Consider the following 68,175-nt stretch of genomic DNA (forward strand, 5'->3'; position numbering starts at 1 on the left):
CTTCACTTCCAGCTCACACTGGTGGAGGAAAGCCCCTTTCCTGTGTGTCAGATACAGCCCTGCCATGTGCCCTTGTTGTGCTTCTGCCATCCCTCAGCCCCTCTCCTCTTCACAGCTGTTCCACCCAGCTGCTCTCCCTGCCCCTAGCTTTTGTCATGCTCAGCTCTTGAACTGCCAGACCCAGGGTTAGCAAGATGGGCAGCAGCTGCTCAAACCTTGTGGGGATTTTTGCTGCACCCAGTGCAGCTCTGTCCCTGCTTCTGTGCTGCAGGATGGCCCCATCCCTCTGGACCTCACTCCCCCATGATGTATCAGCAGGACAGAGAGAGTGGCAGGGCCTTGAGGACTCCTGCTCCCCTGTGTGTGCCTGTCCCTGGCAGCTGCTGGAGGGTGCTGGGGTGCTACGAGCACGATGGAAGAGAAATTAATGTGGAGGCCAGCTTCAGGGCTGGCTCTGGTGGTAATGAGCAGCAGGAAGGAGGAGCAGGATAGAGAGAGCCCAGGACTTCTGGAAAGGAGGGTGCAAGAGGCCAGGTCCCTTCAGGGAGGTGGGATGGGTTTTGGCTGCTGGGTCCAGGCCGCTGTGGCAGCAGGGCAGGAGCAGTTCCCAAAGCTGTACCCAGGGCTCTGTGTCCCTCAAGGCTCCAGCAGTGCCTCCTGCCATGGCCAGGCTCTGCAGCCTAGTGGCCCACAGGGCTGGTCTCCTGGAGGGAAAGCACCCTTGTGCAGGGCCAGGGTGGACCAGTGGCTCTGCGGTTACAGAATTTCTTTATCCGTGTTTGTCGTGCTGGGGCTTCAGGCCGGAGGTTGGAATGGCTGCTCAGGGACTGGCACAGGGCTCTGCAGCCTCCATCATGGTCGGGCATATCCTGACACAGAGTGCAGCTGGGCCTTGCTCTGCTGAGTGAGGGGGTGGCACAAAGAGGGGAGCTGGGAGCAGCTCACGACTGGGACCTGGTCAGAAGTGGCTGTGCCCAGCACACCATGTCTGAGGGCTGTGGCAAAGGGCAGTGAGCCTTGGGTTCCTGTCTCTGGTAGGGTTTGGTTTGTGCAGCCCCTGTGAGCCCCCTCGGGCTCCACAAAGCCGGGGAGGTGGATGTGAGGTGCTGGGGAAAGTGGGAGAAACCAGAAATCAGGTCAGAGAGAGCTCGGGACAGGGCCTGAGGCCTGTTCCCCCATGCTCGCCTTGCTTCCACCAGGCTTTTGCTGCAGGAGACAATACTGCTGGTAGGCAAAACCAAAGCCTGTCTGTCCCTGGTTGCAGAGAGCAGCAGGAGCTTTCCCTGAGGCTCTGCAGGGTGACTGAGACACGGGTGCTGCCAGGCCACCAGCTCCTGATCAGCTGGTGCAGATCAGCCATGGGCAGCTGCCTGAGGGAGGTGTGGGCTGGGAGCTTGGGCTGTGACCGTGTCCCCAGTGCCAGCCGGGGCAAGAAGCTTCACCCTGGCTCTTGGTCCATGGTTACCACAACTTCATGGTGGAGCCAGCAGGGGATGGGTAGGATGGTACAAGGCCAGGCAGTGCCTGTGCCTCTGTCAGGCTTTGCCCAACATTTTCCCACCATGAAGTGAGGGTCAAATACTTTCCATTGCTCCAGCCTTGAAGACTCTTCTCCCCATCTCAGTCAGAAATAGCCCTGGGCTGGGAGTGAGCTATTTGTGGTGACTGATTGGGAAAGAGGAATGCATGGAGCTCCCCAGACCCTCCCTTTCTGCAGCCACATGCCTCCCCCAGCTGCTGAGCTAAAGCTTAAAAAATTCAAGTAGCTATACTTGGAGAAACAAAGTTTAAACATAGCAGAGCCCAGCCTGGCCTTTGGTGAAAGGGCTCGGGAACAGCTCCCTGGAACCCCTCCTGCAACCAGCCTCACTGTGGGTCCATGTTAGCTCCTCTCCAGACCCCAAAACAGGCCAGGGACCAGAGCTCTGGAGTTTTCAACAATCCCTCAAGTGTCAGGTGTTGAGTGCTGGCCACCAGCTGTTGCCATTCAGTATTGCTTTTCTGTTTGGCACTTTGGGCCCTGGTACTGAAAATCCTTCTGTGGTGGTGCTGATGGGGGAACCTCCTGAGTCTGGTTTGGTTGGCATGAGGAGTTGGTTTGCAGGGGAGGGTTGAGCTCAGCAGTGCCCAAGGCTGCCTGTCTTTGGGTATTCTTGTCTATTTAAGCAGGTTTGCAGCTCCAGGTGAGCTCAGCCTGTGCTGTGCCCTGCTGCCACCCTGGCCATGTGTCTTGCAGGGACAGAGGGGCAGGAAGTGGTCCTTGTTAATGTCTGTGGGAAACAGCCCTATCAAGACAGTGTTGGAGGTAGTGGCAGTGTAGGGATGTTCCCCTTCCCACCATGAAAAAGCCCCTCCTCACTGTGTCCAAGATAAAATGTTTCTCTGCCCTCCCGGTGCTTCCCTGGCTGATGCAAATGGTGGAAACAAGCCTTGTGCCTCACCATTGCTTCCTGGGGCAATGTGAGGACCAGGTGTGCCCTTACAGCAAGATCCACTGCCACTGCTCCTCAGTGCTTCACACAACTGATTCCTAAAGATGCTCTCACTGTCCCCCAGTCACCCACCCTGCTGGCACCCCACAGACCAGTCCCATCTCTTCCCACCAACTCCAGCACAGCTCTCATCATCTCAGCAACACCCCACAAAGCACACCACTAAGCATTTCTTAGAAACATCATTTATTGACTTGAACAACTGCCACTAGAGCAGCATTTTCCTGCTCAGATGTTGTGGTTTTTCTTCTTTTATTTTCTACTAAGGTATTTTAAAATGAAAAAAAATTAAATGAGTTTATGGTACTGAAACAACAGTCAAATTCCTTACAAGAGGGCCCTCGTTGTAATCCCTTTGCAGCGAACGGCAGAGGCTGGAGTAAGGGAGGCTGCACCCGGCTCAGAGGAAAACCACAGGGCGCTGCTGCCCAGCTGTGTGCCAGCTCCGTGCCTTCCCTGGGCTGGCTTTCAGGCACAAGGACTACCTGCCCATCCCTGGGACACCCCGGTCCCCACACAGCAGCCGTCACCCTCCTTGGCCAGACGCAGCCTTGCCCACCATGGCAGTGAGGCTCCGCTTGCTCCGCGCCACACCAAAGACCAGGGCAGCTGCTGGAGCTCCCTGCCTCCCACCCTGGGGCTGGCCCTGTGGCATGTGCTGTCTCCTGGTTTAGGGCAGGCCCATGTGGCCTGCAGCCCCCTGGCAAAACAGGCCCTTTCACTCCAGATGGAGGCTGGGGTTGATTTTGGGATGCTCCACTTAAGGTTGAGAGGACAGAAAGGTCAGGAGGAACGGAGAGTGACTAATGTAATGCTAAAGCAGCAGCTTCAAGCTCCTGGGTTAATGTTTACTGCTGAAACTGGAGGAGTTGAGAACAGAGTGTGCAGCTCAGCCGTTTGAGAAATGCCCTGGAAATTATGCATCGCATGCCAATGGCAAGAGCTTAGAGACACTGGGAGAGCGTGACAAGCAGCTACAAGGTGAAATGTGTATGGCAGCAGATGTGCAAGAGCTGGAATCTCACTGCCATCCATGATGGCTGGAGGAGTCAAACCACTTACACAGAGAAACTCACACCAACAGAAGGTAACTTAGTGCTGGAAGGCACAGCAACAGCCTGGCTAACATGGGGAGGGGGGATTATGGAACCCAGGAGCAGAGGGTTAAGGGCAGCAACCTAACGGGCAGCAGGATTTTGATAATTTTGTCTCCTGCAGGGCCCAGCACATCCCTTCTGTCTCCACAGAGAATGTAACAAATGCCAAAAACCGTTCACAGGACACTGCTCAAATGAAAACCCAATGAAACACATCATGGGAAAGGGAGAAACATGCAGCATCCCAAAACGTAATGGGAGTAGCATGACAGCACAGGCGGGCAGTCCAATCTGAATGCACCACCCAGTTAGAATCCATCAGCTTTTTGAACCGTCTGCAAAACTGAAAACAAGGGTCTCCTCCTAATTAGTGTTAATTTGTTAGAAGTTTCCAAATACTTTCAAAATGTGCCTTTGCAAGAATCACACCCCCCAACCCATCACCCCAAGGGCCCCAACAACAGAATCCATTCCTGATCACTGCGAGAGTCATGGTTTATCTTCAGAAATACTTGGTTTCTTCCTTCTTATTCCTCTTCCTCCTCTTCTTCCTCCTCTTCCTCTTCCTCATCATCATCTTCATCGTGGCAATGTGTGATTTCCTGAGGTGCCTGGGGGAAGAGGTTGGGCGGTTTGATCTCACTGATGGAACGGGTCAGTTGGTGCCGCTTGTAGTCGGAATCTTTGAAATCCACCGAGGTGCGATTGCGCGTGGCCATCGGCGACTCCTTCTCATTGATGTCGACGTGCGTGTGCTCTACTGTGGACTCGTGTGGCATCTGCACATGGAACAGAGAGAGGAGGTGACAAGGGGTGTCCCAGCCCTGAGCTGCCTCCCTGAGACAGACTGAGAGCAAACTCCAGAATGCAACCCTTTGGTCTACAGTCTATCCACTGCCACCAAACCCTCCAAGGTGCTGTTGTGTCCTGTGGAAGTGATAATGGACACAAGCATGGGCACCTTTGGGACCCCTGCCCACCTCCCTGGGATTGGAACTCACCAGAACGTGGGCGGCTCTGAAGAGGTAGCTGAAGGGGTAGTAGAGGAGGTTGATGAAGGAGGCTGCATAGAGGTCGGCGTAGCGCATCACCTGGCTGGCAAAGAGCGTCTGCCGCGAGCCGCTGCGGAAGAGACTCCCCATCATCCCGTAGCACATATCCATGTCGTGGGTCACTTTCTGTGAGGGAAGGACAGGTGAGATCCTGGACTAGGCAGGCAGTACCTCAGAGCCACAACACTGAGGCAGAGCGCCCTGAGGGCTGGGGACTATGTGAGACCTGCAAGGATCTCCAGCAAGGCTTTCTGTGCTTGTATCCCGTGGCATCAGGGCACAGCTGAGCCCCAGGTAACAGGAAGGTGGCAGCAGGCTCAGGGCCAGCACTGCCCTAGGCTGGCACCCCAGGGCTGGCTGAACCAAAGGCTATAGCCCCTCTGAGCCTGTGTCTACCACTGCCACGTGCTGCAGCAGTGAGCACCCTCAGCCAGTGCTGCTTGTGGGTGTGAGGAAAGGGACCCTATTCCAGACCAGGCTGCCTTTCAGGAGAGCCAGTGACACCAGTGAACTGAGACAAAGTGGCTTTGCCAAGCCTGCTGTGCCCACCCAAAGGCAGAGCAAAGCATTTCAGGACTGAGCAGTGGGGTTGGGTTGTTAAGCCCTTTGGGATCCAGAAGGATGAAAAGGGATTTTGATGATTGGTACCTTAATGCGTCTCTGGATGGAGCTGATGTCGGGGCGTTCATTGCTGCTACTGTCCAGATGCCTAGTTACAGGCGAGAAGGTAAATACATGGTGTGAAAAGTCTTTCAGAACCAGATGCTGTGGGATGGGGCTCAGGGGAGGGAGGCTGGTCTGGAGGGGAAGGTTGGTCTCATGGGCAGAGCCCAGGCCTGAGTCAAGGCTCCGGCAGCAGCGCCGCTAACCCAACCCCAAGGTTTTGTCATTGCTGCTCATTAGATGGGAGAGGCAGCAGGAAAGTTGTCACTGTTTGAACACTCACTTGTATAGCTCGGCCAAGAAAATGTCCAGACTCTGCAGCTCTTCAAAAAGGGCTGGAAAATCCAGAAAAGAAAGGGGAAAAGGGTAAGTTTAAACTGTTGAAATGGAAAGTGCTGAAAGTGAATCCAGTTCCCTGCCCATTCCCTTTGCATGCCGGCAGAGGGACACTGGAGCAGGGACACTGGAGGCATCTCATGGCCTCCGGGCAGAGAGAGGGGTCAATCATTCTGTGCAGAACTTTAGGCTTGGTTTCTGGTTGGCCCTGGGAAGAACTTGAGGCTTGGTTTCTGGTTGGCCCTTTTATTTTCGAGGCTGAACCTTTGCAGCTCTCACCAAAGCCTTCCAACCAGCCATGGGGCAATTTGCATAACCCCCAGCCCTATTTACACACCAAAGGGCAAACCTGGGAGAAAAGCAGGAGCGCTGGAGGATGGGAAACACACAGCACTTTGGCAGCAGAGCAGCAGAGGGAGTGGGAGGAACGAGGAGGAAGCAGCTGGTGGATAGGGACTCCCTGCAGATGGGAGAGCAGTCGGGGCTCAGGCATTACAGGGAGAATAACCCAGGTCTTGTCAGATATTTTTTAACACAGAAGCCATGGCTCCGTATGTGAGGAGGGAGAGGAGGTTCTGGGGTTATTGTTGAGGAACAACTCAACCCCACCCAGCTGCAGCTGCTCCCGTGGCCAAGGCAGCATTTGGCTGATGACACACAATAGCCTGGGAAAGAGCACAGGAAAGGCCTGGGACCCCAAGGCCAGCCCACAGAGAGGCACCCCAGCTCCTGCCACCAGCATCCAGACCCAGTGAAAAGGGCCAAAAGGAGAAGTGGCAAGCCAGGGTGATCTCTCCCCTGCACCCCCAAGCCCTGGCGATCTCAGGGGTGCAGCATCAGACAAGCAAGAGCAAAGGCTGGCCAGGGGCTTGCCCGGCTCCTGACCGCTTTTGTCTGTCCAGACGTGCAGCTCCTGCGCCAGCTCGGGGATCACCAGGAAGGTCCGCCAGCCCTGGCGTTTCTTGGATTTGAGGATGTCTCCAAAGATATGGTCGCCGATGTACAAGATATCCTTCCCTTTGGCCCCCAGCAGGTCACACACTGTGTCCGAAGAGCCTGAGAGAAGAAGGGCATGGCTCAGAACAGCAAGCCAAAACAGCTGCTTGACCATGGCTGCCCTGGACACTGCTCACCTGCCTGAGTTCACCCAGGAGCAGCTCTGCCTATGCACACCCCTACATGAATGGCAGCAAGAGAGGCCACGCTGCCTGCCCTGCCATGTGAGAGTAATGGAGCCCTGGGTGTCACAGACAGTTTGTATCCACCCACTGCCCTTCCCTGCCTTGGCAGAACCTTCCAAGCCTGTTCACACTGGTGGAAGCATCTTGAAGTACAGCTGGGGACACTGCACTGGGCCAGCTGCAGCCACCCCTCCACCACAAGCCCTGCAGGCATTTCCCAGACCCTCCTGGCAAGGAATAAAAGGACACTTAAAGAGGAATGGGTCCATCTCTTCCCTGCACTGTGCAGCTCTGATCACAGCGAGCTTCTGGTGCAGTGTGCAGAGGGCACAAACAACACACTTTGGGAAGCACAGCCTTGCCTGGCACAAGTCCTCTCACAGCTGGGGTGCCTGAAGGCCACATCAGAGCCACTCCACACAACAAGAAGGGCTCCTGCCTCACCTCCCGAGTACACAATGCCGTGCTGCAGTGGGCCAGTGTAAGTACCAATCTTCAGCTTCCCGGTCACCTGTGGAAGGAGGTGCTGTGTTAGTGCTGAACAGCTGATGGTCTGATCTTTTCTGTATTGATACCATTGATATGTCACTCTTTGTCTGTCTGTCTCACTCCCAAGCATCCCAGAGGTGGCTTTCCTACTGTCACCTGCAGTATGTTAGGGAGGCCAGCAAAGCCTTGAGGCCTTGGGGTTGCTCAGGAATCACTGAGAGGAGACTCCAGCCCACAACCTCTAGGGTAGGTCCTGTCCAAACACTGCACTGCCCATTGTCACTGAGAGATGCCACACAGGGGGTGCAGGAGCCCTTCCAGCCATGGAGGCACCCTCCATGGAGCACTCACCGTGTCCACCTGCCGCAACACGGTGCCTTCCCCAAAGAAGAGGGGCTTTCGTGCATCCACCAGGATCAGGTCGAAGTAGGACTGCCACGGCCGATGGGCACTCCCAGGCTACAAAGGCAAAAACAAACCCCAGAATCAGAAACAACACACATAACCACACAGAATTTAACTGGAGTGTCACTGTCCAAAGCCATAACCTTGTGACATTGTTAGTCCATCAAAATCCCTTAGCTCACACCTCCCGTGGGACAATGCTGAGTTGCCAGCACCAGCTCCTAAGGCATTCCCCTTTTGCCACAAGCCCATCCCATCCCAGTCCTAGCAGTGGAGGCTGAGGCCATGGTGTGAGACAGGAGAACAGCACTGAACATCCCTGTCAGGGCACAGCTGCCATGTAAAAAGATGCTGTGAATGACACCCTGCCACTGTTCCTGAAGGTGACATCCCGTGCAGATCCAGACACATGCAACTCCACAGCTTCAGCTTACAAGGCCATGCTGGTGCTTTTGCCAGGAGTGGGAAAATGCCTGGACTCTATTCCACAGAGCACAGCTTTGAATCACAGCTCTGCCCAAAGGATACTGAGCCCTTTCTGCTCCATGTTCTGCACTTGGTGAGATCAAGACCACAGCAAGGGGCTTCTTTAGCTATCAGTTGTGGTGAGTATCTGTGCTCTCAAAATTTCCCTCTTGGCTGCATTCTGCTTTTAAAGCAGTATGAGAACACATCTTTTGAACATGAGATAGCCTCTCATTGGGAGACTGAAAGAGCAGTATAAATTTGTGTCATAAACCTTTCTTCAAAAGTTACAGGGCTGAGTCTTGGCCTCAGGAAAAAAAAAATAAAAAAGCACAACTAAAACTTCTGGAGTTAAGATAATTAAGACAAAATCAGCCATAAATGTTTCTGCTGTTTTATAAAATTATTTCCTTCCCATCATGGCTCTTTTGAACAACATCTAAACTACTGTGCATGATTTCTACGAAATCTGTCTACAAAATGCCACAGTTGAAACGTTTTATCACTGAAATAATGTTATCATTAACAAAGATTATCATTTGAGTCCGGGTGATGCCCCTTTTCTCTTTGTTATATTGTATTTGCTTTGATCCCATTCAAACAGGACACAAATCAGCAAGTGCATTTTAACCAGATTAAAGCAGCTAATCCCACGCAGCCGATGAAGCAGGATTAAAATGCTTTCCAGCTACACAGATAATTAGGCACATCAGTGTCTACTGCAACTGCAGTCTAGAATTCACATACCTTTGGTCCATGTGGAAAGTCAAACAAGTAAGTCATAATTTTCTAAAAGAGAGAAAGAAAGCCTTAAAATGTGTGCTTTTAGACATGCATTTGTGTAGTTTATAAAAGCATACTTTTCTGACTTTATTTTTTCAGATTACATAACTTTATTTTTAGAATTTACACAGAAGTCAGCGTAAGGTTTGGAGACAAAATGAATGTAACGGGACAATGGCAGGAATCAAACCAGTAGTTTTTATAATCAAATAACACAGTTACCTCAGAAAACTGCACACTGCTTAAGGCATATCTTGCAATGCTTTAAAATGGCATATAAATCTTTAGATTAGCAGCATTGCAACATCCTGCCATTCACCTGGAGCTGGAAATAATTGTGTTTAGTTCTCAGCTTAGCAGACAGACCTTTCTGGGTCTCAGACCTCTCCAGGACCTTGGTTTGCTGACCTGTCTGTACTCTGTACTATCTCACTTGAAAGGGAAAGTCTCCATTTTAAAGGATGCTAAAATCCAAAACTGAATATAATTTTCCTTTACAGCCTTTTAGTTGCTGAGGAACTGAGTGAAGCACAGAGGGACTTAAACCAGGCCTGAACTAGCTCAGCATGAGAACCAGGGTGACAAAAGGTGACTCAAGGCTTCACCTGCATCCTCCACTAACCCATGCTACACATAGATTAGAAAACACACAATTCTCCACCAGAAGATGTCCCATCAAAACCCATCCAAATGACTGGCTGGCTTATGCTTATTCCATGATATACCAACCCAACAAGTCAAGCAGCACTTACGTCCGTGTATTTATAGTCGCTGTTGGTGACCAGAAACACCTTCCCCACTTCATTCATGCGGCTGAGCAGCAGTGGCAGCTTTCCCTGGAAGCCAAGGGGAACATCCAAGTCACACACAAAAGTTACATACATGCATCATGGGAAAAACACTCAACTAGGATCCCACCAGACAAAAAAAAAGGCAAATCAAACCATCGAGCAAGCAAACTCACGTGTTGTGCACTGGCCAGAGCCAGGAAAGCTGCTGCTCCATCCAGGTAACCCCTCCAGAGCACAGCCCAGGGGAGGAAGGCGAGGGGGAAGGGCTCAGCAGGGCTGCAGTGCCTTTGCCAACCACAGTGCCAGGCACCCTGTGCTGCTCCCACCGATCTGCTCCAGCTCCAAGTCCGTTCCCGAAATGGGCCCAGAGGCAGGTGAAATCTGAGCTCACGAGCCACAAGTTGGAACGCATTATAATTCCAACCTCAAATTAGGGAGAATTTATTCCTGGGGCTATTTTTATTGAATCTGAAATCTCAGTCCATTGCCAAAATAGCTGATTACCTCACTGAACACTTACCTAAGAATTCTGTAGGCGTGTAACTAGAAACAAGGTTAACTGCTTTAAAGTGATAATCTACCACAGAGCTCATCTAAACTAAAAAATACTTACTCCATAAGTGGTCCTGAGAAGCCTTGCACACTGCAGAGATGGCAGGAGTAAGGGAACCACTGGAGCTTGCTCAATTAGATGTGCTGAACACACATTTTGGGGTTCTCAAGAGACTAAACACTGGTGAGTCTTTCAGGATCTTTCCCTCAGTCCCTCATGGTTAAGTGTAACTTTCTTGTCATGTGGCTAAAAAGATGCTCAACTGTTGCTTTTTAAAGAGAGGTTTGCTTGGGCAGAAAAACATGGGCAGGGAATACAGTTGCTTTCACCACTGAAAGAAACAACATGAGTGCTGCCAGTGTGTTCACCTTGATAACATTTCCTCTGGCTTTTATATTTTACATATAAAACTGTGCACATCAATACACAATCATGTGGATCACTGGCTCAGAATAAAGGCTGCATCTGAACTTTCCACTTTGTCTTTGGTTATTACAATAGAAATCACAGCCTTATTGTTTTATGATTTAGTAAAGCAAATCAGCATGTTTATTTCTTGCCTGCTTAGTCAGTACTGAATGTCACACAGCACAAGTAAAGTAACTTCACACTTACATCTTTCACCACGTACTTCTCCAGATTCTCAAGGGTCTTTTCCTTAAGCGATCCCTGAAATAGAAACAACAGGACCCAGTGAGGTCATGGAAACTTATGATGTAAGAGACAACAAAGTAATGCCAACTTTCACACTTTAAAATGCTGTGAAAGTACAAACCAGGGCGAATCTGAACCAGTGACTCTAGAGATGAGAGGCTTTGAGTAGCAGGGACCATCACAAACTCTGTGATCCATCGATTCCCTCACCATGGTAAATAATCCACTTCAACAGCATTTTAACCCTTTCAGAAGGGAATACAATAGAAACAAACAAAAAATAGATTTGCCATACCAAACAAGACAGTTAACGACCTGTCTCCAACACTGACCATAATGCTTTAGTCAAAGGCCAACTCCAACATGTATCACACAACACTGCATAAGGAAAGAAAAATAGATTCCTGACTTCTGCATGGGTAAAAGGACCACCACAAGTACAGCTGTGAGCAGAGTTCTTCTGTGATGTTCTCCATCCCACCCAACAGACTGCTTGAATGAGGGAGAACAAGAAAATCAGGTCTTTAACCACATGCTAATGCTCACAAAATTCTAAATTTGTGCACAAATGTGTGCAGAGGATGAAATGCTTTTCTCTAATTACAGAACAGCTGATGTATTTCTCTCTTTAATGCCAGTACTTTTTAGACAACACAGGATAGTGCCAATGTAAACAATTTGCAGTAGAATATTGCTCTAATAATTAGGACGATGTACAAGTTGCGGACTTGAAGTGCAAATACCCTCATGGCATCACACTCTAAAACCCATGAATTACAGTACAAAAATTAAATCTGGGCACAATAAAAAGGAATACGAAGCCAAGCCAGGTATGTTCCCACACTAGGAGGGCAGCTGAGATCTTACTCCCATACAACTGCAATCTATTATTTGCTCACTAGGCGGCAAAGCAGGGCCCTTGCCCAGAGCAGGCAGAGAACATCTGAACTCAGGAGTTCCAAACCAGCCCCTCCAACCCAGTTACAACCACAAACATCCCACGGAGTTCTTGCAGTCACCTTGTAATGAACCCAGTCAACAGCATCTCTGACATCCTGGAACATACTCCTGAAGGACATGAAGAGGTCTCCATCCTTAAACCCCGTTTCACAGCTGTGAGGAGACAGAAGAGAGATTTCAGCAGTCAGTCACAGCAGGTAAGAAACATAGCAAGGAGCAAGACAGTTCAAAATGCTGTTTGGAGCTTGTGTTTTCTTCTTACCAACATGGTTTCTTATCTACTGCTTTACTGCAGCTCAGGCTTGAAAGAAGGCTACAACTGCAGTTTAACAGGACCAGGAATGTCTGTGCCTCCACAGCAGTACCACAGCTTTCTGAGACTGTAACTCTTACTTTTCACCCACATTACAAGAAGGTAAAAAGACTGCAGGAAACTACAAAAATGCCATTTGCAGCATTTAACAGAAGATGAATGGTACTGAGGGAATGAACAGAGTGGTGCTCTTTCTCCCTCTTTCCAACACTAAAGAAGGGAGAGTCATGGAAATCAACTAAATGTAATGTTGCTGAGAGGAGGAACTGCTTCTGTGGTGAACACTTAGAATTAACATTAGAAATTACAAGATACTGTGGAGGCATCTTTGAGACAGCATGACAGCTTGCATCATAAGAAATCAAGAATGATTACACAGAGCTGTATTTATTATGACAGCGATCATCATGCCTCTCCTGAGAAAAGGTACTTCACTGATGGATTGCCAGCATAAACAGTTCCTCTGCTCCCAGGTGAAATCACATTAAACCTTTGCCTTCCACTCACATATATGCAAAGATGACCCACCACGAGGTGAAGAGCAGCACAGCAACGCTCACATTTGCCAGTTCAAACCACAGCATGTTTTTATGTTTATATGTTTTTGACAGCAAGGCAATTACTCATGCTGCACAAACAGCCTTTTATACCACACTGAGCACTTCACCTCTAAGTGTCCGATGTCCTTTATTACGACATGAAGCACTTGTGGTAACTGGCTGAGGATGTTCAGCCTTTCAGTTACCAGTTCAGACATGGCTCCAATGGACACAGGTTCAAAATGAACTGAATGGTGCCTGTAATCACCCTGTAAGAAGTGTGCAGCGCTAGACACTGCCCCAAATACCAGTGTCAGTCAGTATGCTGGTTCTGCTGTACCCTGTGAAGGAAACCTTCAGCCTCTGCTGTACACACAGATCAACTTAGCAGCACAAAATTGTAGGAGGACCACCAAAGCCACTTGAGGTTTTGATATTAAGAGCAGCTCCATCTGTGCTGTATTGCTCTTGTATAAAATAATATCAATCTTCCTGTTCCATCACCACCTCAGAGTGGAGGGAATACGAACCTCGTGTACCGGTCACAGTTAGTAAAGAAATCCACCAGGCAAGCCAACAGGTAGGTCTCTGCAAGGAAAGAGATTGTAAGACAAGGATAACATCATTCAGCCAGCTAACTTTAGACCTTGTGCCAAAGGGAAGAAAATTCATGCAAAAAAAAACCCCAATCAGAAAAGCAGAGTACAACATCAGCAAAGCTTTATTAGCTTAAAAGGCACAGAAAGAGGCCTGTGTTGGCTCACATTAGACTCACCTGGTAGATTGAATAATGTGTTCAAAATGTAAAACCTATCTGTGTCATCCCTCTGGATAAATTTATTTGGATATTGCTCCCGTGTTTCAGGCCTGAGAATAAATAAAGTGAGAAGAGTGAAACCACAAACCATAAAGAAGATAAAATGTGCTGACCTGCAAAAGGGAGCTGTAGCAGGGTCCACTAACCAAAGTCTGCTGTGCTTTAATCAACACCCAGCTTCCCCACATGCACTGTTGGCAGAAGACCAAAAGTGCATCCAGGGGTGTTCCCTGGGCTGTGCTGACTCCAGCAGAGCCAGGACCAAGCCCTCATTGCTGAGTCAGCAAACTGAGCCCACCCAGGGACACAGAGTAGTCCAGAGTCCACAGCTCGACCGTAAGCCCCATGCTGCTGGCTAGGAGGATGCTTTGAATCATCTGCACTTTCATTGTTTGCTTATCTTAAACTCTCCCCCACTTTCCATGTGTTGCTCTCCACGCCCCCAGCAGCTCTCAGCCAGGGGTGTGCAGGGCTCTGCTGCAGGAGGTTTGTGTGGGGCCCTCTGCAATTCATCAGCAGGGTGGCAATGACTGAACTCCTATCGTTATTCTGGTCTCCCAAATTTCTGGAGGTACTGAAGATCATTTTAGGCTCAAAGAGGAACTTGAATGCACACATAAGGGCTTTTTTCTAAATTTTGGAGTCTCGACGCAAGGACTTAGAGGCCTGCAACAACAAGGTTTGTCACCCTGGGGCCCCTGAGCTTGCCTTGCCTTCCATTCATATGCCCTTGCAGCAGGAATGTGGGAGTAGGGAGTTGCTGGGACACATCAGGAACGTGGCACTGCAGTCCTCTCTGCTTCCTAAAGCACCTTCTCTGGGACAAGAAACACAAGCAGCCAGGGAAGGCTGCAGGAAATGGTGTGCAGTGCTCAGTTCTGACACCCTCAAAGGTCAGACACACCAAGGGCCAGAGCAAGATCGCTCCTACTCCAAACCAGCTCAGGCCCTCAAACTTTCTTAGCAATGGCTGTGGAGCTGACAGTCTCATGGGGCACAGATCCTCATACAATGGCTTTGTCTTGACTGACAGCTGCTGACACTAAACTGTGCCAGGACAGGTGAACAGCCCCTGGATGATCCCATCAACTCTTCCCCACAGCACACTTTCCTCTATTTCCAGCTTGCTATGGATGTGCCTGTGGTGGCACAGCCCTTTCCCTTGCAAACATCTGGCCTGTTTCTGTACCTGAGACCCTCAGTTCACCCACAGCTGATCCTGGAGCTGTAGGAACACCAACACAGCCTCTGCTGTAGTAGTCCCTGTGATTCCATATACAATGGGTGCCCTGACAATCGCTGACACAATAGAGTATATTAAGTCAAAAAGAACAGCCAAGAGTCTGCACTCACCCTCTGAGGAAATTAAAGCCATGTGCACATACTAGGAGGTTCCCATAGGCATCAACTTTCAGCAGGTTTCCATAGTGGGTGTCAAACACCAGGCCTCTGTTAAGAAAGCAATGTAGGATATGAAAAGGCAAGTGCATTAAGGGGTGACCATTTTAACAGCAGCTAGAACAGCTCTAGAACAGCTTTGCTCACTTGGCATGGGGCACCAGAACAGAGCTGCTGTTATGATGCAGATGGGGTCCCTACTGTCCCTTTCAGCTGGCAGCAGGGGAGCAAGCAGAGCCCAGCATCAGCAGAGACACCTGACCTGCTCCCCAGAGTGTTTAACCTGAGAGCTCAGCTGTGCATCTACCAGGGGTGCTGTGAGCCCCTTCCACAGGGTCACAAACGTGACACCCCTGTCAGCTGCAGGGGACAGTGAGGTGATAAAGGAATTTCTCTCTTCTTTTTCATGGCTCTGTCACAGACAAAGCCAGATGGGGCACGTAACCATGGCACATTACTTTGGACGTGCCCAGTTCTGACTCTGGCAAAACTCTGTCTCATTTATCTAGCAGCTTGCACCTGGCAAACACAGCCTTCCCACAGAGATTTCCCTTCTGTCCCCTCCCTGGGATGAAGGTAGTGGATTTAACAGAGCTCTCATCACAGGTTTGTGAGGGGCTATGCCTTGTTACAGGCACGGCCAGCAGCAACTCTTGGTGTAAAACACACTGAGAGGAGGGAAGGAAGAAGGCTGCCAGACTGAAACTGGAACAAACCAACAGACCCTCTGGTCCAGTCTTTTGTAAAAAAACTCCAAAGGAGTCAAAGAAGCAAAATCCAGCAAAGGCACAAGTGGAAAGAACTTGAAGGTGCAGAGTTAGATCAAAAGCTTTGTTCAAAACAATGTCTTTTTTACCTCTCCCACCACAAGACAAAATATAGGAATTTAGTAATTTTGCACCATTAACGTACTGTAAAATTATAAAATCAAAAAGTTACTAAATAAGTGTTTTTGACATTTGATTCATCTTGACAAGAAAATTTGATTGGTCCCACTTCTGTTCTTGTTTACTGTCACCTTAATTTTCAGGATGTCTTATGCACCACAACACTACTAATTAAAATCATTAAAGAAAAATGATTTGAGACATCCCAGCAGCCTCTTGGACAGTAATGGCTCATCCCTGCCCCCGATCCTGATTTCACTCCCAATCCAATTGTGTCTCTGCTGTCTTTGCTTTGAAGGGCTATTTTTGGCCCATGTTTTCAGTAGGGTTCTTTTCTTGCACACTCCCTCTTTGCTGCCAAGGGTCCATGTGTGCAAAGGCCCCCCACATTCCGGATTAGTCTTCTCCCTTCCCCAGGATGCATGGCCAGCCATAGGCTTCACATCCACAACTGAAAAGCTGGCCTCACATGTCACCTGTGAACATCACAGAACAAGCACTGGGGGCCTTGAGCAGGCAGGGTTGGTATCCATGAGTCATTTACCTGGTAGGGAATGCAGGATCATACACAAAATTGAGCAGCTCATGAGGGTATCCAATGGAAACTAATCTTTCTACGGTCAGGTCAAATCCAAGAGATTCGTATTCAGGGGATTTATACACTGTACCAAGATGAGATTTCAGTTAGAAAATTTGAAAACAGCTAGGGGATTAAACAAGAAGGCAATTAAAAGTAATGTACCCAATCTCCCTCCTCCACATACCATTCCCTCCTTTGATGCCTCAGGTCCCCCAGCCCAGAGTGTGGTGGAATTAGCTCCTGCTCCAGGGCTGCAGTGAAGCAGAGCTGCAGTTTCAATTTCAGCAGCAGAGTGCACCAGATGAAATATCCATCAGTTTATCATAGCTCTCTGCATCAGGAAAAATGTATTTCAAACAGCAGCTCCTCTCCCTGCAGTCCTGTTAGGCAGATGCATGAACACTCCCTGTTGTATCTGCTCCAACAGGGTTTTGGTTTGCTATGTTATTGCAAAGCTGATAAAGAAACCAATAAATTGCAGGAGCACATGTACTGGGTTAGAAATCCTGAAATTCATCACTTCTGAGCTACTCTAACTGCTCTGGATACAATCCCAAGTTCAGTATTGCTCCAGATTTCATATCAGGGGAATTAATGTTTGCTGCAGACTAAGTTAGCATGAAGGTAGAGCTGTCAAGTTAACATATGATTTGTTTGTTAATAACACCATATGGAACTGCAAAAAATCTGTTCATTATTACCCTTGTGCATCAAAATGCTACTTTTTAAAGCAAGCTCACTGCTCTCACATGTCAGGAGCTGCTCATCTGGGACACACACCTTCCCTTCACTCCATGCAAAAGAAATGGGCTTGTTCAACTAAGTCATTTCTACCATGCGGCCTCTCTTCCTCCTGCAAATGACCTTCCCATGTGCTGAAAATGTTACTGTTTAATCAGATCATTAAATTACATCTAAAAGGCAATCAGGACAGATGGAAATCAGAGGGTTTCTCTGGCAGTGTGTTTACGCTCACTGCACGTCTGCAGAAGCCCAGAAGATAAGGGGCTAATGTGCATGTTTCAAACACTGAGACAGCTGGACAGTGCTGAAGCTGACCAAGGATTGTTGGCAATAACAGCCAGGGATTGTTGGTAATAACATGTTGTGAGAAAGAACAGGATGTGGCTGGAGGAGGGGGCTATGTGGAGGTAAGGACAGCACTTTTCTGGGGCAAATGTCCTTGTTCTGGCTCCCAGAGCTAAGCACGGCACAGCCCCAGTGCAGGAACGAGGTCAAGAAGTGGGCATGGACAGCATGGAGGAGATCAAGACCACCCAAGACCCTGTGACCCATTTTCAGAAAGGTCTGGAAGAAAGGAGTGCACATGGTAACTGATTTCTATAGAAAGCAGGAGCCCTGTTTTCAAGGTGGGGAAGACTCATCTGTGAAAAGATCCCCCCACAAAGGCCAGGTGTGTGTGTGCTGCCCCAGGACACTGGGCGCCTCATCAGTGCTGCTGCCAGGACTGGTGATTTCTTTCTCGCTTTCTTCCTTTCTCTCTCTTCCCCTCTTTAATTCATCTCTTTCTCTCTTCCCCTTTACCCTACCCCTTTATCCAAGCCCCAGTGCTGTGTGCTTACACTAGAAGGTCAGGGATTAACATACCAATTCTCATGCCAAGTGTAATTTACTAATAAAATTTTGTAAGCTTCTGTGGACCCCCTGACTTGTGTTGTTCCTTTCAACCACGAGCACCTACAAATCCTGGGTGCTCCCTTCCCCTTAGGAGTGGGATACCATAATGCTGCTGTCTTAAACTGGTCCTAAGATAAATAAATACAACCATGGGTGCAATGGGTCCAACTGACTCCAACACTTGAATATTTCAAATTTAGCTGAAAATGTGCAAGTTACACAGTAAACTCATTAGAGGACAGACTGCTTTTCCTGAGAGAGATCCAACACATCTGTGGACCTCATTATATATATTAATACATGTTGTCTATACTTTGCCCAGTAACCACCAGCAGACATATATATACACTGTGGGATACAGAAGTTTAATCTGAGAGGAGAAAGAAAATATATAAAATATATTAAAAAAATAAAATTAAAAAGGCAATGACTTTAGATGAAACAAGACTGTCAGAAGACTGAGATCACAGTACCCGTGACAGAGGGCTCCTGTTTCTCTTAACAACCTAAAAAGTACCAGAATCCCAAGAGTTAATTTTCCCCATTAAACTAGCAGCATTAAAAATGTAATAAGCAAACCTGTAATGGTCTTAAACAGATAACTAAAATCAATAAAGCAGTTATCAAAATCTCCAAGCAATATTATACCAATGGCAAACACCAACAACATGATACAACATTCAACGCACGTAGTCTTTGCTATCCTTTAGGAAAGGAAGGATTGATTGAGCTATAGATAGGAATAAGCAATCAAAAGGTACAGCTAATGAAGGAAGCAGTGACTGACAAGGCAATTCTGGGGAGTGAGCTAGAGTTGGAGGGAGCAATAGGCAGTTAGGTGATGAACAAAATTGTGAGAGTGACACCAGAGCATCATCTGGAACAAGGAATTCCTCTGATTCAGGACAGTAAAGGCACTTCCCAGAGAAAACTCTTAAAAGTCCACCTGCACATATTCTCAGAATGTCAAAGCTCTGTAAAGCTCCCCATTAAATGAAACAGACTCCAATCCCCCACTCTGTCCAGGAAGCTGCTGCACTCCTCCTTCTCAGCCCCCTGGGAAATGGACCATGCTACCAAAATCCATAATACATCACTTCACACAAAACATTTCTCTGAGGAAGCCCTGGTCTTTCTGAGGTCACCAACCATGGTGGCGCTGCCCAGACAGACACCTGGGCAGGAGCACCACTGGCATCTCCTCTGGACAAGCAGAAGTGGTTCATCAACAGCTCCAGCAGAGCCTTTCCAGGGAAACTGTAGGGCTTTCTGATGAACAATCTGTATATTTTTAACACTCCACCAGGGAACAGCTGTGTGGGACACAAGGTCAGCTGCTCACAAAATACCTTCACTCAATTTATTTCTTTTATTTCTCCATCTTAGAAAATCACCACAGACTCTTGAAGGAAACAAGCTGAAGCACCATCAGGAAAAAGGCTGAAGAAGAGGTATCAACCTCAGCCTTCATCATCCCAAGTCTCTGCTGAGGCAGTACATCAATTAGGATTAATCTAAATGTTTCTTTTAGGGGGACAGTTATTCCCCTTACCTCTCAAGCCCTAGATTTTTCTTCCTTGATGTCTCTTTGAATAACACTAAAATACTAGCTCGTTCATGTCTCAGATCCCATCTCTATCTTTCTACTACTCCACAGTATCTGGAAAATGAGAGCCTTGACACATGAACTAAACAGAAACACAGGAAACTGAACTCGTGAAAGGACAATAAATGCTCTCTAATTACCATCACACTTACTGTTCCAGGTAAACTTTCCTTCAATTAGACACACAGCTGGGAAGAGACCGAGAGAGCTCCCTGAGGCCACCCTGACAGCACCCTGCACCACAGCCCTGGCTGCATCAGCTGGAACAAGCCACAACCCCTGACATTTCTCATAAGCCTATTTGAGTAACTGGAGCTTCCTCCAGGCAAACAAACCATCCACCTCCTCAGATCGAGAAAGGACAGGCTGACATCACTGCAACTCTGGCAGCACGTTTGGGGAAGATGCCCCAGTCACAGGTGTTACTCCATTATTTCAATATTGTACTCAGGGCTGGTTGCTCTCTCTCATGTCTTCAGGCAGCCATGAGAAAACAGAGTGGAGAGGACAGATCAGTACTTTTTTCTGCTGCATGATGAAAACATGGTTTTAAACTTTGCTGGAATATCCCCTCCCTCTGACCTGGCTGCTGAATCCTGTTACCTCTGATGGAGATGGTTTGTGTGTCATGGCAATGTCATGAATTCAGCTATTTGCCACACAGTCTCCTGTGCCCAGCTCTTTCAGCCAGCTGAGAAGGGCACAGTCTTTGAGCATTCCCAGCTCTGTGACAGGGGAGAAGGCAGAGCCACACACACATTTTCACACCATCCTCGCCCAACACACATGGGACGACAGTAAAACCAAAGCACGTGCTATGACTTATTCTGATTTCTTTTTCTTGCTGCTTGATGGCCATGTCTCTGCCACAAAGCCGAGTCCTCAGCTCCAGAGGAATTGTTATTTTAATAGTTCTGTTCCAACACAGGCAGATGCTTCAGCATCACAGGGCAATCAGCACCCAGTGCTCGTGGATTATGCAACCAGGGTGGAAAGAAAACAATTAAAGGTTTTAAAAAAACAGAAGCCAGTTGACAGCATTCCAGCTTCCTCTTAATACCATTACTTGGCTTAACAATACACCATTAAAAGGTAAAAAGCTGTACCCCAGAGTGAACACTGCAAGCCTTCAGGTCTGTGATGAGTGATCCCTGACTGACACAGGACGTGCTAGCAGGGAAGCTGGTCTGGAATGAGCAGGGGTTGTGCAGTAAGGTATGCAATTCTCATGCATTTGTGTGGTTGTGTTTACCTTTGCTGCCAAGACACATACAGTTACAATTTTATAGCCTTCCTGAAAAGGAAAAAAAAATAAAGAAAAAGAAAAAAAAAAGCTCTCTACAGAGGCTCCAGCTTATGCAAAATGCTGCTGCCAGGATTTTAACTCACATGAGGCAGATGCAGATTCAGAGTGTCACTCCAGGCTTGACGGAGTTACACTGGGCTCCCCTGTTAAAGAAAAAAATCAGACTGATTTTAAAACTGCAACAGCTCTGTGCCATGTGGGACTGTGTCTGCTGGAGCTCTGTCCTCTGGCAAGCTCAGAAGCTGGCCTGGCAGTTATTCCAAATACACTTACAAGTGATTTACAGAAGAGGCACAGTTGGTAATCGTGCATCCTACAGGCAAAATTCTGTCCTCATATCCACAAAGCAGTCTTAGATCATCAGCTCAGGGATAATTAGGAGGAAGAGGCTACCAGCACATTGCCCAAGTGATACAAATCCTTCATGTTTCTCTGAGACACAGAGCAACTGGTTTAAGGAAAGGTCTTGTGCTCTTTTTGCAGTTTTGCCATTATGGTCCATTCCTCAGTTGGTGACAAATTACTCCTTTCAGGACATCCTTTCACACCATACAATGCCTGCTTGTGTCAATGCAGGAGACTTGGGAGAATGAGTCAGGAGCCACTCTGGGAAGCTGAGAAGAGAATTTTGCCCTACACCTTGAAGGTGCTCCCAGTGAGAGCCCCGCACGCGGGTCAGTCTGTGGGCACGTCTGCACCAAACGTGACTGGGACACGATTCCACCTGGGCTTTGGGCTGCAAAGCACCACAGGACAAACCAGCACCAAGCCTGCACAGAGCTGCACTGCAGGGCTCTCGCCGGCAAGCACACACAGGGAGAACGCCAGAGATACTTTGCAACGTACAGGTATGCACAGAGTAATCAAGAATCATCTTTGAGATCCAATGTGCGCTAAATACAAAGCTGAACTGGTTGGAATGATGTCGCAAAAATGACCCACAAAAGTATGCAGACCTCCTGGAAGGCTTCTCTGAAAATAAACGTTTAAGGCCTGTTTTGTTTCAAAATGAATAGCTGGGGAAGGCTGAAGTACATGTGATGGCTCTGCTTAAGCTGTGGGGAGGAGAAAACCCTTTAGGGGCTGCCTGTATCTTTCCTTGCTGCTCCCACACATAAAAATTCAGGCAAGGGTACTTCTCATTGAAGATGTAACATGGTTTGTCCCAGGGCTTGCCAACACTTCTTGTAAGGTACTCATGGATCTTGGGAGAGAAGCAGGAGTTGAAGTTAAAATAATGATCCCTTTCTGCACTGCTCCCATTTGTGAGATGTATTTGCTGTCTCAAACTGCACACCTGCAAGCAGTCCTGCCTGCCATTTTATTTCCAATCACTATGGATCTGGTGCTGGGAAAAGCCCTGAATTGGGAACAGTGACAACACACTGACTTCCCATACCACTGAGGCAGCTTTGAGGAAGCAGCTGCCCTTCACCAGAACCTTTGTTTAGGAAGGAAAAACAAGCCCAGGAGGTTGCTACAACAGAAGCCTGCAGGGAGAGCAGCCCCTCCGGTCAGGAGGCAGAGCCAGGACCACTAAATGATGACCTGAAGTATCATTTGTGCCTGCCTCTGAGTTTTTCCCCATCTGTTGCTCTCTTATATGTCCTACCACCTCCTGAAGGAGTTTCATCCCTTCCATCTGCCAGTTCCTCACCTGCCTCTCCTCCCAGCTGGAAGGCAAGAGCAGCCCAGGCAGAGGTGCCTGTGATGCCCCCGGAACAAACCCACACAGGGCAGTTCACAGGAGCAGCTGCTTCCTGCAGGTGGTGCAGCCCTGCTCTGATCCCTTGGGCACAACTGTCTCAACCCCTTCCCCACGCAGGTGCTGTATTCCCCATGCTGTCTGTGCTGTTGACTTGCAGGTGTCCAGATAAGATCAGTATTTCTCAAACCAGAGGTGATGACCTCCTCCAAAAGGGTTGCAAAAAGCTTTAACAAATACTCCAATCTTCAGAAATGCTACCCGCTCTCTGGGTCCTCCAGAGGTCACACAAAGGCAGATAAGCCAAAATGTAGACACATAATGCATAAGGTTTTGCCTTTTCTCTGAAGCACAGGAAATGCAGCCCAACTACTTTTGTTAAGTCTTGAAGAAATGAAAGCAAAATAACTAAAACCAGGTTTTTTCAGTTGCTGCTTATTCTCCAGTGAGTAAGACATGCAAATCAGGCAGTTAGGGACATACATGGGCAGGTGGAGAGCTGGTATCCAGATTTATATGTCTCAGGCACAACATGCATAATTAAGCTTGTACAAATACATTTCTGAAATTACACAAACCTGACTTACAGAGCAGGATCAAAGTGTTGCTCTGAACTGCACCACAAATAGGTAATGTGTAGTGGGTTTGGTTCGCCAAGTATGCGAGTGTGTATTAGGAATAGATTTATATCAGTGTTGTACTGACAAAAACTGCTTAGTTAAAGCCTTGAGGACTGAGATCCCCTTTTACAAACCCATTCCCTGCAACAGTACAAATATCTGTGTATCCTGCCTCAACAATTTCTATCAAATGAGATCCTAATGTCCCAGAACAGGCTAGATCTACCCCCAGAACTCACCCTTCTGTCAAAATCTCTCTGCACATGGCCCCAAAGCCAGCATTTAGTGTCCACTACTCTGTGTCTGTGACAGTCACCCCTCCACAATAACACCACCACTGGCTATTTCACACAAGCTCCAAATACTGATTCCTTGGCAATTCTGATCATCTGACCTGCAACTCCAGCTGAGAATCCAGAGGGAAGCAGCCAGTGACCAGTCCTGGAGGTGTTTGGGATACTGGGCTTAATTAAAAACCAAACCCCACTGAAATAACAATACCAATTAAATGCACTTCTAAGTGTTGGGCAAGCATTTCACATACTGCCATAGTATGAGGAAAGTCTGTCTCAGCTGTAGGGTCAGAGGTCTGAGGATCCCCAGCAGTAACCAGGTAGTGAGGAATGCTACCTGACCTCTACACACTGACCCTCTTTTCAGGGGATCTTATCTTCAAAATTTGTTACAGAGCAATGCCACTTTTCATATACAAGTGGAAAAGAGGAGGATTTCTGCTCCAGCATACTAATGACTTCAGCCTCTGTGTTACAGGGCCTTTTCTAATCAGGCAGGTATTGTCAGGTACTGCCACTGAAATGTAACAAAAGGGGAATGCTAAGGTTTCTCAAGCTATGCTGCTCTCCATGTTAAAATAATTCATTACTTACACAGGAAGGAATCTGAAATGTCATGTTTAAGTTTCACACCTGGGTGTTAACTACCCTCAGTTTTGACAGTGCAGTCAGACTGCTCAGCTCTGATGGGAGCCCAGACTCATGCTTGGCTTGCACAGCCTGGCAGGGTGCTGTCACTCTGCACTGGAAATAAGGCTGAGGATTTTCTTTCCCATGAGAACTACAAACCCTGCAGAGGTACCTGTACTGTGGGACCCTCTGTAGAAACACTCAGCTGGCTTGGCAACCCCAGAAATGGGGATAAGCACAGACCTCCAGATCCCCCTGCCTTACATCCCTCTTTCCAATGACACATCCAATGTTACCCTCAGCTCCTGCCACAGCCACTGAAGGCATTTCAATTCACAGTATGCTCACTGGCCATGAAGGCAAAACCACTCCTATTTAAAGCTCTGGTGTGTCAAGAGTGGTTGGGTCAACTCTGCCCACACAAACAAGTGCCCTGCGTGCAGGCAGTGGAGTCGAGCACCTTTGTGCTGTGCTGACCTGGGAGCTCAGGGCCTGTAAACAAACTGACAAAGTGGTGAACGTGCCTGACTGCAACCACAAGAAATCCCAAATGAAATCCATGGGACAGCTCACATGTTTTCAATTAGGAACGTGGTGAACTTCTGACTCGCCATTTGTTTATGAACTTGGCTGAACTGTGACCATAAAGGGTTTGTCTAGTCAAAATGAGTTGAAAACCAATTAGGAACAGTCTCCAGTCCTCTTGTCTCCTGGGGTTTGATTTTAAGCACTAAAGCATACATAAAAATGAACAGTACTACAGAAAGCAGAATTGCAGCATTTCAGCCTATATTCAAATTGACTTTTCATAATACCAAACAAAATGGGTAGCGACACTGGTTTGTTTCTTTGAATTATTTTTTTTTCAGTCCAAATGAGAAAAAACTGCTGCCAGACTGAGCATAATTTTCACTTACCCGTAGAAACCTTTTCAAACACAGAAGTGACCTGGGCAGTAACACAAAGCTTAGCTTTAAAGCACACTTCAATATTTAATGTGCCTTTTCTATTTCATTAAAAATTATGTGTCTTGTAGTGATCAGCAAACAATACCTTACCAAAACCTCCAGGTACATCCCAGGATACTTTTGTATGCTGAAACACACAAGCTGCTCTGCACTGCTTGAGCAGCCAGATCTTGCAGAGCGCCTTTGTGCCCACAGATGTTTTTGACAGCAAATATGATAACAGAAAGGCAAGGGTTGCTGATCATCAGAGGTTGAATCTCCTGGATGTGAGCTCCAGTGGCTCCATGGCACCCTTGTCTGACCATGCCAAAGGTGGGGTTTGGGTGGAAACCAGAGCTCCCCTCACAGCTCTGCAGTGCCCAGCCGCAGCGACGCACCCACTGCAGCCTGAGAGCAGTGGAAAATTCCTTCCCTCTAATGCTCCTGCAAACACCCCCAAGTGCACAGCACAGCTTTCTGCTCTAAAACCTCTAACCTGGAAGTGTATCAGCCGCCCTTCTCCTGCTCTGCATGCTAACAGGCTGTGTGAAGACAGGGTTTGTTGCTGCTTCAAGGACTGACACAGCACCGTGTGTGCAGCCTGGCTGTGAATTGCTGGGTCCACACTTCAGGTTGTTTCTAGTGCTGCCTTTCTGCTCGTATTAAAAAAAATTATTGTCAAATATCATCAGCTTTAGCTCTCCCCAAAGCAGGCTTATTAGTGCTCTCATTGGTAAATTCTAGGTATTTTTAGCTCTCTGCTGCTGCAATTTGTTTGCCTTCGATGTAACAAAGATTTGGGCTGTTTGAAAATGCCTCAGAGGCTGGCAGAGCAGAGCTTCGTGTTGGAAAGATTTCTTCTGCTGAATAAAAATGAATGGCTTGAGGTAAGAACAGCAGCACTGAGGTCACATTGTGCATGTTGAGAGAAGCAGCTCAGACAGACTCTGCATTTCAAGGAAACTTCAGTTTGTCTATATTTTAATAGTTGGTATAACTTTCCTTTGCACTGGATTAATATTTTAAAAATTACTACAGAGTCACCTCTTCTTTCACAGGAAATTTTTAGTTTCACTGACACAAGAGAATGCTTTTTGTGCTTAACTAATGGCCTTCACAATTTACCTCTCTCAGATACAGCCCACTGTGAGTTATAATCCCATGTTGGAAATATCCCTGCATTTCCATGGAAACAAACTACTGCGCCAAAATATGGGCTTAGTTCTTTGGTAAAGACTTATGAACAGGGAAGAAATAGTTGCTCGGGCTTCAGGTTCAAACATAATTTTCTAGCATCTAGAAATAAGAAGTAAATTACTTAAAGGTCTAGAAGTCATTAACATAATACATCTAAGGCATTTTTCAGGTTTATCAGCATCCAAACAGATTCAGCTTCTTATTTTTCTCCATATTCACTGCAGAGAGTGAGCCTCCAAGGCTACACATTTGTTTAACAGTGTGCACCTGGGCTTAGATGCAGCACAAGTGCCCATACTGGCAAGAAGCCACATACAGAAGTTTTTCTGTAGTGCTAAAATAAGGCATTCACAAAGCAATGGCACACATGTGATCTCAGAGTTAAAGCCTTCTGTACTCTCAGCTTTGGTTCCTCCTACAGAGTAAGCTGCTGGAGTCATCACAAGGGTATTTGCAACTTAATAGTACTTCTGTTGTGGTATTAAGATTACTAGATAAGGGGGTCGATTAGATTGGAAAATGCCTCCCTATTTTCATCGAGCTTGCCTTGGTATACTAACTGCCTGCTGACCCAGCTTGGTGTTATCATCTTGCTTTTAAGAGCAAGAAAACAGAATATAGCAGCTTTTGAAACTTTCCTTACACTGTGAAGACTCGTTCTTTCAGCAGCTTCTGTTTATCACTGTGATTCTTCAAGAATCCACAGGCAGCAGATTAGCAGTTTGTCAGTCAGTGATTTACTGGGACAGAGCAAGCAACACATGCTCTCTCCAACTCCTCCTTCCCAGTGCCAGCATGTGAGATCCCACAGCTCCAGACCTCATTTGCTCATGACACAGCTTTAAATGGTCAGGCTCTGAAGAGCAGCAACACAAAGAGAGCAGGGACAATAATCACTGCGCTGGTATTTGAAAAGACATCCAGCTCAAAGCATACTTGGAACAATTTGGCTTCTCCGTCTGCCTTTAGCTTTAAAACACCAATGGCTAACCCTGCCTCTGAAATCTGCAAAATCTGCACCTGTCAAACTGGCAATGTGCAAATGTGAAAAGGCAGACAGCAGATGTGCAGCAGCCAGGGCATCTCCCAGTCCTGGCTAGGAGAACTGGAAGGCTTCTCCTGCACATCTACCAACTCCTTTCTCCAGCCACCACATTATTTCTGTATGACACAAAGAACTGTGTTATCCAGTAAACTGGGAAAGAAGCAAAACTGCTTAGTATCTCCCCAAAAGAGCCTCAAAGCCTGTGGCCCTTATATCATGATGAAAATAAAGGCAAACCTTTAACCTAAGCAGGAGTGCCTGTTAGAACATTTGCATTAGAGTTCAGCACTAATAAACAGACAATAACAACACCTGAACTGACATCCAGATACACTGTAGTTGTTTACAAGCTCAGTAGTTTAAGTATTCAGCTCAATCTTTCATGTACAAAACTCCCACATCTATGATTTGTTTTTCATTTGTGCAATCCAGAATTTTTTTTCATGCAAGGTACAAATTCATGAGTCCCATTTCTCATGCAAATTAAATAAAACTGAAACACAGGAACCTGATAGACTCGGCTACAGTAAAAACAGTAGATGGACTGAAGAACCAGTTCTCAATTCTGCTGTCACAGTTTCTGCCAGATCACATACAGCAACAATCCAATTCTACCTTCTGGCTGAGTGTATCCTTTTATGGGGAAGAGTATTGGAAGAGTCAACAGGTAAAGGAAAGCATTTCAAAAATGGGATGAGGGTGTGAAAAAAATTCCTCTTCCAAATTGCAAGGATGGCTTTGACATGAACACCTACCTGAGGAAAGGGCAAAACCTGTTTATGCACGTTGCACTTTGAATTGAGTTGGGAAAGACTAAAGCCGTCTTTCCCATATCTTTTCCCACGTGATGAGAAGGGAAATGCTACAAGCTGAAAGCATAAGCAATTTTGCAATAAAATTTTTGCAGTGCACCAAACCTTAGCATTAAATTGGCAATGTTGCCAGGACACAAGCTATATTCCAATCAGATTATGTTGCATTAATCACATTTGCACACAATAAAACTAGTATTTTTCAAGCCTCATTTCCCCTCTTTTTTTCTGAAACCGTTTTAAGCAGCCATTGATAATTTCATTATCACTTTCTGGAGAACACAGAAGCAGCAATGAATTAAGCACAGGAAATTCCAAAACAGAATTCCAAATGAAAGCATCCTGTCTACTGGTATTACCTCTTATCTACTTCAGAGATAGAAGATAAACTTTCAACAAGGCCATAACTTTTGGAGAAGAGTAGTCACAGAGGAATCTTTTCAAGCACAATTGAGTTTGTAATTCTTACTATCCCTCTCCATCTGCCAACGGCCCAGTGTGAAATTACCGCCAGTTTGGGAACCCCACTGCTTTAGCTCTGCTCCTGTCAAGGGACATCTATCCATCACCTCATTGTGCAGCCTGTCCCACTTAAGAGCTGGTAATGCCAAGGCTTCCTGCATTATTTGGATCCAGATCCAATAATTAAGTGTAGCTCATACTGAGTAGGAAGCAGCCAAATAAAAGCTGTGTGAAACCAATCTCTCTCTGCTGCATTTCCAATGGGTGTCACCAACTCCTCAAGCTCAGGTGAGTGTCACTGTGAAGACTCTCCAGTGACATACCTTTATTTTATTTTATGCACTTAGCAGTAAACACAAAACAGAGAAGACTGTGAATCTTTTGGATTGCATGCAACATTTTCCTTTACCAAAGCATGAGCAGTTTTGACAGTACTGGTGAAAACAGGCAGGCAGACCAGAATTGTTAGTGACTGTTGATCTTCTGGCTGGATGAATAAGCAGAGATGAATCACTCAGATAATAAATGAAACTACTATTTAGCAAACAAAAAATAACAGCAATAGGACCTTCAGTCTCTCTGATTTAAACAGGAATTGTTCAATAATTCTCAGTTGTGCCCTGACAGCAATTTCAGCCCTGGGTGTAACACTGTGGCTTCCCAAGGAGCGCCGCAGGGAAGCAGCAGGGCCTCACTCCCAGGCTGGCAGGCAGCAGGGTCAGAGGCAGGGAATGAAGGGCTGCATAACATCACAGAAACTTGTCTTAACCTCCACCAACAGCAAGGGCTGAAATAGCTGATGACTCCTGCTTGTGTCAACTGCTGCAAGACTTTAAACAGAAACTACTTAACTAAGCACACAAACCACAGCCAACCCCTGCTGCCCTTCCTGCTCCTTCCACTTGGCTCCCACTAACACCTAGCTTTAAAAAGCATTATTTTATGTACTAAATGTGATTCCCAAACAGACTGAATAGGAGGAGGACAGCCAGCTTCATACAAAACACAGATTTCTGAGCCTCTAATATTACTGTATCTAGAACATTAACCTAGGGAGATTTGGGAGTTTCCATACACGTAAGAGATCTTTTTCACTCCATGAGAATACAACAACAATTCTTTATGGGAAAACAAGAAATCTAAAACCTGTGAGAGTTATTTCAATTTGCTTTCATTTTATTTTCCCAGCAGTCAAAATTCTAGATGTAATCACTGTGATTACAAATTCAGCTATTTAAGGTTCATCATTTCTCAGACAAAAAAGCTAAAACCTTCGGGCTCTTCTACACAAAAAGACTTTGTTTGCCCAACCCAACCATATTTCTCAACGCTATGCAAGGAAAGAGACAAGCACAATCAGGGAACACAGGAGTTATTTACAAAAATTCAAAGTTTAACCTAATTTTGGCTTGAAAGCGAACAAAATCACTGTGCAAATGCTGAATCAGACAGCCTTGAAATATTTTAAATTCTGAGTTAAATGTTCTTTAATTTAATAACTCTAAGAAGTGCTACTCTATAAAATAACACATGAAATTGTACTTTATGTGCAACGTAACATGATGATACTAAAACTGCTCTCAGCTGGCAAGCTGACATTCTCAGACATGCTGGTAGTAGAACACGATCACTGCAGCGTGTGCATGGTAGCTGTTACTACAGACTTCAAAATGCAAATGCCATGTCCCTACCAAAATTAGATTATTCTAGACAGAAAAGATGGTTATTGTAAGTAGATCTGCATCCTTAAATTCATATGGTACAGGATTAAAACTGTCTCAAGTTTCTAAAGTTCAAAATACATGAAATGATTCTGAGTTTTCTGGTACTGAACCACCTCCTAAGGAAGACTTTTGGTGCTACCAATGGTCATTGATTTGGAAAGAAGAAACATACAAGACAGGAATACTTCTTTACAAGACAGGTAATTCAATGTGTATCAAAATAATCATACTGAGATGGCAAATGTATGACTGTCATCAGTCTGTTTCTGATGTGAAAGTACACAACAAAAGGGGATGTCACATACAGATTTTGGCAGGGTCAATGACTACCTGCCTTAAGTTGTTGAATAGAAAGATTGTGCTTGTATATTTTAAAAAACTTTACAGAAAAGTAACCGAGCAATGTCCGAAAGTACAAATGCAGAAAACTAGATGAGGAGCTAATGTCACTGGAGATGCTTCTGTTCTTTTCTTTGGCCTATTTACGTGTTTTGAATGGTCTCCAAAAGGCTTCTGCTCAGCATGAGCCATCTGGTATGCAGATACCATTTCCAGATGTTAAATTACACATAAACTGGCTTTATTTTCTTAAATTTTTTTTAATCAAGAGAAGTAGCACTGTCCATGTGAGTGAGCGGGTAAAGGATAACCTGACCAATCAGAAAACACAATAGGGTCTCATGAATACACTGACTATAGCATATTACTGTAATATTTCCCTCGTTCCACTTCTTCATTACAACTTCCAATTAATTTATTATAATTGTAATCATATTCTAACACTGCACTCTTTAAAGCCCCTGCAGTGGATAGTATTTTTTCTTGTATGCAAGCTATAAGTAGCTAATAATGGTCAGAAAATGAAAGCCCACATGGAGAGGAAAGGATGACTCTGAGACATAAGAAAATAAACAGGTAATTTCAAAGGTTAATTTCCAGTCTGAGTGGAGAAAAGGGAAATAGTACTTACCAGTCATAATGGTTTTCATCTGCAAAAGGCTTTCCAACCTAATTACATTCTCACAACTCCTAGTGAAATGATCTGCAACTATTATCTCTGTTGTACCATGGAAGAAGTTACAGGACAGCAGCTTACCCCAGAGTGGGCCAGATTTCCAATTTTCTGCTCAGACCACATCCCATTTCTTTTTCTGCCTCACACCCTGTCTCTCAACTCCCCCAAAGGCACTGACTTTGCCTGCTCAGCTGGAGCACTGTGATCTTCCAGCCTTGGAAGCCCCAGGTTTTTATGTCCCTGGTACTGCTTTAGGACGCTTGAAACATTCACATTTTTTCCATGCATCAAATCAAGCATAATTTTGTGGATAACAACACATTTGCCATGTGTTTACAGGAACAAGGAACATTTGAGTAAAATGAACAGTCAGATAAGTGAGGACAGTGCTGAAGCTGTCCTTCTGTCAGGATGGAAATTAGCAACAAACTTCATGCTCCAAACCAGCCCCACTGGGATCACCTGGGTCCTTGGGAAGTGCCACCACTTCCTTTGTAAAAGGTACAGAGATGTTTTTCTGTTACTGAAGTGAAACCCACAGCTTTTTATTTTCTTTTTTTTTAGCATTATTCTCGAACAACTGTTTTTTGTGCACCCCTTAAAAGCACTGCCACAAGACTGTCACAGCAGAAACACAAACAGAAAGCACATGCCTGAAGTCATACCCAGCACAGATTAACAATACACTTCATAACTTAAAAAGTGGCAAGAACTTTAAACAGATGTATAAAAAAAGGTGGGTAACAGCCAAACCTTTTATATGAAACTACTTCCTTGCAGATAAAAGAACACAAGGAACTGATCTAAATATAGACTGCAATTACCTGCCACGGTCTCCAAAACTGCTCCTTGCAGTTGAACCATGAGCCTATGGAAACCTTCCTGCCCTTCACTTAGCCTCTGACCCCAGCTCTGACCCTCACACTGTCCCCAGCCACATTACTCATCTCTCATTCCTTCTCAGTACACAGTAACCAGATGACCATAGCTCACATACTGCATTAACCTATTATTAGGTGACCCTGACACCCTACCTCACATTTTCTCAGTTCACATACACAACAGCTCTAAACTGAAATATTAGTGGTGATAGGAACTTTTTATCCATAACCTTGGAAGTGGTAATGAGAAAGAAGGCAGGATGGTACATGACACCCTCAGTTACAGCCTGTGTGATTATAAGCTAGGAAAGTGGAAGTGAGCTTTTTATCTCTTCCTCCCTTAAAACACATAACATGAAAGTCTGACTATGAAGAAAATGGTAGCTTTATTTCCTCTCATCAAAAGTCTCAGGGAACTTTCCTGTTGAATATCTGAAAGATGGAGAAGTCATGCAAACAATTTTATGAAACCAAAAGATCTTATGCAACCTCCCAAAGCTTATCTGTCATAAAGAATGGGCAAAGCTTTACAAATTAACTTGTTCAGCTGACACAAAGCACTGCCCCTGTCGTGCCTCTTCTCAAAATTAGTCACTGATGTGGAAGGGGAAAGAGGAAAACCTATTGAAAAATCACTCTCCCAGGACTAGAAGAACCTGCTGGCCAAAGGTGTAGCCTGCTATGTGCACCAAGGATGAAAGAAATCACCTTGTTATTCAAAGCCAAGCATGCACAAGGGGCATTGTCAAAATACAGTGGAATCTAAGGAAGCAGATGCATTAAGCTTTGGTTTTCTCAACACCCATAATCACTTGGAACTGTACCACAGTAACATGGCTTGGAACCAAATACAGCTTGCAGATTACAAATTTAAGGCAAACACCTAAAATGAAAGTGCAACAAATAGTGAAAGATACATTTACTAACAGAAGAAGCACCTGCTAACTGGAGTAGCCCAATCAGCTTTTTGCTGTTTTTTGCTCAGCAAAAGTCAGTGTTCAAAAAACTTAAGAAGATACTCACCAGCAAGTGTGTAGTCCATATCAAAACCAAAGCACTTTATTTTTTCCATGGCTAAGCTTCTGTTTACAAAGACCCTGAAAAGAGAGAAGAAATATCACCAGAAGTACAAGCATTTTCAAAATACTCACTTTTTAGAACAAACACATTCTGCCACTGTCAGGATGTTGGGCTTCCATAGGTCAAAATCAGCAAATATACCTGAAAACAGAGTCAAGTCTCATTTTTTGAGAGTTCTCCTGAAGGAAAGCCATGACTTTGCAGAATTATTCTAATGATTGGTATGCTCTCCAAAGACATACACGCATGCATGCACACTCACACGGCCTTCCATGTGACCTGCAAAAATTCCTAAGAATACAAGTGCAAAATCTCCTGAAGCAGAATGCAGACCTCAAAGGATATGAAACTGGAAGCAGTGATGCAAAGCAATATAATTCACTTGATTCAAACAAATAATTGGTAAAAGATAAGAAGGAAAATAAAATAATTTCTGCAAATAAATTCACAGCATTTGCCTCCTATTTCGAACTACATCTGGAAATTCAAAGCAAATCCAAACAGATCCATTTTCACCAATACCATTAAAAATGTAATAAAGCTGTGAAAAAGAGTAACTGAGAAAAATTTTCATACACAAGATAAGCCATTTCTGTTGTGAATTTTTTTTATTTATAACTCCTCTGAAACTTGCCAACTGCTATTTTGTAAATTAGACCTTTACCATTAATGCTTATTACAAAGAGACTCTATGCTGAATGCTTCCAGGCCCTTTTAGATGACAGCATTAATACATGATATCCAATTTAGTTCAAGTAAGTAACAGGGTAAAGAAATAGGTCAGAGAATACAACAAAAGCTTTTCTTGCTTCCTGTTCCGACTACGACAGTAACTAAGCTGCTTATGCTTCCCCAGAACTTTAAAGCATAAAGCAGATCTGTAATTCAACAGGACTTCTTTCCACTGGCTTATCTGAACCTTAAAACTGAACTCATCTGTGGGGGGGGAAGGCTGAGCTTTTCAACACCCATCTCAGACCGAAATCCCATGCACTGCTCGAGATGTGATGCCAAGACAAAATTCTCCTGTAGGAGAAAAGTCCCAGAGCCTTCACCTGTGCTCTGATTTCAGCATGTGAAAATTCCCCAAATATTTACTGAGTGCACTGCCCTCAGTGCAGTAATTATCCTCCCGGGACGCGGCATCGGCTCAGGGACGGCGAGACACAGCGGAGACGGCAAGTGCACGTTCAGAAAGCCGGGAAAGATGGGGAAGCCAGGAAAGATGGGGAAGCTGGGGAAGCTGGAAGGAGCCCCGGGGAGGCTGTGCTCCAGGCAGGTGGCCGGCATAACCAGCCCTGTCAATCCCACAGCCCGGATTTCAGCAGCGATCCGCTCAGCCCAGGCTGCTGCTCCTCTTACCTCATCTCCCACCGATGTGCTCCCTGCTCAGCTCGCAGCAGTCTGATTCATCTACTTGTCTGAATCATATTACAAAATTCCTTTAAAGCTTCCCTGGTACCCATGCAATTTTGCTTGGATCTGATTTGACTTCAGAAGATCATTATGCCTGAACCAAGCCTTAAAGTACTGTATATCTTCTTGGACAGTGTTCTAGAAAACACATCTGTGGCTAATTTAACCAGTCACTGGATATTGTTGTTGTTCCACACAAATCCACTTGGAATACAGTTTCTCTGGCAGTAGTGCACTTTCCCTCTAACCTTGCACACTCTCTCTGGGAGTCACTGTTTCCTGGCAAAGTGCCTGCCTTCGACAATGGGGCTTGTCACTAAGGGGCCTTGGAGGTTATACATGACGCTCTTTTCTGATAGATTTATGTATTTCCTAAAGAAGACAAAGTGATAGGATGAACACTGGAAACCGGTAAAGAAATGCCTTTTGGAAATATGAGATGGGCTTGTAAGTCACTAAAATTCACTCTTGAAATAGCTGGCTTTTGAGTAGGTGGAGCAAATTATCTGAATCTGCAATCTGAATCCCTGTTTGTCTTTTAACATCGAGACAGCTCTGATTTACAAGAGACCAAGGAGAAGCACTATTTAGTACTAAATACAGTCTGATACTTTGTACGATGCATATGATTACATGGTGCTGCTGCTGTCAGGAAACATTATTTATTAGCAAATTCAAGCATAATTTCTGATCTCATGTTTGTGCAGCTTGTTTCTGAGAATGCAGAGCTTTAAGAAGGAATAACATATCTCCAGGAGACACCGGCAACATTTCTTTGTCTAACCTGCAGAGTCCAGTTCTGCTCTTGCCTTTAGGCTTAACCCCTGCAGCACAGTTTTCTGACTGTCTTTATAAGACAGGAGCAAGAAGGGAAATTTAGAGATCACAAGATCATTTCAGAATTGCAACACTTGGTAAGTTTGCCAAATGAGGACAAAAACCACCAGTGCTAAGACACAGCTGAATGCACTCACAAAAAGGGTAATATGACAGTGCCTGTGGAAGGCAGAAACAAAGGAGCTGTGACCCAAGAGATCCGTTCCAGTCCAGTCTCCCTGTGTTTAAATGATGACGACAACAAACTGACCAAAATCCATGGAAAGATCACCAAACCTCTGACAGATGTCATCCTCTGCTTTTGTAGTATTTAGAAACTGAACCCAAAACCAGCATACCTTGAGACTGAAGATCTGGAAAAGTTTTCTGAACAACAAAACAAATAGCACCCACTAGTATATTTTTGTTCCAAAATAAGTCCTTTGGAAAATTACCATAGCAGCACTCTTTGGTAACAGCTGGTGAAGATGCCTCTTTCTCCACCAATTGCACTTATTGCCTATGACCTATAAACTGCACTGGCAGGGTCTAATCACACCCCAGGCTGGCAGATTTCAAGGCATCCTACCAACTGATCTGATGTGGTAATTACTTCACTCACCAGCGCTGGAGTGAGACAGAGCAAATATTAAAAAAAGCTAAAGAAGGTTATTACACAACATGTTCAGGACAGGAAATGAGAACACTTTAATCAATTTAAACTTGCATACGCCTTGGCAGATTAAATGCAGACTAAACAGTGGTTAAAAAAAAAAAAACAAGGATAATTTTTACTTCTCTTGTGAAGGCCAAGATAGATGTTGGTTTATTTTGTAGGCACTCAGGACCTCAGTTTTAAATCCTGATAAAGAAATCTCCCACGAACAGTGCTCCCCTAGGCACAAGGGAGTAAGCAGCTACTTAAAAATATTTACTCCCAGAAACGGACCAGCTTAATTCAGGATTTTACTCAAAGTAGTAAATATCTGCAGTGTCCTAGAAACTAAAATTAAAAGCCGAGATTAAATCTCTAGCACAGTTTCTGGGAAGAACCAGGTGCTTCCCAGAAGCTGCAGACTTAGCCCATTCCAAAGCTGCTCTTAAATTCTAATTGAAGGTACACTCAGCCTGACTACAAGAATACTGATCAAATCACAGGATCACAGAATGGTTTGGGGTCAAAGGGACCTTAAAGATCATCACATTCCAAGCCCCTGCCATGGGACACCTTCCACCAGATGAGGTTTCTCCAAGCCCCATTCAACCTGACAGGGTGTCTGTTGGCTACAAAAAGGTAACATCTCCTCAGAACAAATGCTATAGAGAAATTGCAGGAGTTGTTTTTGATGACTATAGAGCAAGAGCAACCCGAGGGCCCTAGGAACCTCAACCACCTGAGAGAAAAAATCCTCTGGTCATGAAAGGAAAGGATGAAATAAGTTTTTTTACAGCTCATCCAGATGAACAAAAATCAAAGAAGCTTCTAGATTACAAACAGCAGAAATAATGTCAGAATAAGAGAAAAACTAAAACGATCTAACATTTTTAGGCAAGGAATTTTTAATGCAGAATAATTTCTCCACTTGCCAGAATCAGAAGAAATCACACTCTCCCTTCCTCTGAATCTGATTTTTTCTATTTAGAAAATAGTCACTTCAACTGGAAGCACTGGAGTTAAAATTTAAGCTGTTCTAAAAACTTCACAGCACTGGGCAGTAAGACAAAACAAACTGCAGGCACAGCACGAGAACACCCTCTGCATTCCCTGTGCTGAGGCAGAGGTGAGGATTGCCTAAACCCAGCTCCACACCTGCATGCACCCAGAGCACCTCCTTAAACAGGACACTGCCTTTCTCTTGCCTGCATCTTTTCCTCCTGATGAAAACCCAAGCTTTACATTTCTGCTCTGAGGAATATCCTGCATTTTGGACTCCCTGTCAGTGTGGCTGGAGTGACACAAGGTGTGGAGCATGTGGGGAAGGCACTTCCAGGGACCATGTCCCAGCTCCATGGGCTCTCTGAGCACAGCTGGGACTTGGGGAGCAGCACCTGGACTTGGGCGGCTGAGCCTGGCACAGATCCCCACCTTTGGAAAAATGGACATGAGGAGCTGTTTAAGGGAAACCTTGAAGCATATTTCCTCTCTAATGAGTTCTTCCTCAAATATAAACCCTGCAGCTTGACCACAGCAGAAGGCTCTCAATGACTACAGTATTTATTTTCTTTTTGAGCTCTATGGATTGTGCTGGGTAAGAGAAAAATGTGTTGCACTGCAAGGAAGAAAGAACTGCTGAGCATGCAGCAGGGAAGCCACAGCCCTGATAGCCACAACTCTGCAATTCATAGTCCTTTACATTTTCACAAGAGAACTGATCTTGGTTTTGTTACTGTCCTTGTCAATCAATTCTGAAGCAGAAACCTAAATCCCAACTCTTCTCAAGTAACGCTGGAGAGGAGCAAAGACAGAGAGGGAGAAATGTTTTTATTTTATTTGTGCAAAACCTCTAAAGAACTGTATGCCCTGAATGAAATTTATGTGCATAGCAGTCTTCTAGGTTGACCAGCAAAATAAACAAAAAGCACAGAACTTTACAATTAAGGAGGAACTTGGCACTTGGCTCACAATTCCTCACAGCACAGAAATGAAAATGAACAATGTGAGGCAAGGTTTCTGGAACAGAGAACTTCATAACAATTTTCCAAATGTGTCTAGAAATACCTTGCAGCAATTAGCATTTTTCTGGGCAGTATGTTTCACTGGAAATTAAATAAATACAAAGAAAATTGCAACACTGCTGAGTGGAACAGCAAATACAGTGGGAGCTGGCTAAGCATGACCTACATGTGTGTTTAAAAAAGCCTGTGGTGGACAGTTGGGCTTGAGCCAACCACAAACCAGGGACTAACTAGCCAGAAGGCTCAGATTCCCGCTTACTCAGGGTTTAGGAACTTTGGTTAATCCTCTCTTTATGGACAACTTCCATTTTTTAATAAGCTAGAAGATTTAAAAAGAAATAATGGGAACTAAATGGATTAGCTTTTAACAGTCTCCCACGCCCAAGGTCCCCGTGGCCTCTTTAAAAAGGCGAATAATGAAATAAACATCCCTGCACTGTTATGACAACTCAGTGTCCTCAGTATGACCAGCTAGTCCCCAGATGTGGTCTGCTTGGGGACTTGTGTCACTGCTTGACATTATAGTTCTGGTCTCAGGTGACTTCCACCAGCAGCAGCAAACCTCCCCACTGACCTTATTTATCTAGTACAAAGCACGTGAGCAATCTAAAGAAGATACCACCATATCATCCAAATGTCTCATCTTTGTGTGCTGGATGTTTTGGTAGCTGCCTTAGAGAAGAAATAAACTGCTTTAAATTTTTAAAACCAATGAAATTGTTCTTTTGCCAAGTCCTGCCTCAGGCAGGTATTGACCATTCCATATACTAATTTTTATCATACCACTTTGGTTTTATTTTTTAATTCTACATTGTCGGAGTTCTGTTTTATTCCTTCTTCAACCAAAGATGAATATTCTGCATGTTTGTAATCGTATTGAGAGATAGTATTTGGGCTTTAGGGGATGACATAGTATCAGACAGGGGAAATAAAAGAAGGGCATAAAAATTTCCTGGCCACTTCTAGTAACATTTCCAACACCATGCCCCAAAATTTCACAAGTCTAACTGTCCATGCACAGTTATAGTGACATTAAGGTGTAAAATCCAGTAATGACTGGATTCAAAGCCTGATGAGGCTCTATCCAGAAACACAGATATAAGCACTTCCTTCTGAAATTCTGCAGGAATCAGATGCAAAGAGAGAGCCTTGGCCATTTCTGTTTTCATTGTTTGGGTTTTCTTCCCAGGCAACAGCAAAGTGCCAAGAAGCTCACACATGGATTCCATCCCAAAATAACACTTCTCTGCTCCCTGAAACTATTAAAGCTAAGGATCATGGGACATTTACAACGTAATTTCTTTATTATTAATTTGGCAAGTGGTGTGCTTTTTTATAAGCTCATCCATTCTGCTTGACACACTCCCTCTCCCTCCCACAGTGTCTAAAGCACTAAAGCAAAACAGAGAGAGCCACACGCTCCCTCTGTCACACACATGCCACCACACAGGTCCCAGGAGGCTGCTCAGACACATGAGGACAGACCACGGCCAGCAGAGCCTCCAGAGCTGCCCAGGGCATGGGAGCACCACGCGTGGCCTGTCCAGTTGTGTTTCATGAAAAGAGCACTTTCAGAATGGGAAAGATTTGTTCTGGTCTTCCACCTCAGTGAACTGATCATTTTGAAACGATTTTAAATATAAACAGATGAACAGTTTCAAGTCTCACAGCCTTGTTTATACAACATTTCCACCTGTTTGCAATCACTGATGATCCAGTAACAATTAAATGAAGAAACAAGATTAGCAGTGAATAGCCCAGAGTCTACAAATTTGAACAAGCTAAAGTACATCTTTGATCCAGGAAATCAAAACAACCCATTGGCAATCCTTTTGCTTTGTCATTATAAAAACATATATTATTTTTTAATCCAGAATTTCAGTGTACAGTACCAGCTAAAATCACTTATATCACCACCATAACATGCTCTGAAAGCAAACTGAAGTACAAGCTATGAAGCAACTTACTTAATACTCTATCAGCAGTCAGGAGGAGAATTAGGATTAGGAATCGTGATGCCACATGCCCTGCACTAGCCAGTAAACAAGAGAGCAAGAAAAAAACCCAACAGTTAAAACAACAACAGACACCCCACATTCAGGATAAGAAGTCTCAAATTAATCTGATGCAAAATGGTAGAAGCATCCCAAAGCCAGTATGTTTAACAAAAAGACCATTTCAGCCTTACTGCTCTGTTAAGCCAAAACCACAGATAAATAAATATAAGTGCAAATACCTGTTTCCTGGATCTTGGTAACTGTCAGTAACAAGAGTGGATGGAACACCAACTTTTTCCATTATTTGCTTTAACTAGATGGGGTTGCTATTTAAACACTAAAGAGCTATGTGAGATAATCCAGAGGGTGCCTAGAAGTGCTCACTCCAAGTTAAAAAATAGACACTAGGGCAATTTGGTGGCTCAGAGTCAACCTAGTTCTTGCCTAATTACAATCACATTAAATGACAGCACTCCTCCTAACAAGTGATCTAGTGATTATCCTCTACCCGGAAAAGTCAACAAGCAGCACACGAGGGAGGTGGCCTCACCACCACACACAGCAAGGAAAAGCCTCCCAAGAACTGCACATCCATTTTATTTCTGAATTAAAATCTGTGTTGCCAATAGCACAGCAATGCAGTATCCTCTTACCAGTGACCTCTGCTAGAGAATGAGTAACATGTAGCTTGCATATTAATTCATCTTCAGACCTCACCTCCAACAGGCGCCAGCAGTGTTGTGTAACAAGGTCTGACAGCAACACCAGCCAACCAAAGGCTTTCATTAAAGTTGTTAGAAATTCCCTGAAGATAAAACCCCACCACTTCTCCTCCCCAACAGATTTTTCTGATTCTATAGCTATATAAATTTGATTCTGAACATTCCTGCCCATGGCATTCAGATATGATTACGATATAGTCATTATACTCTGAGTCAGTATGCACTACACCAGTTAAACCAGTCTCAACTGGGACTTGTGCCAACAATTATTATATGTTGAACATCTATCCCTCAATTATGATACAATTATAAGTGCAGCATCTGAAAAAATACATTCCAAGTAAGAATGACCACCGTAAACTATGATTATTAGAGGGGTATCTTCAGAGGTAATTTTTTATAAGTTTTTTTAAAGTTTCATGGCCACAAGAACATTTATATATATTTTTAAGGTAAACTATTTTGCTTTTGGAAGCTTTTCCCCTGATTTTGTCTGAATTCATTTACAATTCAAGCGTATCAAATCTGGTGTATTTCATGAGAACAAGAATGTTAAATTGATTGGTCTAGGTATCTCCACCGGTATTTAAGTAAGCATGAAGCAAACAAACAGCGAAACAAGTTTTTCAAATTTCACACTTCAGAAAACTAAGCATTCCTAGCAGCATTTAGAATTTGAGCTCAACTAGGCTTTCAACGCAGGTAACAAAAGCTAGTCCCACTTATTCTCATCTGTAAATGTGGTGTAGCTGCCAAGCTGCTCCAGCCTTTCAGACTGGGCCCATAAAATAACTTTGACTAGCTTTAAGGTAAAAAAAAAAAAACATAATAGGTTTAAATTCAATGCTCTTATTGGTTTTGTTTCTAAGTCACTTAGATTCATGTTTTCAAGGATTTTTCCTGTAGCTGCTGGAGTAAGAAAAAAAAGAGACAGGAAAAAAAAGACTGAAAGAAAAAGAAAAGAAAAAGAAGAAAAAGAAAATAATCTTGACAATGACACCATGTATTTTCCATTTCTCTTGACACCATGTATTTTCTATTTCTCTTATTCATAAAATTTGCAGTGCTTCAGCATTACCCAAGAGTCAGAGCCTACCTGGACCTTAGTGAAACAAATCTACATCCTACAACTCATGTCTGTGACCAGCACATGTATTCTGCATCTGAAGCATTAATGAAACACTAAAAAAAAAACCATCAAACACCAAGGGGAGATAACTTCAGTCATACTCATGTTAAGTTTGCACTTTTTAAAGTAACATCACATCTGTTAACACTACGACCATGAAAACTACCAGAAATAGAAATCTGACAACACTGCCTCTGGAATGAGGTTGTTTCAGATTCTCACAATACTGGATTATCAAAATAACTCTCATGAAACTGGTATACCAAAGCCATTAATAGCACATATTTATTCTACAGTCTTGGCATCAGGTTCTCTCATTCTCTCCCATTCCCTCCCTCTCTCTCTCTCTCTTTGAAAGAGGATAGAAATTCAAAAACAAAAATGTGCCTCTCCTTAATATTGTGCCTCCCTAGTATTCCCAATGTTGTGCTTCCCATGAAAATCTGAGATGCTAGCAGCACTTCTGCTCGGTATGTTTTGCCTAAGACATTTCTAGATGCTAAAAACAGGTACCTAAACTTTACCACAGACTAAATTTGGGCTACCAGATCCCAGCTCCTAGTGGGCAACCCTCCTTTATATGACTGCACTCCCATCTTCCATAAGGAAATTATTTCTGAAAGTAAGGATTTCTTACACAGGTAAGGTAAATGTGATGAATGTATGAGCTCTTCAAGACAAGTACAGCTTCCTTTGGATCCTGTACAACATTTAGCAAACTGTCAGCACTTAACCATAACAAATGTTAAGGAAATACTTAGAAAAAAATATAGGCATTACTCTGACTTGATTTCTATCAATCTGAATCAGGAGTAACACAGCTGAAGTTTTAAATAATTTTATGATACAAAGGTAAACCTGTCAATGACTGCAACAAGGTGAAGAGTTTCTGACAGGGAATGATATAAAATCCCTCTCTTCTTACATGCTATATATAGTTACATTCATTAAATGCTTCCATATCTGACAAACCAGCTGACAGAGAGATTCAAATAATGGCACTACTTAAGACATGTTGTTCAAACATATTCTTTTGGAAACTGGAAAGCTTCAGAAATGCATCACAGGATCCGTCACTTAGCCCCGGACACTGCAACTTGCACAACCTGGCCAATCATATGATGCACTGAGGCGTTTTTCTCAAATTAGATTCCATTTGGAGAATCAAAAGATATCTAACACTTCCAAAACACTTCCCCAGAAATACCACCAATGTGAATCACAAATGCAACGTGGCATTTAAGCATGAGGTTAAATGTTTCTGTTTCTACATCAGACATACATTTCCCCTTCTGCTGAATATCCTCTCATCATCACACTGTATGACTTCTCAAAATAACGAAGCTAAACTTTGAAGGTACACCTCCCACAAACAGAATACTGACAATTACTAGACACTGTTGTTTTTAACTCTGTAGCAGTCCAGACATCTGATAAGGATACAGACTTCATCCCTCTTTTATGCTCTGTGCTTGGAACCTTGAAAGCTGTGGCCTAAATTCTTGGCTCAACCAAACCTCCAGTGTGATCTTGTAAAAACAACCTAGGGCCTGCACTTTGATTCCCAAACTATAAACAAGGAGTGATAACGTTCCTTTTATTTTGAACTCTGATGGTTTTAGGTACACCTAACAGTGAAAAGGCTGGGCCCTTGCCTAGTGCTCCTGCATGCTCCTGTGGTCACACAGTTAATCACACTAGGTGTAATTCTCAATCAATTTCTGACCCCATTTGATTTCCTCCTTATTCATATTTGTGCATTCTAGTGTCTAAGGCTCTGCTCTCCCACTGTGGCCTGCAATAATTATTATAAAACCTCTGCCACGGATTATTTATTGACTTGAAAGTGTCTATCCAAAATCTGACTTTGATTAATCTTTTGACTGCAATAAGAAGCATATCCTGTCTCACTCTAGTACATGTATCTCAACTCAGCTGTTTGCAAACTCCTGCAGGCCAATACTGTGCCATCTTCTAAGCTCTCTTCTACCAACAGTCCTACAAGGAAGGTAAGAACAACCTTCCTGTTTTACTAACAAGCCAAAAAACCCCAAGAAATGTGGTGATAGGCTCACCGGTGATAGGCTTCCCGGCGGTACTTCTTCAGAGCGTGTCCATCCATGTTTGCAGGGAGATCTGCTGCATTCTGCAGCCGGTCACTCCATGAGGTTGTCATCTTCAAATGCTTACTTATTTCTGAAAGAGATAGAAAAGAAAAGCTTGCTTGAGTTCAAGGTTTGTTTTGCCAGGCACTTTGCAAGACTTCCTGAGTGGCACGACCGGAGTATGCAGGTCAAGTAAGATGCTGCTCTTTGAGATGTTAAAACAGAGAGCTGGGAAGGCTGTTTTGTATGGCTGCAAAGATATTCCTATCCATTGTGGTGAAAATGCATTTACAAACAGAGACCTTGTTTTCATTACTGAAAAGGGATATTTTTGATGCTAGAGTTACCAATATGCATTAGCTGTAGGTGACAGAAAACCCTTAATGCATGAGATAAATTCAACAGTGTAAACCGCACAAGCCCCACTGGGACTGACCTTGCCACTTTTACCACAGAGTGAAAACAAAGAGCCTTGTCCCTGGCCATTTGATCTCTAAGCAAAGACAAAGGCTTCAAACTGATGCTAAATTAGCAGGAACAATTGGAAGGAAAGTAGAAAGATGATCCTTTGTCCTCTGCAGGTCAGACACATTCAGGCAGAGCAAGAACACACTGCAAACCTGTAACATGAGCGATGCAAATATTCCCCAGCAGTTCTTCACAAACACAAGCACCCCTTCTCAAGTGCTGGCTGTCACCACCAAACCACAGACAGTCCTTCTCATCAGCAGGAAAGAGGGGCACCTTTCCCAATTTTGTTATTGGCACACTGGGGCAATCCTGCTGGCCTGCTCCTCCAGCCAGACACGTGCTGCTGCATTCCCTGGCACCAGGTGGGGTTATGAAGGAGCCCCACACTGGCTCAGTTCAGCTCACCAGTGCAAGTCCTCACCTGTCAAAACCAACTGACCAAAAGTGAGGAAAGGCTGAGTAGTGCCCGCTGGTCAGCTGAACCCAGGCTGAGCCCAGCTCAACCTGCCACACCACTGTCATTAGAGCTGGTAGGGAGAACAGGGTGGGAGACACAACCCACAGTGATACCAAATTAGATATTACATGAAACCACACTCTGGTGTAACCCACACACCTGCTGGACTGCAGGTCTTGGCTTGTTTGCTCTTCTTAAAAATAAACAAAAACACCCACAAACTACATGGGTAATAATACAGCAACTACATCTGGACACCTCAAAAATATGACTGCATTCATTTTATAGGAGGGAATTTAATGATTCCAGCAAAGTAGAGAGCAGAGCATGTGTTGAAACCATTGCTAGAAGTCACAGCACTCTCAATGTCACATGCATACTCCTCAAGGAAATGTGTATAATTTCTTTATTTTAAATTCTATTAAAGAGTAACAGTTCCAATGGTCACAGTGCTTTTTAGTATATTTACCTACTATCTGCTGGTCATAAACACCAAACAGAGAGCAGACAGCTTGTCTGTAAAAAATACATTCCTCCTCCTCCAGCATTCTCCCAGTTACTATAACCAAGGTTTACAAATGCATCTTCTGCCACATCCTAAAGGTCACCAAATTCAGGCCCTGGCAGGCAGCCCAAGAGACCGCATGCCATTGCTGAGAGCTGTCCCCCTGAATTCCCTGCCACACACCCAGGAGAGGAGGTCACCACAGCGAGAGGGTGACGGGCCACTGCAGCCAGCCACAACTTCCACAACAGGGCATGCAGGGAGAATCAGCTTCCAAAATAGCCCCAGCCACAGCCACCGAGGGCTTTACAAGTAATTACCAGCTATCTAGTTAAGCCGTGCCCAAAGGCAGACAGAAGGCAGCGAGGACACAGATCTGGAGGCCCCTCAAGCACCAGGCTGCTCCCATTTCGCTCGGAAGGCAGGGCACTGCCTGCAGCAGGGCTCCTCAGGGACAGCAAGGGCTGCTCAGGAGAGGAACAGTGCTCCTGCAGGGGTCACAGCCTCAGCCAAGGCGTGCAGCAGAGGCAGTGATCTGGTAACACCCCAAGTCTGCAAACTACAGCAAGGGCCTGTGCTCTCAGAGGGTGGAAAAGCAGCTACTCCATGGACATTCCAAGATGGTCCAGATCATCACAACCTTGGTCTATTCTGAGGCTACTAGCCCAGAGCTCCAGATTTGGGTCCGAAAGACACACTCATTGAAGGCCTCTAAAAGGCACATAAAAAAGCTCTGAAAAAACTGTTGCATGGCAAACCTTAGGAATGTTACACAGCTCTTCCAAACAAATCCAAATCCAAGCGCCCTGCTGTTTAGAAGGGGTACACCACTCTACTTACCCAGCCAGACACATAGCAAGATTCAAGGATTTACACCCACAGACTACACCAGAGACATCGTGTTCTGTTTCTTCCCATTTCTTCTGCTTCCCATCAGCACAGCACCACATCAGATGCTGCACAGGTACTAGGCTAGGACTGCTTCCAGAGGCCATCCATGCCAGACAGCCAACAGCATACACTGACAGTATCCTACAAAATACCCTGAAATCCAGATGGCAGAAGAATTTTAGCAGGCTACCTTTATAATATCCATTCTAAAGTAAGGAATCAGTGAAGCAGTTCGAGCTCCTATGTGATGAAATCCTCCTCTACAGTACAAGAAACCAGACAGCATCATTTAATGTGTGTTGGGATTCAAAAAGCTGAGACTTGAGGAAGCCACACAAATCTGAGTTTCCATAATTAGGCAAAGAAGGCCTGAATTATTTTAATGATCCAGCAGTATTTTGCTGTAGATGCAATCAACAGAGTTTGCAGGCAGGACAAGGTTTGTAGACAGAGACAGTATCTTTTATTAGACCAACTGGAATGGATGGAAAAAATAGACAGGCTCTTGGGTACACAAGTTTGCATGTTTTCAAATTCTAAAGGTTCTTCTAATGAAAAATATTACCTCTACCTTCAGGATTCATTAAAATATTTCTTCTAATGTTCATACAGCATTAAGTAGCAAAAAAATATGCTGAAGGTTTCTATTACACGTACTCAAAGGCAGGCTTACAGCTTAGCAGGCTCCACTGACACTGTGACAACAGCTTGCTGCCCTGAAACAAAACAGTGACAACTGACAAAATATATTGTGAGGGACCTTCGCCATCCGAAAGTCCTACTCATGCTAAAAGCCTCACAGACTTCACTGAAATTGTTCTGTGCTCCAAAACATAAAAACCAGCCTGCTTGCGTGGGTAAGAAACCTGGAACCTGGTCCCTGAATGCAAATTCCCTCTTCCAAATAGAGAGAGAAAAATAAGAAGGACAGAATCACGCCATACACTTGTAAGCCACTGGAATAAACATCTAAGAGAGCAGGCAGACAGCCGGGCAGGATTCTCAGCTCCAAGCAACTGAAATATGATGCATCTTTCTTTAGTTACAAATCTATTTTTGAAATCAATAATCTGTAAATAGCTTCACATAAAAATAGAAATCTTTACATAGATAAAGCCTGTCAGAACACATCCCCATAAATATAATTTATTGCAAACATGCTCCTTGCTTGTGCTGTCTTAATTAAGCATCTGATACATTTATGGTACAGGATTCCTTTTGAAAAGGTATTTAAGTCTCAGCTGCAAAGCTTTGATACAGAGTTGTTGCCCAGCACATATGCTTTGGTCCAAAAGAACATGAGATTTTTAGCATATATTTTGAATTAAGTACATTTGTCAGATTTTAGATGATTTAAAGTATTATCCATAGTGTATTTTTTCAAATACTCATATAAATTAAATAAAATGTTCCGAAGCATTTCCCTTAAAGTTTTACTATTACTTTTTAAATCTTTTTTGGGCAGAAAATAGTTAGAAATTTCTGCACCTGATAATATCTGACATGTTCATGCTAAATGCACTGACTGCCTCTCTTTTTTTTTCTGACTTCATCTTGACACGTTGATGATGCAGTGCCAAATCAGAGGCATCCACACTGAAGCACAGAGACGAACAAAACTCTGGTGACAATCCCTCTATTTCCAGGATATTCTCCGAGAGCTTACACAGCCGAAAACAAAAGCATCCCTACGTGAAGCCAAGGTTGTAGCGTACTCACACTGACTCACCGTGCACTACAGCAGCCTCTGCTCACATGTTCTGCCTCAAGAATCATTAATACCTTGGCAGCACAGCCCACACACGTACGTGCACAGCGGGAAGCGGGCAGAGAGAAGATCACCAGGCCCAGGGTGCTGTGCTCAGGAGCTCTGTGTCTAGTCGCAGCTGTGGGAGGACAGACTGTGACGCCCTTGCCAAGCCTGGAGCAGCTCCCGGCTCCCCGCTGCAGCGCTGCTCCATCCCTAAGTGCTTTGGGGGGGTCTCAGCAAGGGAGGAGCATCCTAAAATCCTGAGGACTGCAAAAAGCAAAGGGAGCAGGAATAGGGTTGGCTTGTTCATGACTCGTGTCGAATTCCTGGTCTGGGTCATGACACAGCCTCACGAATAGGGCAGGGGAGGGGAAAAGCGACATTTTCTGCAGCTTAGGGGACTGTCCATGTAAGGGTGGTTAGGAAAAGCAAGTGACTCACTTTCTAGGAGCATTCCACCCCTCCAGTGAGGGCAGAAGTAGCTTGCACCTTGATCAGGCTACGCACTTGGGACAGCAAGCACTGCAAGAGGTGAAATCCACTCAGGACAGCATCACACCCCTCCTGATCCTCTGGGAGGGACAGCAAAAAGGGGCCAGGACTGTGTCACCCCCCTCAATGACACCTCCCACTGCCACTGTGTGAGCAGGGGCTGGGCAGGCTCCTGGCCCCACCAGAAGTGCCATCCTCACACCTGCAATCGCAAAGCACTTCACCAGCTCCCACTCACATAATACATTCAGGGACAGCAAAAGTGCTGTCCCCATTTTGTCAGCTAGGGATAGCAAGGCACACAGAAGGTAATAACACAGAACACGTGGGAAGCAAATGCAGAAGCACCAATTCCTCAGTCCCTGTGCAAAAAGTCAGTCTGAGTTCCTAGCGCTGTCAGGATGAATCACAGATACACTGCATGTTCCTAGCACAGTATACTCTTACACAAATTCGAATTTCAATACTTAGCATCAACTGGCAGACACAGAGAGGTCAGCCTGTACCTCTGCGTGACAGAAGCCACAGAGCAGCAGGCTTCTGATGGGCTCCAAGACACAGGGATTGCATGGATGCCAAATGATGCTCTGATTTCATTCTGAATTGCAGCCCTACACACTAGCTGTTAGTTCCCATAGCTCCTTCCCTTTCCCCCACAGCCCAGGGATGACAATTCAAACCACTCTTGTCTTTTACTGCCAACACTTCTGCTTGATGGCCAAAGGCAAACTGTTTCCAAAAGGTGTTTTTAATTAGCGATGCTTTTGGAAAACTATTATGTCCATGACTTGAGAAATAAGCAGTGATGCTTGTAAATGATCTAAATCAGAAAATTGACTTTTTTCTCCTCCCCTCCTTGTGCCTAAAGTTAAATTCTTCTTGAAGATCTTCCACTTCTGTGTGGTTGCCTATCTGACAGCAAGACTTCACATTCGTTATGGCAGGACAGGCAGAACACATCCTTCATATTAGAAAATTAAATTACTTCCAAGAGACACTTCAAAGCGTACTCTCACCTCATGGTAATTGAGGTTGGCTTTAAGCAGGATAATTCTGTATGCTGATTACAGGGTATTAAAGAGGTAGAGAGCTGCTGTTAAGAACCTGTTAAGGTTAACCACAGATATGTAGTGAGCTTACAGGTGCCACTTGCGGTATCCAAAGATCCACTGGATTACATTAGATTAATAACACTCTCCTTGCTTCCATGGATCATACTAAACCTCCTAGCTCCAAGCCTACTGGCTCTGACTCCTCCTGCAGGAAGGGTTAGCAGTTACTCTTGGACACCACCACAGTGCTTACATCATGAAGCTGCTTTTTCAAGAGTGTGCTTTTAGTGAAATTGGTCAAGCATTCCTAGTTTTATGTTCATTTGACTATGGTCTGACTGGTAGACAATGGTAACTCATGGACTACTTCTGAATGGGTAAGATATAAGAAAGGAGAATTCTACTCAACCCATTTATTATCGGATTTGATCTAATTTCAGGTTGAATTTTATCTGCTTTAAAGCCAGATGCTAAAGTAATGTCTATTGTACAATATATTATTAATGTATATTGTAAAATATATTTAACAAAACCATGCTTATTTTACATGGATTTTTAAATCAGCATATTTCTACTGACAATCATACCCACAGAGCAGCTGTGCATTTCCTAGAGCTCCAGCAATACTCCAGGACCCCAATGTATTAGACACACTAAAACCCAGAATACATTAATTTGGAGTTTCTTCTCATGTTCATCCGTTTCTATCCAAGGAATTATATTCTTTCAGGAATTCCAAGCAGCACTAGTTCAGTAAAATATTTTAAGTATTATTTAATTATCATCAATTTTATGGATGGTTAGAATAGAATTTGGAAAACAATGAAATCTGCAGTGCAACTCTGAGGAGCAAACCTCAAATCTGACCCTTTCTGAGTCTCCTCACCTATCTGCAAATTAGTTTAATGCCTTGAAACAGGAACTCCATTCTCCAGTGAGCTGAGCTTGTAAGTGTATCTTCTACATTCCATAAAGCTCATGCTTCTCACTGTCATTTCCAGAGCTACCATTTTAGTTATTTCCAATTTACTGCTTCTTACACAAAGAGTTTGTTAGGGATAATGCTATTTCTCCACTCCTCTAACTCTAGTGTGCCCCTTTCTCCCAGCACTAGAAAAAAAAAGAAGGATCATACTTAAGGAATGTGAGACTTGGTCCAGAAGCACAAGAGCTACGTCACAGAGAAGAATTAGCAAACATGAGCTCTCAAAGAAATGCTGCAGCTGCAGGTCAAATGTGATCCTTGGATGTACAAGACTACCAAGCAGGACTCCATGTCTCTCCCTGTCACTGACACAAACTCTGCTGGAAAACTGTCTTCAGCTGGCTGTTCCCACTTAGAAAGGAATACACTGAGGAAGGAATAAAGCTGTGAGAGAGAGTAAGGCTGGAGTGGAAGGCTGCCAGCGTACAAAGAGCAGCTCTGCAGGTGATTTGAAAATTATCTAGAAGCATTTGCACACAGGATAGCAGCCTGAATGTGGAGGGTTCTCAGTCTAGCAATGACAGAACAAGACACCGTGACTGGAAGTTAAATAAATCAACCAACACAAAAATATTAAAAGAGAAGAGTTAGCTGTGAAACAACAAATTTCTGAAATCATCATCAGAGGGCTCTTAATGAAGTGTGTGGGTGTTTCAATCAGCCTTTTTTTTTCACAGAGTCAATAATTAATGCAGAAAAGTCAAATGGTCTGAGCTACACAGCAGGTCAGTCAAACTGAGTACCATACCTCAGGAGACTCTTCCTCACCTTATACCCCAGTGCCTCAGTGGATATGAGGCTGAGGCACAACCAGTATTCCAAACAAACCTCCAGAGAGTGGTTTCACCTGGACAGAAGGTGAATGGATAAGCAAAGGCTCTTCTGAGCCAACACCAATATAAACCATGCACCCTGATGGCGCTGGGAAACTCTCTTCCTTGGGAAAAGGCCCTCAGCAGCCTGCAGCAACCTCTGCCACAGAGCTCCCAAACTGCTGTCCAACTGAGCACCTGCCAAAGGCAAGCAGGGACCTGGCTACCACATGTTCTCACTGCCTTTTGTTTCCAGGTGTTAAATTCCAGCAAGAAACATGTAACATAATTCAAATACTTTATTCATATTGTTTTTCCCATAAGCAATTGCTCTAGTTGCCCAGAGTCTTTCTTGGAAGATTGAAAACGAGAGATTAATTTGATCCCTTTGCTGTAATACAGCTCACCCTACAGAAACTATTTCTAGTATATTTATTTTAAAATATTTATCAGAGTTCCCATATATTTGATTTAGCTGAAAAAATGGGCAGTAAACTTTGATGTCAATGCTCACCACAACAGGAATTCAATGTTTGAATGATACCTGCAAATACTTTATTTGCTACACAGATGAAGCCTGACAGCATGCCAGCCAAGCTGTAGGTTAACATAAAGATCACAAAAGGCAGAAATGTCGGCATGGAAGTATACACACTGAGTTCTGCAAATCAGAAAGGGAAGTCAAGATAATTTTTTTTTTTTACTCCAACTCTTTTTTTTTTACATCAGAACAATGTGCTGGCAAGAACAGACAAATGTAATCCCTGGTACTGAGCAGACAGAGCACTGCTCCCCATTCTCAAAGGGAACTGCCAGTTTCCCTTCCCTTGTCACCCCTAGTGATGCTCAGCCACTGATGCTCAGCCTGTTGAAGGGTCTATTCCCAACTCGGGACAGCTGAACACCACGTGAGTCACAGCTCCCACAGGGAAGAACAAGATGAGACGTGCCATCCCCAGAGAGAGAACTGGGAAGCCATCCTGCCACATACCAATTTCAAGCCTAGGAGCAACTGCCACTCCAACCTGCTATTAAGGATTATACAACAGTAGCTCTTTTGGCAGCACATCAGAGTGTTTCAAAACAATGATGCTTTTCATTAGATTCCACTGTGTTTTGGGAAGCAAACACAGATGTAACCTTTCCAGAAGCATTCCAGGTAGCAACTGACAAAGTATTTGAGATGCACAACTGGGCTCAGTGGCACAGCCATTCTGAGAGCATGCAAACAGGACAGCTTGGGTAACGCGAACAGGCAAAAGTTCACTTAGGGCATTTTTATTGTCTTTCCTTACTGACTGAGCTTACTGGCAAAAAACCCCTCGTGTCTGAAGATCTCATCCTGCTTCATTAATATTTTAACAGAAAAGCAAAGATACTGAAACTTCATTCTGGCTTTTTTTCTAGTCTTGAAAAAGAAGCAGGATGATTTTTTTAGAGACGCTGGAACCCTCTTCCATGCAGGACAGACCCTCTCTACACATTTATGGGCTCCACAAAAAGATGTGACAGCAGAATCACCATCTGAACCATCTCTGCAGGCTGGAAATACGAACTCACATCTCCCTCCAGCCTCAGCAGAAAGGTTTCCCTGCTCAGCCCTGGTGAGCAGAGCCAACTGGCTGCTCAGCCTGAGTCCCAGGGCTCTAGACACAGCACTCGCCAAGGGACACACTGCTGAGTAAAGAACTGGGGAGCACTGGCTCCTCCTTCATTAAAAATGGGATTGAAAATAAACACTGACATCAACAGCTGAAAACAATCCAATAATTCTGAGAGCTGCTCTGTCAAAACCAGTGAGAACTTTCTTTCCCTGTTAAGAGTTTTCTTTTCCTGTGCCATTCCCTTCTCCTCCCAGCTTCTTTAAGGAAAAAGCTGACCAAATGCTTATATACTAACCTTGTCTCTCTTCTTTTTGAGAACTTACCCAACAGTAAGAGACAGACCTTTGACAAATAAACCCATCTTTCAAAAAACCAGATGACGATGGAACTATGCCAGACATAGAATAATACCCAGTAAAGCCAGGGACTTCATACACAAAATTCAGCCAATTTCCATCTTGCTATTTATTCACAAAACCCAAACCAAAATAATGAAGTTTTCAGCTGTAAAGGGCACTGTGAAAATAAATACAGAGATAATTTAGCAAGGAGGATCCTGATTCTCTGCTATCCTAACATATAGGGCTCCAGACACATACCAGCCTAATACAGACTTCATGGGCTTCCTGCTTTCATCCACAATAATGGTTACCCATCTCGCTTCCAAGAAGCCTTCCCTGAGGCTGATCCAGCCTTTCAGGTGAGCACAGCCTGTGTGCAGGCTCAGCTCATTGAAATCAACCCTGGGCTGGCTCTCATTCTCCTGAAGTGCTCACAAAGGCCAGAAGTACAACCTCCTCCTGCTCTGTGCTCCTCCTAGTTCAGTACCTACAGCTGCCCCTGCCCTGCAACCTGCACCACACAAAAGTCCTCCTTCTCCCCCAAATCAGAGGCTGGCTGGTAGCTAGCACTCCCCACGGAGATCACAGAGGCAAGTACCCACAACCTGCCCTGCACTGTGCTCTCAGCAGGCAGCAGCTCCCTGCTGATGTGAAACAAGCCACACAGACCTACCGACCGAGCAAGCACAAAGATGGAACACCAGGGAACCTGAGCACTGTACAGTGTTTTGAAGTGCTCTTGCCCTGTGAAGTTCCCCCTCCCATCCCATAAGGAGAACAATTCATTACTTTTCTGACCTGTTTTTTTAATCAGAGGCAAATATAGTAATTATAGTCTGCCTGATTACAAATGAAATTACAAATCTGTCCTAAGGGCACAATACTGTCCCCATCTAGATGTTATCAGCCCCCAAATCTAATTTAATCTTGACAGATATGTAGTACTGAGGCACCACTACAGGAAACTCTACAAGTAAATTAATTTTATGAATACCTTCTTTGCAGTATATACAAGTTCTTCCAAAAGACTGCTAATTTGTACAGCTTTTGTTAGGCATCCTATGTGACTAAATTAATCAGTAAAAGAACAGAACATTTATGATGACTTTGAGCTCTTGCTAGGTTTCTGGCTTCTCTTTGATAACCTAACTGACTCAGCTTTATCAAGTGATTCCAAAGACCTACATTAAACCGTTTTCCAACTGAATCAACTTATTTTCCTTGGAAACTTCTTACTATCTGTCCAAGCAAAACACAAACCACTAAGTTAATTTGGGGAAAGAGTTACCTTTCCATGGGCTGTTCAGGTCCCTAGGTTTTAATATTAAATCAATCCTGCTGACACAGGAGCCTGTTCCCTGGCAGAAGCAGAGGAGAACACAGAGTGTCATCTCTGCACTTGTCCCAGCATAAGCAGTTCTCAGAAGGGACACGATGAAGTGACAGATCTACTACATCAGCTGCAAACTGGAAGAAACCTGCCAGCCTGAAAGGTGAGAGAACATTAACAAACAACTAAGAAGGCATCATCAGCACATCCCTGTTATACCAAACCTGAACTGAGAGTTCCCAGCACTGAACCCTCCCTCTGGCCAGGACTTCTCTCTTCAGGGCATCTCAAGTACCTTGTAGATGTAGACTGGCAGATGCATTCAACAGCACAGTCTTGTCCTGCTGCAGATGAGCAAACAGCTTGGATCCCCTGGCTTTTGAGACACCTTTACAAACATCTGTCCCTAGCAGAGCAATATGAAAGCCCTGATTCACCCAGGACCTCTTTTTCAGCGTGTTACCTGACCTACTGTAGCCACTAGAAAAAAGAGCTGACCACACGCCCAGCCAGCACAAAGCCTCCTCCTAATTGCTTTCAAATCAGCAAATGAAAAGCTCCCAGCCTTGCTTTGAGCGTCACAACATGGGAACACAGTTCTCTACAAGTTCTAACCTTTCCAATATTTGTTCCTGACCCCACCAGCACGCATTGATTTATGAGGCCTCACAGTGAGTTTTATTACTGTCTTTGTTAATATCTACTCTCTACATGTCTGTGAAGAAAATGAGTGGTAGATGAGTAAAACACTGTTAGTTTTTCATCATCTGTTCCCTCCTGATTGCTCAAGTTTAGCAAGCAGAGTATTTTGGCCTTGGCTCATATAACTGGCAGTGCAATATTGAAAGAGAAGTTAAAACACATGTAAAACAAGAGGTTAAGAACCTCCTAATCTCTTATCACATGAAAAAAAAAGGAAAGGTTAGATTGCAAATGTGTTTTTAACTAACTCTTAGAAAGACTACAGTGTTATTTTGATCAGACATGAAAAAGTCCCCAAATTATTGAAGGCTATAGATAGGCACCCCATTTCAGATCACAGCAAGTAAAACTCTTTCCATTTTTTTTTTTTAAAACAGAGGTAAGCAATGGGGAAATGCAGGATCCCCAAACACTGAAAGACTCAAGATAGGCTGTCTTGCTGACCTGCTCTTAAACATCACTGATGCACCAACTGATAACTGCAGCGTGAAGTGGAAAACGAAATTTGACTCCTGCCTCAGTTTCCAAACATCAGAACTAACAGATGATTTACCAGTCTGGCTTGCCTCTATGCTACATTCCTCTTTCCAGCTTTATTCAACTAAGAGCAGTTTCCAGGGTCAGTCTCGAGTTAACTGATGCTCAGAACACCTGCAATTTATGGTCACTGACCAGTTTTTTTCTTTAGGGAATAAACTCATCCTGATCTAAAAGAACACACTGAGAGTGACATGAGAGCAACACTAGGAACTGAACAAGCAATAAAAAAGAAACAATTATGTAGCTACTATGGGCATCTGTTCTTAAAAGCTCTCAGGGAATACTGCAAAGGGTGTCAGAAAGGACATGATTTAAGAGGACATTTGGGACCAAATTTTACAGCCCTTTCCTATGACTTCAAAGGCCACGTACATCTTTGCATAGTCTTGAAATAGTCTGTAACATCCAAAAAGATCAGAGAGAAACATTTTAAATACCTTTGCCAACATGTTAAGCTGTTCCTTTGGGGGGGGGGGAAAGGTATCTTGGAGACAGAGAAAGCAAACAAAATTAACATTAAAAGATGATTTCTTTTTGATTGCAACTGTTCTATTTACTGACTTCCAAAATTACCTATGCTGCCTGCCCTTTGCTAGCACTTATTCTTAGATGTTGTTATTGGTAATTGCCATGTTATGATTACAAAGCTCTGGCATAAACCTCAGGACCTCTTTTGGGTTTCCAAGAGCAGAATATTCACATGCTCTCCTCTGACCTCGTGTTCCTAATTATTCACTGTGCATGCCTATATGTAACTCACCAGCAACTGAATCAACCCAAACACCAGCAGATTTCAGCTAGTCTAGAGAACTCTGGGTGCTTTATGCTAAACCATCTTCAGTCTTCTAAATTTACCTTCCTTTCCAGGTTACTTTACAAACTGACTACAACATTTCCTTTGTTATATACCATGGCCAGACATACACTACATTTGATGCAAATGCCAAGAGGAGCACAGTCCAAGCAGTAAAGTATGAGCTGATTCAGTAAAGTATGAGTTGATTCCCATCCGTGGCTAACATTCTCCAGAGGAGATAAGGAATAGTGATTTCAGCAGCAAACACTGCCTGAACAGCCAAACACTTCCTCCGGAGCCCGATGGACACAGCTGGGATGCAGCTGTTCCACCACAGCAGTGCAGGCAGCAGCTGCTGCCAGGGAAGAGGCAGCAGCTCACACAAGAGGGGGACAACCCACCCAGAAGGTCTCACAAGCCAGATCTGGCCACCACAACTGCCAAACCTGGACCACCCCAGTTGGAAAATATTCTGGGGACGTGTACCTTCCTGGAAGGTTCGGTGAGAAGCTGCTTCCTGAAAATCTAGCAAGAATGTGTCTTAAAGAGTTTTATCTATTATGCCAATGTTAACAGGGAGAACTACAAGGCCTGGGTCAAAGCCAGCTAATCCAAAGGCACGCTCTTAAATACACAGTGGAAAACCACTCTACCTCAGAGCCTCCAGCAGAAATATGTACAGGAACTTTCTGTTTTATCCCTTCCTCTGAACCAACTCTGCCAAGAAAGGTTCAGTGGTAATCTTGTAGTAAGCACATAAGCAAAATAGCAAGTCTTTGAAAATATCTGAAACATAGCTAGGAGCTGTGAATACTTTATAATTAAATTAAGCTAAGTTTGGACCACATAATGACTTCAAGGAGCTTTTGTTTTTAAATAAATCACTTGTGGTGAAAAGAGCTGGAATGGCAGTTACAGCAATGACCACAACCACCTTCTTATTTACAGGCTGGGTACAACACGAGCTGCACTACATTGTTCCTGCACATCTGTTTTTACTAACCTCACTTTGGAGCCACCTTCCAATCTCAGAAGAATCACATCTCCTTGGACCTCCCTTTCTTCTTCCATCCACCTACAGAAGCTCTGCCCACACATTTTTCAGTTTCAAACCAGAAAGCAACAGCTTTCAGTCCCAGCATCATTTCTATAGATGCCTCATTACTGTGGCTCCTGCTCTCCACAGCTGATGGGCTCATACCTTTGCAGAACTTAAGCCAGTTTGAGCTGGTATGATGCACAGGGTAAGAACCCACTTGTTTTCTTCCTTGGTTGTTAAGAGAAGCATGCAGATGATCACAGTGGCATCTCCAACCTCCTCATTTTATTCAGAATGGTGTCTCCAGTGAAACAACCAAAAAAGGGCTGACACTGCTGGTAAATCCTACTGCAGGTATTCATGCCCAGAGGATAAGTTAAGACCACCAGCAAGCCACAAATTTAAGCTCTACCATGCTGTACCAGACTTGAAAAACTGACAGAACTTAAGAGTTCTGGCACACAGCCACTCAGTGCTGCTATGTCTGGGGACCCAATTGTCCAGGAAATGAGAGCAAATCTGTTTTTGACTTCATAGTATGGTGCACACACTGTTACACATTCAGGTAATAACAGACTGCTGTGGGTTTTTTAGGCTGAATTACTCAGGCTCCCTCCTAGATCTCATACTGCCATATAAAAAATGTATTTCTCCTAATATGGCTTCATACAGGCAGGTCTCCCCAGCACCTTTTTAGCCCTGAAAACACATGCAGGAGACTTAGTAACTACATTTATGTAGCTAGGTCTAGATTATCAACTGCTTACACTGGCTACATTAAAGACCAATGCAATTTTTTCCAGATGTTGCTTAAGGTCTGTTTACCATACATAAAGTTCTACTTATTGTATATGCTGGATTCTCTCTGCAGTTGTGTTAAAGAAGCAGATTCATGCTGCACACATGATCTCTGTGTAGTGTGCACAGGTTTTAGGAACCATTCCAGTTGGTAAGTCATGATGATTAAAACCAAAATACAGCTCATTGCTCCAAGCATCATAATCATGACACAGTAATTTCTTTAATAGCACAAAACAGACACTTTAAAATAGGAAATATTTATACCAATGTGCTTTTCAAATATACTCATAAATAATAAGATTCAGCACAGAATAGCCAACTCTTGAAGATTTGGATTGTGGCCATTTCAAATAACAATTCAAATTATATTTGTGCTGCTGACACTAAACAAATAAAATTTTAAAAGTACATGCAGGACAGAAAATAAGTGAGGAATTCCCATGCACTGACTTGGAAACATCTCTTCCCAAACACATCCCAAAGAGCCAGGCAAGGCTTCCCCTCCTGGGCACATTCTGTTCGGTTTTCTGTCCCATTATTCGTGCAGAAGAAGCCACAGCTGTTTTCTATCAGGACACCCAGTGTCTGTGGGCCACCCCCAGGCAGGGAGCTGGTGCAGGGCAGGCGCTGTGAGCTCATCCCAAGGCACAGCACTCAGGCTGGGTACAGCACTGTCCTCAGCTTGCCCTGGCAGAGCCCGAGTGCCCTGCTCTCCTCAGGGCTTTACACTGGATGGCATGTGAGTATTTCTTAACCTGAGGTGCTCTTTCCAAGGAGCGAAGACAAGGCACAGGCCTGCGGAACAGCGAGCCAGTTCCTATGACAACTTTCCACTGCAGCCTGGCTGGAGACCATTAATCCACTTTCCCCAGGCCAAGCAGCTTCTCCGTGGTAACGCTGCTTTGTGTGGGATTGTCACCAGTGCCCAAGCAATGGCAAATGCCACGGTACTGAACCACCACAGCACCACCTCCACAGCCCTCCCTAGCTCAAAATGCCCGCAAAACAGCGGGTTCACTGAGTGTGACTGCGTGACTGCAATTCTGTCTCTTGCTCAAGATTTTCAGGGAAGAGCTGTAGTCAGCCCTTCTTCCTGCACCTCCTCGCAAGTCAGTATCCACAATTCCTGCAGGATTCAAAGGCTGCAGACCCTCTCAGCTTGTCCTGGAGCACCAGACCTGCTCTGCAGCCAGCCTGCGCCATCCCCAGATAACAGCTCACACTGCAACAGCTCACCCACCCACCTATCACTTTTCAACAAGCATTATTTTATTAAGATGAACTGCAAGTAAGAGTTACGATGGAATTAAATAAAGCTATCTGTTTTTTCAATAAGCATAATTTAAACACTGTATTCTAAGACTTTGCTTCCCTTCTTCCAATGCAAAAATAATATACTTGTATATTTTTGAAGGAAATAAAACACTCCTTTCAGTGTTCCCCAAAAAGCACAATACCACAATGTTTACCAGTAAACACCAACTTAAGCTTTCTGTTAAAAAAAAAATCCCCTGAAAGTTAAAAAAAGTCTAGGATAAATATTTCTAGTGATTTTAATGAGGGTCTATTAGCTTTCTCTTCAAGTTATATTAGGAATCAAACATGACAAGGAATGACAGTTCTAGGGGGATATTATTATCATCATCGTTACGATGATTAAAAATTGCCTACAAACTGGAAATTTGCCTGGGAAAGTTTCAGCCTGCGTCTGATTTTCGCTAGCGTGTATCCTCGAATCATCGTATAACACTACTGCTACCAGTGCAAATATACTGACAGGCTGCTAATTTCAAACCTCAGCTGAAAACATCTCTCCCATTCTTACAGCTTTTCTCCCCATTTCTCTCTGCAATTGTACTTGATTCAATGGAGCATTCGGTGGTGCATTTGCCATACAATTTGTTTGAATGACGCTGTACAGAGTAAAGGTTGTATTGTGCTATATAATGAAACCACGTCTATGCTTGAACAAACCCCAACTGCTGTTAATCAAACCAGCAGGTTCCTGAACGATCTTTTGGACTCTGGACTAATGGCAATAGATTATTTTAAATAGCAGTTCCACTCTAAAATATGTTTAGGTTGACAGGGGCTGACGGAGACAGTGACAGACTTCCTGAGCTAAGCTGATTGATTTGCATGTAAAGCACTGGCGTTTTTGCTCAGTGCTGGAACTACAAATTCAGCACTTGAACCGAAGATCAAAATGCAGTTTTGCGTTTTCTTTCTGGTTTTCAGTAAAACCAGAACCTGGTTTTTCAGTAAAATCAAAACCAGTAAAACGCACCACCTGAAAGGACCTAAAAATCTTCATATTTTCAGTTCAGTCACTAGTGACAAGTGAGTATTTGGATCACTACATTTCAGTCGGTGATGATGTTACTCTAAACTGACAGGGAGACATTTCTAAGTGACTACTTAGAGAGTATTTTGCAATCTTTGATGTTCAAACAATAAATCTTACAGAGCTAAAAAAAATATTTTAGAACATGAATGATTATGGCTTGGGAGGAATGTTCTCAAGACCACGTCAAAGAGCAGCCTTAGCATCCAGCTTGGCAGCCTTTACAAACACTAGCAAGGGAATAAACTTGAGCGTTTCATAATCTCGGTGGTTCCAGGAATTTTCAAAACTGTCTGTGCTACAAGAGGCAGTACTGTCGTATAAAGTCATCTGGTCTACCAGAGAACCAGTGCAGGTTTGCTTCCATCATACATTTTGCAACATTATTTTTGGCATGCAAGGAGGGATTAAAAAAAAAGTAAGCAAAATGCGAGGAAAGCAATCTCGCACTGGTCTGTTATATTTATTAATTTACTTGGTGCCCCGCGCCCGGCCGTGGGTTATCAGCTCCAGCCCGACACCGCCGGAGTGCCAAGAGCGAGTGGAAGGGAGCGGAGCGGTGACAGCGAGCCCCCGCTCAGCCGCACGCCTGCCCGGCACGGCGCCGCTCGCCCCGCGCCCGGGACGGGCACCGCCGCCTCCCCGCCCGGGCGGCCGCCGCCCCGGGGACCGGCGGGCTGGAAGGCGCCGCCGGGACCCTCCGCTCCACGTGGGGCGGAAGGAAAGCGGAACCGGAGGCACCGGGTGCCGGCCCCGGCCCTGCTCACACGCACCCCGCCGGGGGCTCGAGCGGCGGAGCGGGCACGGAATCGCCGCCCTGCCACGGGCGGGGGCAGCCGGGGAGCTGAGGCGCGGCCGGGAGCTGCCCTGCCCGGAGCGGGACGGGGCAGCGGCGGCCGCCGGGGCGAGGGAGCGCGGGCAGTGTGCGAGCCCCGCGGCGGCCGCACGGCCCGCGGCCCAGGGAGCGTCGGCAAAGTGCTGCTCCGGCTGCGGGCGTGAGGGCACTCTGCGGCGTCCCCCGAGAGGGGACACACTGCGGGAGCTCGGCCTGAAAAAGAGACACTGAGAGCGGGTCTCATCAGTGCACATAAACCTCTCAAAGGCGGGTGCCAAGAGGTTGGCGCCAAGCTCTTTTCAGTGGTGCCCAGTGACAGAATAAGGAGCAATGGTCATAAACTAAAGCATAGGAAGTTCCACCTCAACGTGAGTCACAGAATGGATCAGGTTGGAAGGGACCGCAATGGATTGTCTGGTCCAAGCTCCCACTCAAGCAGGGTTATCCTAGAGGATGTGGCACAGGATTGTGTCCAGATGGTTCTCGAACATCCCCAGTGAGGGAGACTCCACATCCTCTCTGGGCAATCTGTTCCAGCACACAAGTTCTTCCTCACGTTCAGGTGGAACTTCCTGTGCATCAGCTTCTGCCCATTGCCTCTTGTCCTGTTACCCGACACCAGCGAGCAGAAATTGGATCCATCATGTTGGCACCCTCCCTTCAGATATTTGTACACATTAATGAGGTCCTGTCTCAGTTGCCTCTTATGAGGCTGAGCAGGCCTCAGGCTTTCCTCATAAGAGGTGCTCCAGCCCTTCTCTGACTTCATGCTGAGGGTGGCAGAGCCCTGAACAGGCTGCCCAGGAGGTTATGGAGCCTCTATCCCTGAGGACATTCAAAATCCCGGTGTCACATGGTCCGGGTGACCCTGCCCTGTCAGGGGAGTTGGATTGGGAGATCTCCAGAGGTGTGTCCCAACCCTAATTTGTGATTCAGTGTGGCAACTCACAGAACAACCACAGAGCCCTTCCTCAGCAGCCTCCTCCAGGCCTGGCATCGCTCCAGACAAAATCCCTGGGGGTGCACCCCCAGCCTGCACCTCCCTGGCCTGCCTCAGCTCCCACAGTTTTGTCAGCCAGCCTCTGTGTTGCTGTACCACATAATGTTCATTTTCAAAACCCGTTATGAGGCTGCTTTGTGTTAGTTTGCCATTGAGTTACAGTACCTTGAACTAGGAGCTTAAGGAAGCATAGGCTTCAGTATCAAATAAAAACGTAGTCACTCTACTTTGACATCAGCTCCCTATGCTGCACAATGTTAATTTATTTTAAGCTCCACAATGGGTGAGAGAGCCAGAGCTTTGGTTAAAATGAAGTGATTAATCATTGATACTTTTGGGTGTGTGGGCTGGGACAAGGCTGGGGTCATTGTGTGCCCCCTCTGCTGCCAGGAGGGTGGTGAGGAGGTCCCCAGGCAGCTGGGCTGGCAGAGAGTGATGGCTGGGGGCTTGGGGGACAGTGCCCCCAGCAACGAGCAGGCGTGTCCCATCCCTGTCTACTGTGAGCACAGACTACATCCCTCACGCCTCCAGGCACGGCCACTAGGTTGGGCAGGCTGAGGGGATCATTGTGCAGAGCAGGATCTGCCTGTGGTGCCCCCCAAGTTCTGCCACGCTGGGTGAGCACCACCACAAAAAGCGCAGGGCGAAACAACCCTCCCAGGCAAAACAAGCCTCGCCTTTTCTTCTGTTTCTCCTGACCCTGGAGGGCTGGAAAAGGGATTCTGGCCACCTCAGGCTGATCCCTGCCAGAGACAAGGGTGATGGCAGCCATCCATCTACCCCACCTCATCCAGGCCACACTGCTGTGCCAAGCCACTGGAACACTCATTCAATCTCCTTTCCCACGCCTCAGTGGTAGCCAGAGGCTGGGGATGTCTGCCTCACACTGGCAGCAGCTCTTCTCTCCCCACTGCCATGATGCCTCCTTTATCTCCCCAAGGACTCCCTCAGCTTTCCCTATTGCCCTCCACTCTGCCCTGGGTGATAAGGCTCTGCCACCACCTTCTGGCACAGGGACATGCAGCTGGACAGGGTTTTGCTGACTTGGCCCATTGTTCCTCTCCAGGCTCTGTCAGCCTTGCTCCATTCCCTTCCAAGGGGAAACACCCAACAGCACCAGAACTATTAGTTCTGGCTGTAGCAAAGTCCATTTTTGGTGCCAAGCCTTCCATGGCAGGAGGCATTGCTCACCAGGGAAGCTCATCCTGCACTTCCCAATACCCTGGGACATCTCACAGCCCCTGCACCAGGCCCCCAAGCAAGAGTTTTTGCTTGGAGATGCAGCCACCTGTATTTGTCATTTCCATGCATCCTCATGGCAGGGCCCCTCCTGAAATGTCTGTCTGTGTGTGTTTCCAACACAGAACCCCAGAAGAGTCACTGAAGCCAACAAAGATGACTAAAAATGTGAAATGGCTTTTCTGTGAAGAAAAATTAAATAGACAAGAACCTTTCAGCCTAGGAAAGAGGTGAAGTGGGGTAAGGCAGAGGTCTGCAAAATTCTGCACAGGGAGTTGGGTGGGGAGAAACCATATCCCAGCTCTTCCACTGTGTCCCACAAGTCAGAGACATGGAATGAAATTAGCTGGCAGCCACTCTGAAACATGAAAAAAGATGTTTTTTCATAGAGTGCATTATCAAACTGTGGATTACAGAGCACAATGGCATGCAGGACATGAACTTGCACTGATTAGATAAGGGCCAGTAAAAGGAGATGTGACTGCTGTCTGGGGAGCCCCAGCACTGCAGACAGACAGAACCAGAGAAGTTATACCAAAGAAGCATGAATCTCCCACTGTGAGAAACAAACTCCTGCATTAGAGGGATCCAGTACAGCCATTTCCCTATTTTTGTTAGTGTGTCTATGTGTGGGCAATTAACAAATGCATCCATCCTCCTTACATGTGTGTTTACCATTTACACTTCTCCATGGCCAGACCCACCTGTGCCACAGGACATCTGGCAGTAGCCTCCTGGAAGACACTGGGATCTGCCTTTTTCCCACTGCTGGCAAGCATTTTCCTCTCGTGAAGCTGCAGTGGGGAGGCTGGGTGGTGAAGCAGCTCCCCAGAGCTGCAGTTTCATGGTTTGTGCTGGCCAGCAGGCGTGTGTCCCACTGCCGAGTGTGCACAGCTCAGAGTACGGCTTTTCCCTGTGACTCACGAGCCCAGGCAGATTGCTCGGGAGATAAGTGGTTTAATGAGCCTCGTCAGCAGGCAGATGCTGTGTGGAGAGTAGCACAGAGCTTTAAGGAGTCCTCCTGCTGTCTCACATGCAGGACTTGATTTTTGAAGTATCTAGGAGGTACAGAATGGTCCTGGGTAATTTAATCCCTAACACAACCCTTTGTTGTTTCATTGGTGTACAATTCTTAGCTATGGGACTGCTTCTCTTTGGTTTTCTGCTTGTTTTCTAGCCTCATAAAGCTCCTCCTGATGCCATGTGTCTGTGCGCAACAGTTACTCAAGTGCCAAGGTTTCCTGATGATGAGTATATCACAGGCACTGCTGTGCTTTCAGTTTGTGCCCACTTGTCCAGCTTGTCATGTCTTTTCAGGTCTGACATGCCAGTGTTCAGCTTTTCTCCAGCCTTGGAGTCAGAGCCTTGTTCTGCAGGACAGCAGTGCTCACTGTAACTTAGTGACCCTGATCCCTTGTGCTCATTCAGCCACACGGTTCCAGCACTCTCACCAGTAACTGGCACAGGTCTCAACTGTTTCATGCAGCCTCCTTCTGGGTGTGTAAGTGATGCCAGAAGACCTTGACCCCTTTCCCAGAGACAAAGGGATTTTATCCCATGGTCTTTCCTCATGGAAATCAGCACTTCTGCTACCTTGTAGTTCATGTGCTGGAGGAGACAGTGGCTCTCCTAACTCAGCTGTTAGGGTACATATGTATGGCAGTGCTACAACAGCATGAGTGAGGAAGCCAGGGTAAGCTGCACTCCACTTTTCCATGACAAAGAGAACCACAGAAGCCTCTATCATTAGTAATAAGCATCAGAGCAAAATCATCAAAGCAATACCACATACATAACTAAGCAGAGCTGCAGAGCTGGAAACTCCTCATTTCTGTGATCAGTTACTCGCAGCAGTAAACCCTGACTTAGGATATTGTAGTGCAGAGTAGGAGACACTGAGGAAATGGTAAAATGCACTTGTGTGTGAGTAGTACATTAAATACCTGGGGAAAAAAAACAGACCAAGAAAAGGATTTCTGCCCCAGCAGTGTGAGCCAGGCAGCCCAGGCCAGAGCGAGGATAGCTGGCAGCCCCACCTGTGCCAAGGCTCTCCGCCTGGAATGCTCTGCCATCAAAACATGGACTGCTTGTTCATGTGCAGTGGATGATGCAACTGCACATCGAGCTACCTGCACTGAAGGTATTGCTCAACCACAGCAACAGCTCTTTTGGAAGTCACAGCTCTCTCCAATGCCAGCCCTGACTTGTTTGTCCTCCCTGCTCATTTGCTGGAACTCCCTCATGCTGTCCTCTGGTCACCTGTAAGGACAAACAGGGATAAGTGGAGTAGAGGAACAGGACATTAGTGCAGATTTCTGTGCCATAGATAAGTACAGCAGGGGACAGGATCCAAATATTTGCTCATTTTACCCATGTTTCTCACACTTAGATCACAATTAAGTTGTTTTTCCATCTCACAGCTATATTTTGTGCTGCTGCTCCCAGAAATCAGTCACTTCTCATTGATTGCTTGGAGGTCCTGCACTGGGGTGCAGGCAGTGCACTTGGCCTGGAGGTGGGGTGCGCATGTACCCCTCTTCCTGTCAGTGATACAGCCCTGGGTGCTCCCAGCAAACCCTAGCCAGTGGGAGGGCCCAGCCTGCTTGCATGGACAGTCGAGAAAGTGAAGTGCTTCAGCTCCTGGCAAACAACCTGAAGGCAAAATCCTCCCTGTGTGTCTCCTGTGTTATATCTGGACTCACCATTATCAGTCTTTGTCCTGGTCACACCCTCCTCCAGGCATACCCCCAGCTCTGCACCCCAACAGTCCCTATTCCCATCCCAAGGAGATCCCACACAGACATAGGCACCCTGGTCCTTATCAGAGAAGAGGGGCTGGCACCAACCCCCCCAGGACACCTCCAGCCCAGACACAGATGCACAGCACAGCTTCCCTTGAGCATTGGAGGGGACAGCTGGGGATACCCCAGCAAGAGCAATGGCTGTGTGTATGTGTGTGCACACGTGTGTCTGTCTGTCTTTTGTCTTTCCGGGTGCCTGCCTGACTCTCTCCACCTGCCCATTTCTACCTGCTTCCTTCTGTTTCTCTTCCTTTCTGCCTCTCCTTGCCAGTGCATCTGTGTGTCTCTGAACGGCTGCTTGCCCCTTTGTCTCTCTGGCTCCGAGCATGTGGATGTGTTTGTCTTGCTGTGAATGCACCTGAGCTTTTTCACATGCCTGTGCATCCATCAGTCTCTTTGTGTCTGTGTGACCTCGTCCATATGCCTGTGTGTGTTTGCATGCTCCTCTGCGTCCGTGTGACCGTCTATTCCCCACACACATCTCCCCCCACATCCATCCATCCGTCCGTCTATCGGTCCGTCCCGCCCCGTGCCCCGCCCGCTGCCACAGCCCTTCAGCACCGCCGCGCACGGACAGCTCCTGTCGCCTCCTGCCGCGGCGGCACCGCGCACCGCACCGCGCACCGCACCGCACCGCGCACCGCACCGCACCGCGCACCGCACCGCGCCCCCTCCCCGCCCGAGCGCTCCGCCCCGCGCCCCCTCCGCACCGCGCTCCGCCCCGCCGTACATAAACGCCGGCACCGCCGCCGGTCCCCCTCCGCCGCCATGAGCTACAGCGCGGAGCCCTCGGCGCTGGCCGCCTCCTATCGCCACCTCTTCGCGGAGGCCCCGCGGCGCCCGGAGATGCTGGCGGGCCGGTGGGTGCGCCCGGGCGCGGAGCCGGAGGCGGTGCGGGAGCGCGGCGCGGAGCCGCGGCGGGCGCGGGGCAGCGAGAAGGAGCAGCTGCAGGGCCTCAACGAGCGCTTCTCCGGGTACATTGAGCGGGTGCGGGCGCTGGAGGAGCGGAACCGCGCGCTGGCGGCGGAGCTGGCGGCGCTGCGGCAGCGCTCGGACGAGCCGCGCCGGCTGGGGCAGCTGCTGGGCGGGGAGCTGCGCGCCCTGCGCGCCC

The 68,175-nt window shown here is 45.6% G+C and overlaps 2 protein-coding genes across 7 annotated transcripts in view; one reads left to right on the top strand and one right to left on the bottom strand.

Moving 5' to 3' along the window:
* Nucleotides 1–2,661: 2,661 nt before the first annotated feature.
* Nucleotides 2,662–55,465, bottom strand: NT5C2 (5'-nucleotidase, cytosolic II). 6 transcript variants are annotated; one of them, XM_039708728.1, is made up of 19 exons: nt 44,248–44,314; nt 33,360–33,433; nt 21,089–21,148; nt 20,952–20,993; nt 16,420–16,537; nt 14,944–15,039; nt 13,549–13,640; nt 13,304–13,361; nt 11,981–12,074; nt 10,923–10,976; nt 9,716–9,799; nt 8,928–8,969; nt 7,662–7,769; nt 7,266–7,332; nt 6,526–6,696; nt 5,588–5,639; nt 5,290–5,350; nt 4,591–4,767; nt 2,662–4,368 (listed from the first exon to the last, which is right to left on the bottom strand). In XM_039708728.1, the coding sequence occupies exons 4-19, from the start codon at nt 20,968–20,970 to the stop codon at nt 4,117–4,119; spliced, it is 1,545 nt and encodes a 514-aa protein (XP_039564662.1). In that variant the 5' UTR covers nt 20,971–20,993; nt 21,089–21,148; nt 33,360–33,433; nt 44,248–44,314; the 3' UTR covers nt 2,662–4,116. The 6 variants fall into 6 exon arrangements, with proteins under 6 accessions (XP_039564662.1, XP_039564663.1, XP_039564661.1 ...); XM_039708729.1 differs by lacking the exons at nt 20,952–20,993; nt 21,089–21,148 and adding an exon at nt 55,263–55,465 and having other exon boundaries at nt 44,248–44,368; XM_039708727.1 differs by lacking the exons at nt 20,952–20,993; nt 21,089–21,148 and adding an exon at nt 55,192–55,214 and having other exon boundaries at nt 44,248–44,368.
* A 12,256-nt stretch (nt 55,466–67,721) lies between these two features.
* The window catches only part of INA (internexin neuronal intermediate filament protein alpha), a 6,326-nt gene continuing 5,872 nt past the window's right edge, over nt 67,722–68,175 (top strand). The window contains exon 1 of the mRNA XM_039709061.1: nt 67,722–68,169. Coding sequence (XP_039564995.1) covers nt 67,833–68,169 — 337 coding nt within the window. The 5' untranslated portion in view covers nt 67,722–67,832. The remainder of the gene's footprint in view (nt 68,170–68,175) is intronic.

The sequence above is a fragment of the Passer montanus genome, unplaced genomic scaffold, assembly GCF_014805655.1.
Source record: "Passer montanus isolate IOZ18808 unplaced genomic scaffold, ASM1480565v1 scaffold21, whole genome shotgun sequence".
NCBI lineage: Eukaryota > Metazoa > Chordata > Aves > Passeriformes > Passeridae > Passer > Passer montanus.

What these genes read in the sequence shown, in the direction of transcription:
- NT5C2 (XM_039708729.1), bottom strand. Translation starts at nt 44,348, where the DNA reads ATGACAACCTCATGGAGTGACCGGCTGCAGAATGCAGCAGATCTCCCT. An exon ending in GATCCTGCATTCCCTACCAG is followed by an intron (nt 15,040 to 16,419) that starts GTAAATGACTCA and finishes CTTTCTTAACAG; the next exon opens with AGGCCTGGTGTTTGACACCC. An exon ending in AGAAGTACGTGGTGAAAGAT is followed by an intron (nt 9,800 to 10,922) that starts GTAAGTGTGAAG and finishes CTTGGCTTCCAG; the next exon opens with GGAAAGCTGCCACTGCTGCT.